This window comes from Miniopterus natalensis, chromosome 1 (assembly GCF_054644295.1).
Source record: "Miniopterus natalensis isolate mMinNat1 chromosome 1, mMinNat1.hap1, whole genome shotgun sequence".
Classification (NCBI taxonomy): Eukaryota; Metazoa; Chordata; class Mammalia; order Chiroptera; family Miniopteridae; genus Miniopterus; species Miniopterus natalensis.
In genome coordinates this window covers 13965483-14037571 of record NC_142081.1, presented here as the reverse complement: position 1 = coordinate 14037571, position 72089 = coordinate 13965483, and positions in this window count along the sequence as shown.

Here is a 72089-nt window from a genome sequence, read left to right as displayed (position 1 = left end):
TGGCGAGCTGACATTTGGAGAGGCTCAGATTGGTCTGGAATCCGCCTCCTTATCATGTGAAACATCTGTACCGCATTGTTCCGAAGGATTAGCCACCCGCCGGGGATTCTGTGAAGTCGGGACAATGGAGGTCATTAAAGGTGAAACCATTTATTTTCCGGCCTCAAGTTCAGCAGGGGAAAGCCACACAGCTGATGGGTTTTTCTTTTTTAATCCGAAGCTCAGCATTCTTGCAAATATAACTAAACAACAGTGATCTGGGCTAGGCTTGTTACACTGGAATTGATGACTGTAGGGATTCAGAATTAATTATTTACCAGCCATAGAAGAGGGGGGAGGAAAACAGGGGATGCTGTTCAAGTTCAGGGTTGAAAGCAAACCTGAGCATGTTTTCATAGGTCTCACAGAGATGTTTCTGCGTGGGAAGGCAGGGGGCATGGGCTTAGGTGGTATTGCCAATTAAAATACAATTTTCTTCTGCAGTTTTGTGACTTGCAATCAAGATCTTTTTCATTTAATCAATCGTTCTCTTTCAAAATCTCCTGACAGTGAAGTTGTAACTTATAACACTGGGGTATTTAATAGACAAAATCTGAGACACAACAGAGCGTGGGTAAATGGGTTTCCTAGTGTTGTGGTTTGAATTGTTTCCCCTCCAGAAAAATATGTTGAAGTCCTAGCCCCAGTACCTTAGAGTGTCACTTATTTTGACATAGAGCCTTTACAGATGTGGTTGATTAAGGTGACGTCATGTGGAGAAAGGTGGGCTGCTAGTCCAATAGGTCTGGTGCGCTTACAAGAGGACAACCGTGTGAAGACAGAGACACACAGAAGGAGGCCGTGTGATAACCAGCGCAGAGCCTGGAATTATGCAGCTGAGAGCCTAGGCATGCCAGAGATTGCCAGCAAGCCACGAGGAGCCAGGGAGAGGTGAGGGAGGTTCCCCGACAAGTTTCAGAAGGAGTGCGCAGTGCTGACACCTTGACTTTGGAAGTCCAGCCTCCAGAATTATGAGGACATATTTCTACTTTAAGCCACACAGTATGGCAACCCTAGGTTATACTAGGGTATAACCTAGTATCATGCATTTAATAAATGAGGCCTATACTTAAATTTAGTTTTTCCTGACTGCAAAAACAACATGTCTCTCTCTGTATTCTTTCACCTTCCTAGTTGTATTAAGGACAGTGTACAGAAGGGTAGGTACGGTAACTGGTGGTGGTGTTGACACATCCCTCAAGAAGATGTGCCATCTCCTAAATTTCCCTGCATATGAAAGGCCTCTAATGACCCATCTACTGGTTTGCTCTGCACAGCTCTCTAAATAATACTTAGCATAACACCTGGGTAAGGCTGACTTACTTTTGAGTTCTATGAGGTACATGATTTAAATTCCAATTATATTAACCCGAATAGTATTTTTTACATGTGGGTTCTAATCTATTAGTGGGCGATAAAATCAATTTATGGGAAATTCCCACCCCTACCCCCAAGTAAGACCAAATAAAGTGAAAAAGAATTGCAATTATGAAGTGCACTTGTACATTCTCTTAATGTTCCTTTGGAAATATGTGTAGGTGTATGACTGTGGCAGGTGTGTGTGTGTGTGTGTGTTCTAAGTTGTGATATAACATACATTTGTTATTATGGATCACAAAGAAAAATATTTGAAAGAAGACTCAGGATTAGGTTATATTCCATAAGTGACTACTACTTTATTACATTAAAAAAATCTAGAATAGAGTAAAATAAATGTAATGTGCTTTATTTTACTGAAAACATTGGTAATGATCAGTTCCCAAGATGTATATTATTTTTATGAATGATAAAAATTCATGGACTTGTGATGAGAAACAAAAAAGTTTCCATGACTGCCAAATTGCTTTGTCTTTAATCAAAGACTTGCCAAAAAGTTTTAAATATCATAAAATTTCATATTTGCTCTTCAAATGAGTTTCCCAAGTTAGCCAGGCCCCCTGCCTTAGAAACAATGGGGCAAGGAAACCTATCACAGTAAATGTTTTCAAAGCTTGAATATGCAACATCAATAAATAGAACACAACCCAAAACATCTATGAAAAAAGTAAAACATAAACAATAAAAGAACTTTCAAAGTAAATCATCCAGAAGTGAACATCCAAATAGGTTATTGTTCAACTGTTTCTCGTGAGAAAGAATCTCTTTATTGTTGGTCTCTCGAAGGTTATCTGGTTACTTCCTTCTAAGGCAATAAGAGGCTTAGCCTCCCAAAGACATGAAATGATTTTCCAACATTATCACAGAAAAAGCTCGGCTTCAGCCTGGTGTCCTAGTTTCCAAATTTGTTCTTTTAAGACTATACGCCGCTTTCTCATACATTATAACCAAATCAAGAACATTTTGAAAGATATAGATTACTAAAACTGACAGCAGAGGAAGTTGAAATTCTGAGTCCAGTAATACAATTGAATTAGTAATTAAAATTCTTCCCACAAAGAACAAGCCAGTTCCACGTGACTTCATTGAATATTTTCATCAAATGTTTCAAGAATATGTATCAGTCCTCACAAAATCTTTCAGAAGAGAAAGGAGAATGAAATATCCACAACTCATTCTATGAAACCAGTATTTGTCTGGTGATATCAAAGCCAGAGCAAGACATCACAAAATTAGCACAATAAAATTAGACCAATAGATGTAAAAATTCTTGTTAAAATTAGTAAACAGAAGTTTACAACACATGAAAAGTATTATAAAACATGACCAAAGGGGAAGCAAGATTGGTTTAAAGTTCAGTAATCACTTAAAGTAATACATCATATTAACAGATTAAAAAAAACACACACACAAAAAAACAGAATCATACAATCCTTTCAACACATATACAAGGAACACTTGAAAAATTCCACTCCCATTTCTGATAAAATCTCTCAATTAACTGGGGATTGAAGGAAATTTTCTCAGCTGGTAACAGCACCTGTAAGCTTACAGTAAACATCAGAATTAATCATAAAAGAATGAATGTTTCCTTCCTAAGATCAAGAACAAGATAAAGTGCCTGCTCTTGACATTTTTATTCAATGTTATACTGAAGGCTCTTTCCAGCCAGAAAATTCTGGCAAGAAAAAATAATAAAAGGCATACCATATAGAAAGAAGTACGTAAAACTGACTTTATTCTTAGTTAATATATTCCTGAACATTATAAGTTACAGAATCCAGAAAATTACTGCTAGAACTCTCCAATGAGTTCAGTAATGTCCCAATATACAGGGTCAATTATCAAAAATCAATAGTATATCCATCTAATAACAATAAACAATATTTAAATAGAAATTTAAAATTTCATTCATAATAGCACCACAAAGAATAAAATACTTAGTAATCTAATAAAAAATGTAAGACATGTACACTAAATATTGTAATTTATTGCTGACACTAAATCTAAAAAAAAGTAGAAATACTTTTTTATATTTATGGATAGGAAACTAAATTATTATAAGTAGAGTTCTTCCCAAATTTTTCTATTGTTTGAATTAAGTTGTATTAAAATCCCAGCAAAGTTTTTAATAGAAATTTACAAGCTTATTCTAAAATTTACATAAAATGATTAGAAGCCTGAATAGGCAAAATGATTTTGAAAATAAGAACAAACTGAAGAACTTATGCTACCTGATTACAAAACTTCCTGTAAAGCTACTGTAACCAAGACAGTGAGTTAACTCCTACAGAGATGGGCATACGATCAATGCAACAGAATGAACATCCAGAAATAAACTCTTACATTTATGGCCAACTAATTTTCTACACAGATGACACAGGAATTCAATGGGGGAATTTTCAACAATGGATGCTGGAACAATAGGAATCCCTGGTATAAAGGGATTAATTTAGCTCTAACTTCATTCCACACTTAAAAACGGACCAGATACCTCAATTACAACCTAAAATTTGACAACTTATAGAACAAAACAGGAAAACAAACTTTATGACCTTGGGTTATGCAAAGAAATAGTAATGTGACACCAACATCAGGAGCCATAAAAGTAAAAAAAAAAAAAAAGTTAAATGGAAATTCACATGCACAAAAAAATATGTGTACTCAAAAAACATAATTACAAAGTTCAAGAGCTGCATCCCTGCAGACTCTGTCTCTGTCATCACAAAGTGTTCTTCCCTCCCGTGTGTTCATGTGCTATTCTCCCTGCCTGTCTCTCCTTTTCTTATAAAGATATCAGTTGCATTGGTTTAAAGTCCTACCTTACTCCAGTACGACTTTATCTTCACTTGATTACATCTGTAAGATCCTATTTCCAAATAAGGTAAAGCTCACAGGTACCAGGGTTTAGGACTTCAAAATATCTTTTGGGGAAACACAATTTAACTGTTAACATATGTAAATAGACATTTTCCCCTAAAGATATACAAATTGTCAAGAAGCACATGAAAAGTTGTGCAACATCAATAAATACTAGAGTAATGCAAATTAAAGTTTAGTAAGATATCACTTTATACACATTTGATTGCCTATAATAAAATTGATAGGCACTAACAAGCATTGGCTGCAATGTGGAGAAACTAGAAACCAGATACATCACTCCAGGGCATATAAAACGATGGAAGTTTGGCACTTTATAAAAAGACTAAACATAACTTTATTATGTAATCCAGTAATTTCTCTCTTAGATATCAACCAAAGAAAAATAGAAACATATGTCCACACAAAGGCTTATACATCGATATGTACAGCAGCATTACATAAAATAGTGAAGAGCCTTAAATAATTTAAATGTCCATTAATTAGTGAATGGATAAGCAAAATGTGGTTTATATAGATAACAGAATACTATTTAGCCCTAACATGGTACTTGCTACAATGTAAGTGCATTTAAATAACATTGAGCTAAATAAAGGAAGTTGGATTCAAAATAATATGCATTGTGTGATTCAATTTGAATAAAATTCAAGAAGAGATCAGTCTACAGAAGATCAGTGGCTGCCTGGGGCTCAGTGTGGGAGTGGAGGTTGACCCCCATATGGAACGTAGGTTGGGATGGCGCTGATGGTCCAAAAGTGGATTGCGGTGATGGTGTCACAACTCTATACACTTATTAAAAATCACTTTTTATATATTTACAATAAGCGATTCACATGTAAATTATACCTCAAAAGAACTGTAAAAATATTACCAGCCAGGATCTTTGCTGGGCTGTAATGGTGGGTCCAGCTTGGGTAACATATTAATGATCACTGAAGTTGGGAGATAATCAACTGGGGAGTCATGATAGTATTCCCTTTTACCTCAGTGGAAATTTGGCATTTTTCATAGTATATTTTTTAATTAAAGAAAAATTGATGACTTAAGCTTTTTTTATTCAAGAAACTAGAAAAAAGGCAAATTAAAAATAAGTAAACATAAGGAAGCAAATAATAAAGATTAAAACCATAAATCAGTGAAAATGAAACCAGAGGTAAAACAGAGAACAAACAAAAAGCCCAAAGTGAGTCCTTTGAAAAGCCAGTAAAATTGATAAACTCCCAATGGCACTGAAGAAATAATTATTTTTACTGTAGGTTACTACAAATCTTAGAGACAGTAATCAGGTGCTAAGAAGATACTATGATCAACATCAGATAAACCTTAGACAAAATAAACAGATTCCTTGTAAAATACATAAGAGCGATTTTTCTAAAAAGTTCAGAAGTCTGAATTGTAATATAGATGTTCAAGAAATTTCATTGGTAATTACAAACTATCTTTGAGGAAATTTCACTTAGTTTGCTTCCCTGTGAGCTCTGCCAAACCTTTCAAAAGAAACCCTCTCCTTGCTATACCAACCCTCTGAGGAGGGACTGAGGGGAAACTCCTATTTAAATATACACATACGTATTATATTATTTTAGTTATCAAACTAGTATAAATTTATTGTAGAAAGTTAAATACAAAGACAAATGTAAGATAAGATAAAAATAAAATAACACATTTTCACTTCCTACACATGACTCATGTTAAGATGGTGGTTGTTTTTTATTTTTTATTTTTGCAATTTTCCTTCAGGCATGATTGTCACATCGCTAAAATCATAAACCTATTACACTATTTTTGTATCACTCAATCATATAATCCATTTCTTATGATCATAAAAATATACTGGAGTACTCTTATAACAGTGTATGCTATAGATGTGTTAGTAATAATATATAACAGGAATAGGACGACAGCTTTTTAACCAGCTAAACAATCAGCCCATTTGAGTGCCGCGAGACACTATTCCCATTTTGTAGGTGTGTAAAATGAGGCAGAAAAGTTAGGTGTTATACCCAAGGCCGCACAGCCAGGGCCCGGCAGAGTCACATTCTTAACCACTGCTCAGCACTGCTTCCAGGACACATTCTAATTTACCCCTCTCGCCCAGTGTGGGCATTTCCTCCCGATTGTCATCTCTTTGTGTAAGGCCGTCTGCATTTCGATTGAGTACGTTTCCTTGTGATTAATTTTCCTTTTATGTTTTAGGCATTGTTGCTGTGGAAGAACTACATGTTGGGAAATGCAGTGAGTATATTTCTGTCTCTCCGTGGGATCCTTTTTCTACCTTGTCTGGGCTTTTTTGTCTATCCTTTTAGGAGCCAATGCCCCTGGATTTACATAGTAAATTAGGAAACTGCCTTTCCTGAAGGTCAGTACAGTTCATTCAAAAGGGAGTGTTGCAGTTAGAAGCCAATTTTTGCCTCACTTCTAGACATCTTATTTCAAATTGTATCTCCTAGTTTATCCTTTCTGCCTTGCATTATTTATTGTGATAGAAATAACACATTACCTGGCATGATAAATGTTTCATATATGTCCATTTAATTTTGAAAGGTTTTTTTCTGGACTATTTTTTGTATAATTCATATTGTTTTTTATTTCTTTCATTTGGAAATATATGTATATGCATTGTTTACATTGCATTAACCCTAATACATCATTAATGTAATAGTGTATATATACACATATTAAAATACGTATTAGAAGTCATATTATTTTATTCAAAATTTATCTAAGTGAGTTTTTCTTTTTCTTGCTAATCTAGTAAAAAAAAAATCATTCATTGAAAGTTTGCTGTATGTATGTCAAGTATTGTACCGAACTGTTTATATATTGCATGTGTATTATTTCATTTAATCCCCACAGTAATTCTGGGAGTTCAGTATTATGTTTGAGAAAACAGAGGCACACTTAACTCACTTGAGGGTTTAGGTATGAGATGGGTTCATAGATATTCATTTTATTATTGTGCTTCATCACTTGCATATATGTTATATAGGTTCTATATGTATCCAATATTTAATAATTAAACTTTTAAAAGTTAAAAAATATTAATTCCAAATGGGAAAGAAAATACTTGTATTTGTATAATGTCAACAGAAATGACAGACGACAGTAAATTGGGCCCCTGTGCCCCAGGGGAAATGGTAGTGTGCACTTTATATCCATTTGCTAATGCAGTTTTCTTGCAGTTGGGAGTGAGAAACGAGCAGAGGAGAAGCAATATCTTTAATGACAGGCTGGATTCTCAAATCTGTGGGCAAGACATTGTAAGATATTGAAGAGGTTTACTCAAAAACTAAAAGCTGACAACACCCTGCGGTAGTCCTTTGTGGACAGTTGTTTGAAAAATCATAGTCCTGTTACTCATTCGTCATTCATTCAGCGCCTGTCGCTGTCCCACCGCACATGCTCGTTCAGGCACAGGTTAGCTCTCCTGGGACTTGAGTCTATGTTTCTCAGGTCGCTTCTGTTGAAAAGGAGTTCAAGGAAAAATCAGCATTTGGAAGGCCCATGGCATGTCTGATAGTTTCTAAGGAAATCTAATTTACTAATCTTGGTTTTCTGCAACTTTCAAATCACACTGGTAAACTCGATGTGGAAAACACACATACACTCTTACTGATGACACTGCAGGTGAAAAGAACAGCAGGGCACAGCCTTAGTCTATCAGCAACCTAGGTGCCACCACAAGTCTTTCTACATCTTTGAGGGACAGGGATTCCCAAGATGGTAGGGAGAACTGGGCAGGAGAAATGAAGAAAAACACAGGGATAATGTCCCTCGTTTAGCAGAAACATTGTGTCTCCTGCTTCAAAACCTACTGTCAGAAGCAGCAGCTGAGAACCCATCTCCTCCTGATCCTTCCCACCAGAAACATCCTGTTAAGTTAGCTCCAGGGTAAGGCGCCCGGCCGCTGGTTGTTTCTGTGACGTGGCTTCATTCTTCATGCGGCTGGGCCACAGGGACGAGACACTCATGTTCATGTAGCACATTCCCCACGGGGCAGGTAATCCGTGACCTGCTGTCTCGACAGGCATTGCTTCCCAATGGGGACAGCTACCAGTTGTCGAGAACACAGCTTGCAGCTAAAATCATAACAAAGACTCTCCTTGTAATTTTTTTTGGGGGGGGAGAGCTAGGGAATAAGAATTTGTAAAACAGAGTAAAATATAAAAAGATTGCTTTTAATTGACATAGGTAACTGGTATTATTGGAAACATTACCTTGGCATTTCTTCTCAAATGTCTGTAGCTGTGGTTCTAAAACAAACTGTGGGCGATTTGAATCCACTTTGCCAAGGACGTTTGGCAATGTCTGGAGACATTTCCGATGGCCATGACCGGAAGGCGGTGGCACTGGCATGCGGTGGGTGGAGGCCAGGAATGCGATGTCACGTCCTACATTCCACATGACAGCAGCTGCGAGAAATAGTCGACTGGTCCAAAATGCCAGTAGTGCTGCTGTGGAGCCCAGATCTACAGGCTTCATCATGCTCCTGGGGGCAAGCCCTTCAACAACTGTGCCAACAACCGGCAGCCATTAGCAACAAGAAAACGCTGTCACAAATGCAATTAGTTCTTGAAACATCGTAATTTCTCAAGGTAATGTCCCTTGGGCTTAGGCTCAGACAGTTACTTTTTTTTTTCTTTATTGTTAAATCTTCCTTTACAGATTTAGTTTTGGACAAGCCCAAGGGTACCCGTGAAGGGAAGAACCCTCCTTCAATGCAAGGAAGCCAGTAACTTGCCAGACAGGTGTGTGTGTATGTTTAAGGGAGATATTATTTTTGCTTACCTTGATCTTTTGAAAACCCGTTATTTTGAATTAAGAATTTCTCCTACTGGAAAATACTCAATAATATTTTTAAAAATTTTAAGTCCAGTGATTCTGCATAGTCTGTAGCCAATAACTGCCAAACCTCTACGTCTCTTTGTTTAGCAGGAACCCCACTTGCCTGCGCATATGCTTTTGGGCCTCCCCCTGACAAATTTCAACATGTTTGAAATTGCATATCTTTCTGTTAAATTCTCCCCTTAACCTTCTATTTTATTCTAAAAATCTGACTGATATTCTTGAAATTCCCTTCTCTCTTACAGATTCATCTTCAGAATAGCTCTCCATTTCTCCTGGGTCCCACGACCCGACATTAACTTTGGCCACTTTAATCTTTCATCACAACTATTCTCTCCAGCTCCAGCCTAGTCCACTCCCATACTGTACCCTGAGTAATCTCTCTATAGGCCAAGCATTGTAAGTAGGCCTCCCACTGACATCACTGTACGAACCCTTCAGTCATTACATTTAGTCGTTGAATAAAGTCCTCTCGAAGCTTGCCTCCTGCCTGCCTTACTCCTCAGGATTCTGACGTTCTTTCAGTTCCTGATACCCGATGCTCTCTCTTGCTCCCTAGTGATTTTTAATGTTATTATTTTATGTCTCTCCCTATTCCAAATGTAAAAATAAAATAAATTGGTGATTATTTACTTGCTAAAATTTATTGGATTCTCTAGAAGTCTCTAGAATCCTTCTTTAGGGGGTATCCATTAGCATAACATCACAAATAGATGCAGCTTTATATTCATAAAATTTGTAAATGAACATTAAGTGTTTTAAGGCTGTGAAGTCAGGCAAGCTATCATACACTGCTTATTGAAAATTGATCCAAGCACTAGGGAAGCTAACACCACATTGTCTTGTAATGTAAGGCTGAAAAAACCAAGCCCCCGGAATTCATCCCCCAGGTGTATGTACCTGAAGATATTCTTACATGTATGCTCCAGAGAGACATAGAATTTGGTCACGATACCATCATGTATAAAAAATCTGTGGTTTATTTATTCAAGGTGATACTTTGTAACTCAATTCATTAATAGAAGAGAATTTTAAAATTTAACATGAACTTTAAATGTTAAAAGTGGAACATAAATTAATTTTTTAAAATGAAATATTAAACAAAACTCACTTCACAAAATAATAGCAACAGAGAGTCCAAATTATACAAAATTTAACAGTATACCTAATACATTGATATGTTTATAGATATTGTTTAGGGATTTTCTTATATGGAGTGAAATTATAAAAAAAAGCAAATGATTAATTAATAATCACAAGTCAGGATGGTTACCTTTAAGTGGAAAGTGTAATGGACAAACAGAGGGCTTAAGAGCATAGGGGTTGGCTATTTTATTTAAAATAACACATGTAAAAATATATGTTGATTTTTACATATGATATATTTCCAAATAAAATTATAAGCAAAATCCTGCAAGGATTTTAACCATGCTAAGAATAAAGTAGACCTTTATAGACTATGTTATAATTCAAAGAAGATAATCCTGGGTCTAGTCTTTGGGCAGATATAATTAAAGAGATGACAGGAAAAGCTTAAAATTATCAAAAATCATTTTGCCTCTAACTTTTTATTAATAACAATGAGCTTCATGGAAATGATATGAGAAAACATGATTCTGTGAAGGAGCAGAATTCATAACACATCAAGATTTTTGTAGGCAACACTTCGGTATTTCTCTTGAATTCAAATACCAACATTCATAAAAATTAGATATCTAAGGACTGAGGAATCTTACCAAGATAAGTCATTTTCTTTCTTGTTCGTGCTTTTATTATAATTCTTACATAAATTAAGCATTAAAATGCAAAATCATGTTCAGTGGGTCCCATGGGTCACTGATTCATTCAGAGTAGGGAAACTTACATTACCACACATGAGGTTTAACAAATGTGTGTTGAAGGAATGCATGAATTTTTTAAAACAAAATCATAATGACTTAAAAAGAAGAGAAATTTTAAAAAAGTGAAATACAACTGATAACAAATATATTTCTGATGTTTCGTTTTGTTTTGTTTTAAAGGGTAAAACTGATTTCTGAAGCTAAAATTTAAGGAACTTGACATTTTTGCTAATATAATTTATATCACATTAAAAAATATTATTTATGTAAACAATTTGAAACTATTTTGATCCTCAGCAGTGAACATCTAATTTATAAGGGGAGTTTGCCCTGAATGTCAATTTAGTTGGGCTCTTAAACGGAAGAATACCCTAAAGAAATTAGTAATAATAACAGAGATAGGCTCCAATCTTCTGTGCTACATCTTTCTCTAAATGATTCTTACTATGGTTTAAAAAAGCACAGCAGCTATATATTTGCATAAGTTACCATACTTACTATGACAGCTGGTAACTTTAATAGTGATAATGATATCAGCTAAGACATTTTTTTCAGAATTTTCATGTGTCAGACACTGAGCTAATTGGTTTACAAATTTCATCTAATTTATGAGTAGCTACAGTTATTCCTCCTATTTTGCAGATGACTGAACTTAGTGGCGTTAATTGCCTTGCCCGTAAATGCACAGAACCAGGATTAGAACTCAGGCAGCAGGCCCAGTGGAACATGTGTCCTGAACTGACGTATACTTGTGCATTCGCTCTCAAATGACTGGGATAATCAGTTCAAACAACAAAAAAGGAAAAGTAATGCCAATAAAAGTTACACAGATCAACTCAAGAGACTCAGTCCCCCATTGTAAAATGAGGACCACTAATCTTCCCTCAAAAACGTTTTTACATGCTCAAAAAGAGGGGAAGGAATGGTACAGCCGTCAAGAGGTGAATAGAATTGCTGGCTGACTTAATTTGAAAAGCTAGTACTTCCCCTCCCAAAGAAAAAAATTGTTCCTGGAAATAAAAAAATAACAGCATAAGATTCTGTACATGGTTAAAATGCATCTGAAATACTGTGTTCGGTCTTAGATGCTTTATTTTAGAAAATAATTTAATACCTAATTAGAGAGTCTAAGAGATAGACATGTTTGAAAGGCACATCATAGGAAGGATAGTTAAAAAAATTCAAACAACATCAATGTAAAGCGTGATGAGACACAACAATTTCCTCTATTAGAGCCACGTGGAAAAAGAGAAATGAGACATTCCGAGTAATTCTTTGGGCGGCACCATACCCATCACTTTGCTCTCAATATGCTGAAGAGTCCACTCAGGCCTCTCCAAGGGGCGCTGGCCAGCTCCGGAGACACTCGCCTGAAGGGTTAAAGCAGAAGCTGAGTGAATCCTGTTAAAGCTGTGACGCTGGTCAGTTCTGCACCGAGAGGCAGGTGAGCTCAGCCAGCTCGAAAGCGTCTTCAATTTCTCAGATCAAATTTTATGTCTGCATTTTAATGGGGGGAAGAGAGAAAAGAAAAGGAAATAACTTTTCTCCCTATTTTCATTCTGCATGTAGTAAATAAAAGTATAATTCAATTTAAAATAATTTACAGCCCTTCTCATCCTAAAACCATCTCCCACACAGTATGTGCCACATGGAATACGGAAACAACAGCCTGAGTTTTGTTTTCAAGGGATAAATAATTATTTATATATTGCCATGTGTATTTTAACTGTACTTAGCAGTTAGGACCCAAAAGTGAATTTTGTTTTTGACCTTTACGTAAAGCATTAGTAATTTTACCCATTAGCAGTAAAAAAGCCTGTAAACTGTCTAATTGGAGGTCTAGAGGCTATTGCACAGAGAAAGATGGAGAGCCTGGGTTCACACATTTTCTACACATTCCATCATCAGATTCAGCAACACGTCCCCCTGTGGGAGATGCTTATCTCCAATGCTTATGACAATTCATCATTAAAACAAGATTAAATGCTTATTATTTTTAAAGCTCAGATTTATCAGTCATTTCTTTCAGCTTAATTACCTTTCTATAAAATTAACAATTAGGTGATTGGGTGCGGGTAGGGGGGAAATCCACTAGGTTAAGAATCCAAAAGACTGAGTTGCTGACCAGTCTTCACCATAACCTCGTTGTGTGACCCTTAGGCATCATAAGTAACGTATTTGAACTTTTGGGGTATGGTTACAATAAAAATTATGCAGTGGCCCTCTTAACCTCGCAAAGATACAGGGCAAATCACATTTATTCTATTGAATACTTACTGTTCACTGTATATTGAGCTTGTTCCTGGGGAAGGATGGATGTAAACCCAAGGCAGTGCCCTGGGAAATTTCAGTGATTTGGAAATCAAGCCAGAGAATATTTTACAGATGTGGATATAAACCACTCAAAAAGGGAAGATTATCCTGTGTCTTCATTACACAGCACAGTGCCCGGAATGTGCAAAGTACTCGAGCTTTTTTTATAAATCATCTCAAATAATTTCCCCTTCACCCTGACATCAGCATTGTTATTCCCATTTTATACATAAGGAAAAGAAAACCAAGGAAGACAAAACTGGCAAAAAAGTGGGAATAAAACTCGGGCTCTCTGAATAACTTTTGTAATAGACATGCATTGCTAAGGTAATGGCAGGTGCTACACATACGTAGCAAAACTCTAAGGCAGTTCTAAATTCAGTAAACACTTCAACAGATGAGTAAATGAATAACTAAATAGTTAATAAATATGGTTTAAAAGTATCAATGTAGTAAAAAGGTGTTCTTATTCCTTCATTGAGGTTTTAACCACAATATTTCAGTCATTATTTCATTTCTCAGTTCTGATCTCCTTTTAGTTTTACTCGTTTCCTCTTCTGAGTTCAAGGCTAGTCCCAGTTGAAAAGCTATTCTGCACTAAGCACTATCAAGCATCCCGACCCAGAGAGAGGATTTCCTCCCGTGGGATGTTCAGGGCTTCCCGGGCCTGCCGCAACACAGCTGTTCCAGCTCAGCCGGCTCTCCCTCTTCAGTTCCTGGTCCTTTGAGCTTTCTCCTGCTTTCCGATCACTCAATCCCTGCAGGATAAGCGTCTTCTAGGAGCATCTGCCCTTCCCGGTTTCTGATTTACAGCTACTCTCTGTTCAGCAAAGGTGAATACATTTTACTGTTGGACCAGATACCTTAATCCCACCCACAGCATCCAGGGCTGCTCTGTTTTCTCTTAACTCGCACCCTCTTTCTGGGTCTTATCTTAGCACCTCTAGATTTATAGGCATTTATTGTCTCACGCTGACATAATTACTCATAAATTTTCTTCCTTTGCAAGACATAAGCAGGAGAGTTATCCTAATCACAGCTGGCTGTTTTCTGTAGAAGACAACCTTTTAAGCATTGATGAGTGGCAGATACCAAGAAAGTGAGAATGGACAAGTCTTAGGAAAGTTAGTCCCAGAGGGACTATCAAGGTACTTATCACCAGGGCAATCAGAACTGAAACCATGCTCAAGTGCTCCTTGCTTGTCCTGCACGCAGATGACTTCTCCCAAACCACCTTGAGGTGCTTCAGCACAAAACAAGATTTGCAAAAGAACTAGCGTTTGTTGACTTTTTGTGTTTTGCACAGACCTCATAACAGAACAATAGATTTCGAAGTAAACGTCATGTTAGTGTTCCATATTGCACACTATCATTTTTACAGTTGCATTCTCAGAGAAGATCATCGTGGCAGGTTCGTGACCTGTGATTTAATAGAAGGAATACTACTGCTCGGCTGGCGTGCCTCAGCGGTTGAGTATCGGCCCATGAACCAGGTGATTACAGTTCGATTCCCGGTCAGGGCACGTGCCTTGGGTTGGGGGCTCGATCCCCAACGGGGGGCGTGCAGGAGGCAGCCGATCGGTGACTCTCTCTCTTCATTGATGTTTCTCTCTCTCTCCCTCTCCCTTCTTTTCTTTGAACCAATAAAAACATATTTTAAAAGAATAATAAAAGAAGGGATACTACATCTGAAGACTGTGTGCCCCACTGTTTCAGTCAAGAAACAATAAAATTCATATGCCCTTTAACAATGATTGAAAGTGTAATCATAAAATGCTACTTTTTTGCACATTAAAGAAGCTGTTATATACCCTGGTGATGCCGACAATGCATTAGGAGGACAGCAGCCCATCTGGGCAGGGGTCTTCCTTTAGCTTCGCACTGCGTCATCACCAGGACAGGCCTCGTGTCCTTCCAAAGTGCGCAAGCAGACATTAATACCACGCAGGATGTAGGGCCGCGTTCGACTCAGCAGTGTGGCGAGGTTGTGCCAGCATAAAATAATGACTTTAGTCACCTCTTTTGGCAACGAGACTGGCATTGGAAGGACTTAAGTGTAGGATTTTGGTTTGGGTTAGATGCTACTCCCCTGAACGTTTCACAATAGAGAAGGTAGTTTGTAAATACTGTCAATATTTTCTTTCACCTTAAGGAACTTTGAAATTTCCAAAAGATCAAAGTAAACCAGAAAAATAAATAATTAAAATTATAGAGTTCATAGTCTTAAAATATTTTTAGTCTTTAAATTAATTATATATTGTAATCTGTCATAACATGTTTACTATGTAATGGTGTAATGAGAGTATTAAGATTATGGAAAATAATATGATTTATTCTTTTACAAAGTTTTTAAACATATATTTTAAAAGAATAATTTAGTAGAGAGGAATGTAATATTAAATTTTGGGGAAAGAGACACACTGAGAGAGTCATTCTAAGTATTAGAATTCAGGAAGGTGTTTTCTCTCTGAATTCACCAGAGACTACAAAGCATATTCTTGTTAATTTTCTATTAAGATAAAGTTATTTTACATTTTTTCACTATGTATTATTCTTTTTAAAAAACATACAACACCACATTCAAAACAGAATGTTCTTATATTTTTGGACTTTTGTAATTATCACATCAGAGCTTTTATCAGATACTCTTAAGTTAACTTTTAGTCATTCCACATCGTTCTTATTAAGAAAATAATGCAACCGTTTTCACTATTCTTTATTTTTTTAAGTGTGAGTTCCTAATGATTTTTTAACACTCAAAATTAATGATACAAAAGCTACATTCTCTGTGACCACAGTTTAATAGTATAAGCAACACCCCCCCCACCACCATCTCTCTACACATACCACACACACACACTTGGACACACATATTTAAAATAATATTTTCATTTTGACAGTTATTCATACGCGTAATAACTAAGGATTAGTGGTATTTGCCTGACATTTATGATAATTAACCTATGTTTACTTTGCAAATAATGCTAATAATTTTCCAACTCTCACGCTTAACCTACATAATTATAACAGTCTTTATGGCTGCTGCTGTGGAGAGTGACAAAAGGCTTTCAGTTTCATTGCTCCAATAAAGGGAATTGGGGAGGATGGAGGGGAGAGACCAGAGCCTTTCCAAAAACTTCTTCCAGATTGACACTTGCTTTTCTACCCAGAAATTCTTGGAGGAAAAAATAATAGCAAAGCTCCCAGGCAGCAGGAATGCTAACAGCCATCATTCCGACTGGACTGTGGGATGCAATGGAATTAATCCTAAAATTGCAATCAGTTAACTAATCAATAATGATTAATATTGGAAATCGTTGAAATTAGTCTCATTCCCACTTTGACAGTAAAAGTTCTGAAGGAGTAAGAGAGTAAGGGGGTGAGAGCGCCAGAAAGGGGACCTTTCCAAGGAGTCTTTGAAGACAAAGGAGGTGGGCAACGGGGCAAGTGCTATTTTCAAAATTTTGACATGGGCCAGTCTGCTTCTCTTCAAAATTGTATGCGTAAGTTCAAGCTCATCAATGCTTACCCTGTACTAATAAACTCATGGGTGTGTCTTACCGGAGTGTTTCATTTGGTTGGCATAAGACTAGTAATTAGTGGATTGGTTATTTTTATGTTTGTTTCACTGCCCATGGCTGAGGGGACATTAAAAAATGGTGTCACAGTCACACCATATTGATCTGCTGAACAAAGACACTGAGTGGGTGCTAGTACGAGCAATGACCCCACGACTATGGCACAACATAGTCCATTTTCTGTGTGTCACTTGTTAGTTAGTAAAATTAGGACGAGACTGCCAGGAAGAGTAGAGAGTGTAAAATGTCCTTTTATGCAGAGATGGACAGTCTTGGTTACATGAACTGGGAAAAGGGTAAGTTTATCATAAAGGAAATGGGGGGGGGGTCCCCAGGGGTAGCAGAACTGAGAGACCAGGTAAAGGGTTAAAAAACAAAAGCCAGTCTTGGTTCACATCATCATAGAAGATTATATCAGGTAGACAGAGGCTGGGTCTCCCCAAACAGAAAGTGGATGTCTGAGTGTACGAGCAACTAGGAGACTCTGGGAAGAAAAACACAAGTCAAACTTTAGGTTGTTAAGCAGTGAAACCAAAGCCCCAGCAATTACTGGCATGCTACTCTTGCATGGCGAGGCCGGTGTCCTCACATCATAGGCTTCCGACCAGAGAAACAGGCAGCGGGGTGTTTTTTTAAAAAAATTCTATAAGATTTACATAAACTGGAAAGCAAGTAGGTCCAGAGACACACCTACAATCTTTTACCTTTTTGTGCCAATTTATAATAGCAGCCATTATGTATTTTCTGAAAGTAATTGAGGCCTGGGGAGAAACTTACAAAGCTCAAACACTTTGGTTGTTCATAGTTAAAAGATTTAGAACTGAAGCCTGATACAACAATATTTCATCTCAAGCTAAAAGTAGCACAATAGAGACGTTAAATTTGGAATTATTCCCAAGAGAAGTGAACAAAAGAAAGTTTAACCTCAGTGATGTGGAATTATTTTGTATTGCATCATAGAGACAAGGAAATCCTTTGAGATTACCTTCTATTTGGGATTGATTATGCTTGCTGTTTTCCACATATTATTCTCCGGGACTGCCTGTGTACAGAACACACTTTCTTATTTAATCCTCATGTAAATAGTGATTGCAATCGTTATGTTGGTATATTGCCTACCTCCATCAAATTTGTCCTTATGGCCAGAATGTGGCTAGAAGAGGAAAACTTAAATATATAAATCTAAGGAAGAGTGAAAGAGAATGGATTTGAAGAACTTCAGCAGGACATGCCACATAGTATAATACTAGGGTTTTCTCTCTCAAATGATTTTAATAAAGGTTTTGCAGTAATTCTCTGGCCATATTCTCATGGCTAGGATAGTGAAGATGATATAATGGCATTAATTAAAGCTGTGTGTGTATGTCTATAGAACTGCGCCATCATGGAAGTTAGCCTAATAAACATACCATCAACAAATCTTCATCATAGCCTATGAGCCAAGCATTACTATAACCTTAGTAATAGTACTATAACTATAGTATTATAGTACTATAACTATAATTTTAGTACTATAACTATAATTTTACAAGTGTGTTAACTGAACCTCAATATGCCTAATTAATCAGGTCAAACAGTAAGTGCTAGAGTTAAGCTCTGGTGTCTGAGGGACCAGGTTTCTAGTCTGTTTTGTTGCCCAACCTCAAAATTATCGCTCAGGTGTAAAACACAGCAAACACTAGAGAGTCAAGAGTGCCCAACAAGCCTGATAACTAGAACTGTCACCATGAGCAGGACACTTAACATCTCTAGTCTTCCGCAGTGACATTCAATGGTTGGGTGGCATAATTCATCAGCAAGGTCCATGGCAGACCTCGGGGGCGTGCAAGACACATCTCTCAGTGAGAGGGAGGCTTGACTCAGGCTGCTTTGCTCCCTGATGTCCTAGGTGAGGTCCTGTTCAATGAGGAGAACACAAACCGCATGACAATTTTCATTCCCTAACCCAGCCCCCTGTGTAGCAGCATCAGTCAAAGTCTAACAAAAAAGGTTGGTTACTTTATGTGCTACCCTGAAAGGCAAATTCTATCACGAGGAGGCGAGACTTAAAAAAGTGGGATGCTCAAGGTTCCACAGACAATGTGAGCGTAAGAAACGCTTCAACCCAGATTGCTTGGAAATGTTACTTTAATAAATCATAGCAATTTATAAGAAGTACTGCTTTAAAGAAGAAAGATGAATAAACTGGAATTCAACCTAGTTCTAACCCTGTGAAAAACTGAGCCAGTGACCTTGGGCAAATTATCTGAACCTCAGGGTATCAAAAACTTCATTTTCAAAGTAAAGGATTGCACTAAACTCTCCAGTTTCGTCATCTTCTAAAATTATATTTATAGTCATAGGAGAATGCCCATGTTGGGGGAGAATGTAGAAAGGTGACACTGTGCTCTGGATGCTACTGAGAAAAATATCTAGTGGCTGTTGTTTGGAAGCCTTGTGTGTATTCTCAAATAGTGAAAACGATTCCCAGGTAAATTTAAGACCACTATCATGCAATAGTACAGCTTAAGAACTGGTTCCAAATACTAAAATTAATCTATAATTGCAAAACATAAAGTAGTTTTAATGTAAGACTTTTTTAAAAAATTAAGGAACTCCAGGCATTAGATGCCGCATTTCCTTTTTAATATTACAAACTTGATTTTTAGAAAAATGCATGTGATATCATGGAAGTTCCGTTAGAACCCAAATTGAATCAGCACAAGTAAAATGTTGAGTCCATAATCCAGTTAGAGGGAAGCATCATTGTTGAGGGATATAGTACCAAAAACCATTTTATGGAGACAAATTGCCTCACAGGTTCTGGCAGTGATTTTTTTTTCTGTGCACGTGGCTTTTCAAGGTGTTTATCCTATTGTCCCAATTCTTTCAGGAGTGTTTTATGCCAAGGGCCTTAGTTTAATATTCTTTGAACCACGTCTTGAGCTATTTGGATAATAGGTGCTATATAAATCTAATAAACAATTGGTAAATGTTAGAAAATATTACACGGGAGCACATTAAAATGAAGTTTCATTATGCTGTGTTTGGCTTTGACAGTGTTCATAAACCATAGCGTGTTTAGATTAAATTCATTTCCAATATCATACCAGCTCACCACATGTTTGGGAAATGATTTTTAAAAAAATGAAACTTCCCTGAGAGTGATCACACTTTTCCTAAATACTCCTCTTTAAGCTGCAGCTGAAAAGTTTCATCTGTCACGTTCCAAACAATTCTTCAGTGAAAGACACAAATTATGTGTAATATCTGTATGTAAATATTATAATAGCACCGCAGCACCCGAAATTACATTTCAGCTTCTCCAAGTTCATAGGTTCAAGTAGAATGTGTTCAAGCATACCTGCACACTAAGGTGACAATAATCTAAGAAATAGGAACAATTCAAAATGGCATAAAGCTTTTTTTCAGCAATTTTCCACACTTGATGGATTACATATTTTTTAAGCACTAAGCATGAATTAGTTTAAAAACAAATGTATTCAAACAAGGGTTGGCCAGTTCTAGTAGGAGAGTCAGTCCGTGAGGTGGGACTACTCCATTACCTTTTCCACCCCATCCTACCTTTGACTTTTACTGTGCTCTCGTAGATCTTACAAAAACCTGATTGTTTATGCCTCATATCTAGATGTATGTGAGTATTTAATCACAGACTAAAAGTGATGAAGGAACTTAATTTTCCTCTCATTCAGAATTGACTTTCTATAGTTTTCCAAATCAAGGGAAAGAGTGCCTACATTTCTTAGTCAACCAAATTAATTAATGGCAAACTTATTAATTAGGCCCATCGAAGAACAGGGTAAGCAGCGTGGAAAGGAGGGAATCCCAAACCCCACTCCTTTGTTCCTATCTGACATTCATGGAATAAAACGTAGGTGTTAAAAGTAAGGGTAAGTTGAAGTAGGTTATGCAGGAATGTAAATCATGCATGTATTTAGGAAGTCTGATCTCTAGTGCATATATCGAGAATGAAATGTTCATTTGTTCCCTGACAGTAATTAATCAGTGAACGAGCCTGATTTATGAAACTGGTGGGACCAGACAAGAGACGACGAAGTGTCCTTTCTATATGGAAAATTTGTGAGTCAATGAACTGTCTTCAAATTGGTGTGTCAATTAAATACAAGGGTCACACTTAAGGTCAGTAAGGTCCTGTGTTCAGCACTAAAAGAACAAGGTTGTAATTCTTACCTCATGAGATTAAGCAGTTGGGGCTTTCCATGCAAATTGACAGGCCATCTATAGTTTGGTCAGAGACTAGGTGTGTGCATGTGTGTGTGTGTGTGTGTGTGTGTGTGTTTGCCAGGACACACATCTTTCAGTAGCGGGAATGTTATCAGTGATTATATATAACATTCTGAGATTCCTGGTACAGGTAACATCAATGTGGTAGAGAAAGAAGGAAGTTAGACAGTGTTACATCAAGGGCAAAAATAACTTTAACCAAAACAAAACATAAAATCAGACCCAAATCTGTGGGACTGAGAAAAGATACCAGACAAAAGAAATTTTAGTTTCATCTACAACTTGGTGAAATTAAAGGCAACGTTTTCCAAAGACCAGGGCTTCACTCTCATAGAATGTACACTAAATGCTCAGAATCATTTGAGACTCTCCCACCTTGGCAATAGTAAGTCAATAACATTTTTTCTTTGCCTACCAGTGCCACGGAAACGTGAAAAGCAAGTCACTTTTTTTTTTTTAGTGTTTTCTACTTTCTTGTTGGATTTGTTTTCTCCTAGGGAAAAATCAATAGTAGATTGTGGGAATAGAACCAAATCTATGAAATAGCTCTAACACTTAAGAAAATTGCCACTTACTTAAGAGAAGTTGAAGGGATATATGCATACAAACACACACATGTATCAGAAATTCCATATGAAAATATTTCTATCTCTATCTTGAGCACTTAGAAGAGTGTCTGCCAATTAATACGCTGCTTACAAATATTTTAAATAAATTAATAGAAAAGTAATCATTTGGACTACAGTTGCCTTTGGAGATCAGGAAAGACACCAGTATAGACTATGTACACTAAGTTAAGAAAGTCTTCACAGAAAGGACCAGTTTGACACAGGATTAGAATATGCACAGGCAGAGAGGCATATGGAGAATATTACATGACATGAACTTGACTCAGGGGAAAAACAAGCATGATATATAGGAAGGGAAGTGAGGGCGAAGGCCTAGCTGGAAGAGTAAATTTATCTGGCAGTTTATACCTACATAGGGCCATATAGGGTCATATTAGGTAGGGGCAAGTTATGGTTTGTTCTTTCTGAAAAATTCAGTTGCAGTGCAGTTGGGCAAATTCTTCTTTATATACAGTGGTTGAGGGGAATACAGAAGATAAAGACCTTGGTGTTTGGGATATTTTTATAAGATACATTTTTATTGTTATTGTTGTTATGGAGAGCAAAGCAAATCTTTAGAATTCAGTGGGCCTTTACCAAATATTTCCATACCACTTGTTCACAGCGTATGGTAGACATTATATTCTACCTAGTAAAATTCCTAATTATCATGTTTCTAAACTTCCCCAAACTTTATTTAGGCATATATCCCCTAGTCCCCCACACCCACAGTTAGATATGTGCTTCGGGGATGTTGACCATGACCTCTTCAAGGGCCAGATGCTTTGTAGGTAATTCACTCCCCCAACCTTATGCCATAACTATTTTTTTTCAGGCATTGAGGTCTAGGGTAACCATCTCTTTTTTTTTTTCTTTTTTTAATTGATTTCAGAGACTGTTTCAAAAATAGTAATAAGACTTCATTCAAGCAAAGATAAAGAGGAAATTTTTGTTACTGAACATTGGGAAAGACATCTACTTGTCTTTAGGAGGAAAACACCCACGAACAAGCTCTCTCTTCCCCTGAATGACCAAGTACTGAGGAGCCTGAAGTACTGCCTGCATTTTGCAGCCACCTAGAAGAAGCCCAAAGGCCATTAGGTTAAACCAAACACCAGGCATGAGCCACCTCAGTGCTCCTAACATATGCATCACTAAATTATAAAGCTTGTATCTGTTTTTCTGTTACCTGCAGCTGAAACCATCCTAATTAAAATACAAAACTTAAGTAAATCCAATTAAAAGACTAAGCACAGACTGTGGTTTGGTCCATATGTTTTTTTATGCCAATTCCTCATAAAACATTTATGTGCAGATTTTTTTTTTTATAATACAGATTGACCTTTTAGCATTCTAAAATCTTCCTATAATATGACACAATTTCTTGTTAGCATAAGACAAACTTAATTAACTCTGAGCATTTCTGTTACTTTAGATAAATCCAATGGCATGTCCTTAGAGTAATGTAATTGGCTTTCCAGTATAATGCATATTATACTAATTATAATATATCTTCTACACATGACAGAATACATGTGCCTTAAATTAACTTCATTTGAATCTATGGAGAGTTGGGTGATACCTCCACATTTATATTCTTTTAAAATTAGACTCACTTCTCTCTAACTCTAGTTCTTTATCCGGTCAAATGAATATATTTCTTTAAGGTAATCAAAGTGTCAAGGGGAACCCACAGTATCTGGAAAGTCTAAAAAAAAAATCATGGCATTGAATTTGATTTAAACATATTTCAAACCATGAAAAAAATAAATTGCTAGTTGGCTTTCCTTTTGAAAAGTACTTTTTCATAAGTTTATTGAAGCATCTGAAGGACTTGTATAGATTTTAGCTTATGATAAATAAGTTGCACACTTTGCTTGCGTACACTGAAAATCACTTAGAGTAAAAAGCAGCGCTGAGTATATATGATGTCATTTGAAAATGCTGTGCTCCATTCTCCTGTTTGTAGTTGCTTGAGGGCTGCCTTTGTGCTATTGGGATGATTTCAATTACTTAAAGCATGTGTTCTGTTAAAAGATTGATTTTTCTCTTATACATTTCCCATCTCATCGCTCTGCTTTAAAGAAGGGAAGTTTATATTTGATGGTGTCATGATCAGACCAACTGTGTTTTGCTGTTATCATTCCCATCATTAAGAACTCCCATGTTTATGCCAATGATAAGACGGACTAAAGCTGGAGATAGTTCGAGGAATTGAAATCAAGCTACTTTTCCCAGATGGGTCAATTTGCGGGAAGATGGCATGACTTGCCAAAACCACAGAGCTACTTATGGTAAGAACTGCAACATAGATCCTGAGCCTTCAAACATCAGACCAGCTCAATGCATCACCGCTCACCTAAACATCTAAAAAACGGAGGGGCAAAGAATCACAGATCCTAAAATCATTGTGGTTATTTGTAATAAACTTAGGTAGATGTTATTTGTATATTCTCCTACTACTACTAAGGTAGACTTTCTTTTAATATTTCTTAAATATTTTTTTCTCCCTTCCTTTTCATAAAGTCACAGGTCTGGATGTTGCGATTTCTTTTGGGGTGCAAGTCAAGCTCCCATATGCCTTATTCTCTGAGCATTGCAACTATGTTTGTGTTGCATAACCCTGAAGATCTCCGGCAGTTGAATGGGTGAGGGGAAAATGACTGAAGTGACCAATCAAAGTTGTTGAGCTGCTTCTATTTTCTGCACAAAAATTTAGAATTTGGACACTTAGGTTCTCACTAATCAGTGTTAAGAGTTTGAATTGTAAGTCATGAAAAGTCAAATGTTCACGCCAAAGTAGAGAAAGCTGTTTTTCAGAGAGGAGGAAAAAAAGAAGGCTATCTAGATCTGGAGGGACTGATAAAAGAAAACATACATACATTCAGAGAGATGGATAGTGTAGGAGCACTGCAATCTCCAAACAAACCCAATAATTTGTCAGTGTTTAAGTGATTTTAATACATTTTTTTGCAATAAAAAAATAAGTCAAATTTTGGGACTCTCACATATAAAAACCATCATGCTTTCTTTGTGTGCACAGAAGTCTGTAGCTTTGGCAAACAAGCAGAATAAATAAAAGAAATCAAATTAAATTTAAAAGGATGCATATTTTTGGCTTAAAAATGATTGTATTGGTTTTAAAAAATTACTTATTCTTTGGGTTTATTTTAGATCAAAGCTTAATTTGTTTGAACATTAATCTGTTTAATTATTTATTTCAGAATGCTTACTGTGATCCAAGCATCATTGAAAGGCATTAACTATATAAATGTGAGAGAAAAAATATTGAAATTCCAGATGCTTTTTTTTTTTGACAAATTGATCCTAAAGTTTATATAGAAATGAAGGAACCTATATTATTTAAATTATTCTTAAAAAAAAGAACAAACTTGGAGCACTCATGCTTTCTTTTGTAACTTCCTGGGAGCTACAGTAAACAAGATAGTGTGGTATAGTCACAAGGATAGATACATGAATCAGTGGAATAGAGCTAAGAGTTAAGAAATAAATCATGGCATTTATGGTTAATTAATTTTGGACAAAGGTGCCATGACATTGTAATTAGGTGAGAATAATCTTTTCAATAAATGGTGCCAGGACAACTGGATAGCCACATAAAAATAAGGTTGGACTCTTAAAACAAAAATTTATACAAAATGGATTGTAGGCCTAAATGTAGGAGCTAAAAATGATAAAATCTTAGAAAAAAATAGGAGTATATTTTTATGACCTTAGATTAGGCAGTGGATTCTTGAATATCACAATAAATTGTGAGTGAAAAGATAAATAAATTGGACTTGACAAAAATTAAACTCTCTTGTGTTTCGAAGCATACCATCGACAAAGTGAAAATACAATCCAGAGAATAGGAGAAAATATTTGAAAATAATATATCTGATACAGAATTTGTATCCAGAATATAAAGAACTCTTCCAACTAAAGAGTAAACAGATAAATAACCTAATTAAAAACCTAACAAAACATTTGCATATTAATTTTTCCAAAAGAGGTATAGAAATGGTCTATAAGAATACAAAAATTAGCTCAACACTACGAGTCACTAGGAAAATGCAAATCAAAATCACTTCACATCCAGTAGCATGTCTAAAATAAAAAAGAAAGACAATGACCAGTGTTGGAAGGATGTGGAGAAATCTGAACCCTTATATATTGATATTAGACAATGGTGCAGTAACTTTGGAACTGTTGGTCAGCTCCTTAATATCTTATACAAAGAGCTTCCATATGAGCCAGCCACTTTATTCCTATATATATATACCCAATAGAAATAAAACATATGCCCATGAAAAAATGTATACATGAATGTCTCTAGAAGCATTATTCATAGTAGCCAAAAGCGAAACCAATTCAAATATCTATCAACTGTAAATAGATAACCAGAATGTGGTATATCCATGTAATGGGACATTATTTGGAAATAGAAAAAGGTATGACTGCCTTGCCAGCATGGCTCAGCGTTTGAGCATCGACCTATGATCCAGGAGATTGAGGTTTGACTCCTGGTCAGGACACATGCCCGGGCTATGGGCTCGATCCCTAATAAGGGGCATGCAGGAGGCAGCTGATCAATGACTCTCTCATCATTGATGTTTCTATCTCTCTCCCTCTCCTTTCCTCTCTCTGAAATCAATAAAAACATATTTTTTTTTAAAAAAAGAAAGTTATGACTTAATGATACATGTGATACATGCTATATTATGGATGAACTTTGAGTATATTATGCTAAGTGACAAAAGTCAATCATAAAAAATGACACATTGTATGATTCCATTTGTATAAAATGTCCAGAATAGGCAAATCCATGGAGACAGACAGCAGATCTGTTGTTCTAAGGTCGTGGGGCAGGGAGCAATGGAGAGTGGCTGCTAATGTACACAGCATTTCTTTCTGGGTTATGAAATAGTCTGAAATCAGATAATGATTGTGGTTGCAGAACTCCGTGAATATACTAAAAGAAAAATTTAAATTGCACATTTTAAAAGTGTGACTTTTATGGTATATGACTTATATTTCAATAATCTATATAAAAAGTAAAAATAATGAAACACCTAGTAAGTTGCAATTCTGAACAATGAGCCCATAAAATTTTGCTTCAGAACTGTGTAAACCAACCTTTTACTCTTCATAGGGAACATTAGTTTTACAGACCTCCTCTGCAAGTGTTGATCCTCACAGTGGATCTATGGGTGGCCAGGTAGCAATTACTATCTTAATACTGAGGGTGAGGCAAAATAGTTTAAAGTAAGACTGAAAACCCAATGTTTGCTTTCTAAATCCAAGACGGTTTCTTTCATCTCACTTCTTCATGTTGCTGCTAAGTGGATTTAGTAATGAATGTACTTTTTGTACTTGGATTTTTTAGTGTGGTAGTAATTTTTACTTCCAGGAATTTGTATTTAATAAATAATGATTTTTTTTCTATTGCCTTCTAAAATTTGTGCAAATGCTGAGTGTTGAAATAAAATTACAGACCTGTGATACGCTTTATCACATATTTATATTTATCACAAGTTTATATCCTGATAATAACAGCAGTTTAACCTCTTAAATCTACTCAAATTCAAGTCTCAGTCTTTTGAAAAGTAAACCTCATAACAACCACATTCTTTAAACATGGTGTTAATAAAGAAATCAGCATATTGCACACACACAAGGTGTGTTCCAAGCTAATGTATTAAACCAATGTGGAAGTGTAGCCATGACCAATATATTCTTCTAAATATTGATTCACTGGCCAACCATTACTTTTTTCCTAAAGTTTTCCAATTCATATGGAAACCATTCGTTATCCCAGCAAACTTCCACCGCACAAACAAATCAATGGACTGTGCGCACAAACCAATACATTAAACTTATAGTTCAATAAAATCGTTGCATGCAACTATTTTTTTCATATGTGTGACAATCCAATTTTGTCAAGCTCTTACAAATATTACTGTTGATTTTCCCCCCGGATAGCACTAAATTTGGGGAATCAACATACAATTTAGTGCTTCTTCCTTTTATTGTACAAAATATGCACAAGATCTTAAGGCTCTATTAATTTCTGGCAGCTTAGATGTTGATATGCAGATACCACCTTTACCACTTTTTAACTTTAGAGCATAGTTATTTTAGCATCAGGAAAAGAAAAAAAAAAAGGCCAACCATTCCAGATGGATATCATTTCCTGGTTCATATAAGAGCAGCTTGTGAAAAGAGAGTAATTACTGTTTTATGCCACTAAGTAATTACTGAGAGGTGATTAATTTATTTGGTTCTTAAAACTATAATAGAAGCTCTTACTTTCACTTAAAACCAGTTTGGAGACTTTTCACATAGGTGATGAACCTTATTTTTGGTTAGAAATGTACATTGTTCATTCATGGGGTTGTATTTTTATTTTACTGTCGTTTTTATTAGAGTTTTAAACTTGACTTCATATCCAGGATGAAATTGCTACTCAAATGCAAGTCATTAGAACTCTTTCAAGCTGGCAGCTCCAATGGGAAAGGCCAAGTGCTGTGGAGATCCCATGTAACTAGCCTTTCTGGGCAGAAAGGCTCCATCCTGACATTGTACATGGTACCTTCTGATGTCTCCATGCCTAATAAACATACCAGGCTTTGAGGTCTCCTTTTTGTACACCTGTTTAAAAAAGCCAGCTTACTCTGAGAAGTGGCATTAACCTTTCATTTTAATTCTTTTCTTTATTCTAAGCTGCTGGGTTGCTCACTCAGTATAAAATCATGCAGGGTGTTGTTGGAATGTCATTGGCATGAAAATAGATCCCAGGCTTGTGGAGATGAGCCCCGGAAAGAAACATCACCGATATGGCCCTCGTGGTTCACATGGGCATTTCGAATGGAACATCTGGATTACTACATTATTTCCTTTGATTTCCCTGTAACTACACCTTTATACATTAGCTAGTTTGTAAATAAACCCTTTCTGTCTCACCCTATTTTTAATAGTTCATCTGTTTCTTGCTAGGACCTGCCTGATCCCGAAGCATAATTTGGAATCAAATAAGGACCTGCTTTTTCTCTGAAATTTCTACATGGAGTGAAAAACTTGTTCAGATATCTAGATCTAGTTTCTGTAGAATATAAATATCTACAATATCCATTGAAATGAGTAACTGGTTTTTTTCCTGCCCACCCTCCCCCCATTTTTGATGGAATTAGTTGGTGTCCCATAGCCAAAGTCTGCGCTTACACAAGATGGGAAAATCCAGCCATAGGAAATTTCTGGTTTTCTTATCTAGTATCATTGTCCTCACGCAGAGATTTCTTTTCTAGGCTGAGAAAAATAATGAGACACATATCTAAACTAACTTGAGAACAGGCCTCCTATTTATAGCCCAATAATACAAATATTCAAGTTCCTTGCAATTTTAATTATTTTTTACAAGTATCATCAGATACATTTTTGACCTGTTTCATATAAAGTTGAAAAATAACTATTGATATCTCCTTGGAGTACAGTTTATTTTAAAAAAATCATGAGAATTTTATGACTTTTCTCATTAAAATACATTTATAATATAATTTTCAAGTAATCGAAATAAGCAAAAAAGACTGGTTTGCAAAAGTGAGCTTCCCCTTGATTCTGCCACCATCTCGCTGGTTCTTTCTCATTACCATTGGCTGACTCTCTGCCTTACTCCTGACCTCTTAACTTGGAGGTAAACTTTTTCTTATCCATCTATACTCACTCTCTGAGTTCTCTCAACCAGTCTTACTACTCTAAATACCTTTTATATGCAAGAACCGATTTCTCTCCAGCATGAATCTCTACTTGAAATTCTGACACATATATCAAACTACCGGTCCGATAGCTACTTTTGGAAATTTCATAATCATCTCACATTTAACATTCGCAAACCAAACTGCTAACCTTTATAATCCAAACGATACACTCAGTTTTCTCTGTCTTCTGCATACTCTGTCTAAAATTCTTAACTGCTCTCTTTCACATTCAACCTATCAGCAAACACTGTTAATTTATTTTCTGAATATTCTAGGAAACAATCCTTCATTGTGTCTCTCCTTGCCTCTGGTGGTTACCAGTAACCCTTAGCACTCCATGGCATATGACTGCATCACCGTAATCTTTGTCTTCACATGGTCTTTTTATTGTGCCTTTTCTGTGTCTTTCAATACACTTTCAATCTAAAAGTCGCTGTCATTTCTTTTATAAAGATGTCAATCATTGGATTTAAGGACCATCCTAATCCAGCATGACCTCACCTTAAATTGATTCTGCTGCAAAGACCCTATTTCCAAATAAGTTCACCATCATAAATTCCAGGCAGACATGAATTTGGGGGGGGGTGTCTATTCGACTCATACACAGCTCCATGCCACTTAGAGCAGTGGTGCTAAATTGGGGCAATTTGTTTTCTAAAGGTATTTGGAAATGTTCAGAGACGTTTTTGGTGTTCACAACTGGGGTTGCTACTGGCAGATGGAGCTTAGGAGCCTGGGACGCTGTTAAATATCCTACAGCACACAGGACAGTGTCCTGTCCCCCAAACGAGGAATCATCAGAGTGAAAACGTTAATAATGCCAGCTGAGAAACCTTGTTCTTGGAGTAAAAGTCAAGATACTAACACTGGCCGAGAGGCCCTTCATATCTGTTAACCCTGCTCAAGACTCAGTGGCCTCCTCTTTTTCCTTGAATATACCAGCCAAGCTCCAGCACTCCAGCTTCTTTTGAAATTCTTGCTTTTCAGATATCAGCATCATAAACTTCCTCACCTCCTTCAGATCTTTCCTCAGTCACCTCTTGATGAATCTTATCCTGGTAACATCATTTCAATTGCAACTGTCATCCCAAAGACTGGTAACAACCCTTATCAGGTTTCATTATTTATCATAATACTTATAGCCTTTCATACTAAGCCATATGCTAATTAATTAAGTATTGTTAGGGTTTTTTTTATCTTCTCCCAACAAATGCTACACAAAAACAGGGGTTTTTGTCTGTTTATCTCACCGATATATTCTCAAAGCCAGAGGGGTGCCTGAAATATAGTAGTACCCAATATACGTGTACGTGTGTGGAATGAATGAATGTTTGAGTAAATAAATTAACAAATAAATAAAAATACTTGCCATGCACCACCCACAGATAACCACTGTATCTTCTAAAAATACACAGCTGAAATAAAACTGAATACTCATGGGTTTAAAATCTACAAAGGTACATGCAGTCCAAATATTAAAACTGTATTTTGTTTTAAATAAGACCCAATTGTTTCCTTTATTACCATAAAAAAGATGTATAGTGTTCTTTGTTGCTGTTTTTTAATATTTTTTATTGATTTTAGAGTGAAGGGAAAGGGAGAGAGAGAGAGAAACATCGATGAGAGGAGACATCACATCGATTGGAGGCCTCCTGCATGCCCCCTGCTGGGGACTGAGCCTGCAGCCCGGGCATGTGCCCTGATGGGGACTCCAACCAGAGACCTCTTGAAGCACGGGACACACTCAATCCATTGAGCCACACTGGCCGTGCTGTTTAGTGTTTTTAATTCACCATAAACTCTGTACAGTAGTTATAATGAGCTGTCATATAGATATTCAGATGATGCTTCTACAATTCAATGGCGTTTGTAAACCTCTCTTGATGCTGTGGTATTTCTGACTTGATTAAACATTATTCTGAGTAACACCAACAGGGGCAAATCGGTGGTGTTTGGAATAAGCTAGTAGTGATCAGGAGCAAGCCTGATAAGGAAAAGGGGAGAATGAATAAATTGTGTAATGTGTTTTAGTGGGAGTATAAATAAAATGAGAGACACCTTTTGTAATACCATTACCTATTATCTAAATGAGGATGCTTCTTTAAAAAAAAACAAATCACCCTTGTGAGCTCTATTCATTTATTCTAATTCATTCACATTTTACATAAATATCTGATGAAGACAGCGAAATTGATACAGAACATATAAAGTAACATTGACACGCAGGCTGAAATGAAAAGCAAAGAATGTTAAAATTTCAAAAATAATAGGTAAACATGGGATAGATCGAAATAACTTATAGATATAGCTAAAGAAATGTGATAAATCATCCTTAACATACTGCCTGACAATAGTAATAACTCCATAAGCACTCACTGGATTAATAATTATATACTGATCAATAAATGGGAAGATTTTCCTGGAATTTATTTAAAAACCAAAATAATGCCTTTATGTTTTTCTTAGGGAATGGGCATTCATCTATGAAAATTCTATTATGCTCCCAGAGCCCAGGCCATTTCTGAGGCAGAAGCACAACCTACACAGCTCTGTATTTTGTTGAAAATATTTTGCTTAGATTTATCTGATAGAATGACTCTTATTTTAAGAAACTATAGCCCTGTCTAATGATCAAGTCATGATCCAATGGACAAGCAGGTGGAACTGTCTGCTTATAGGTAATTATTACATCATGATTAATTTTGCCTCAGTGGCTTTGAAGTGAGCAAATGGTTATTGATTGGGAATTTGGGAGGAATGATTACGGACAATGTGAAGTAGTAGTTACAATGTTGAGCTGTTTATGCTTATTTATTTTGGTTCTCAACAAAGTTAAATATATAAATGTTATGGGGAAAATTATACATAACCATTGTTTGCTAATTCTGGCATTATAGAAATTAACTGTGTAGAAAATAAAATTGTTCTTTAAATAATTTATGCTGCTACATGTTATTTGTTAAAAATTTCTAAATAATATTTTCATGTCTTATTAAACTTTGTGTTTAAATCTTAGCTCTGATGGTTGTTAAGTTATATGAACAAAGTGTACACTGTATCTGAAGTCAGTTTATCCAACTTGTAAATATCTCTGAGACCTGCCTTCCATGACTGTATTCAAACAGTGGATATAAATCCCATCAGAACACTATGTGGCTCATAGTGTGCAATTTAAAATTATGTTTCCATCCCCAGCCTTTAGTTCATCATTTATCCTTGAGCAAACAATTTGTACACAGCAGAGTCTTTGTAGATAATTGTTGAATTGGATGTATAAATTGACAGAAAATAGTGTGAAATGTTATTTAATTCATGAGACAAAATTAGGTCTTTATAAAGTATACGGCCATTATTTGCTTGGTTCTACCATTTTACTATTATTTAGTATGAATATTGTTAGTGTTCTTTTAATTTCACTCATGCATCTTCAGCCTCTATTCTGTTTTGAAGGCAAATAATAACTAAATTATTTTCCTTTGCTTCCAATAGGCCGTTGAATGTAATCCTGTTTATGAAATCAAAATATCCTGAAATTTTGGCTCAATCCCTGTTTGGGGCACTCAGATACAGATTTAAGTGGAATTTGGAAAAGAGCGATAAAAACATGAAAAGGCCTGACAGGCTTGATTTATGAGTTCAGATTAACATAATTACAGAGTACATATCTTAGGGATAAAAAAATAATCTTAAAAGGAAAATATCAAGAAAAAACAAGCATAACTACAACAATTGTGCCAGATAGTGAATTACATCACAGAGAAAGAGAAACAATGGATATATTTGTTACGAAAGTTTAACACTACCCAAAAAAAAACAACCAACACCTAGAAAAAGAACATTTAGGCTAAAGATCAGACGTTATAACCTAAGAGATCCTAATGTCCACTTTGGAATATTTTCCCCAGGGAAGCAAGGGGGGTGGAGGGGGCAAAAACATCTCAATTACTTGCAATGAAACGCAACTGGGAAATTAGAAATTTTCTTTTGTCATAGATTAAGACTACTTTATGAATTTCATTTTATTCTATTCTGCTTTTTAAATTCTATGCATGCATGTATGCTGGACATCCTTCTGGGCAGAAACATGGTAATGAAAGTCTGAAGAGAGAGGCTGTTTAAATTTCTATTTGAGTGATGGCAGATAAATGAAATATCGGAGCAGACAGCTGCTTCTTTTAGATAGCAAAAAGAGAGAGTAAAAGTCAACTTTGTGTTGTCTTTTTTTTCTTCTCTTGGTATTTTGCCAAAGCCTAAAATAGAAAACCCAGAAATGATACTTTAAGCAGGTAAACAGAGCACCTCATTGGGATCATTAAAGCAAGGGTTGACCCTACCTGGGTAGACGATCTAACAGGAATTTTTAGCTTTTCTAAAAGTGATTCCAAAGATGTGTAAATCCCATCAGACAAGATTTCTCTTAACCTTTTCAGGAAAACCTTTCCACCTTTCCAGAATCTCCAGTCCTTTTAACCAGATTTAATTCGGTTGTCTCAAACAGTTTAAAAATGAGGGAAAAGGGCCTATGATATCTTAGTGTAAGAAGGACTGATCCTTAGCTCGTTTCATCCTGCTTTCTTTCCTCTCTCTGATGCTGAGAAAACATGTTCTCTGACAGGATGGGTCACCACAACTATGGACATGACGCGGTCATTTATGGTGTGAATTTTTGCTCGTCAGGCCTCAGTGGGCTGCGGGCCGTCGCAGGAGCGTGGGCGCCCTGAGCACCGCTCTTCTGAGCCATCCACTGGCCTCTGGGGGGACGAGAGGGATGGAGATAATTACGTGAGCTCTTTAATGGGACACTTCCCATCAAAATTGCCTTGCTCGCTATATTGACTGTGCTTTCAAAAGGAAAGATGTCCAGTTTCTAGATATTTTTAAAAGTCAAACGGAAAGGGGTCTTACTTGAAATGTGAAATTCAGTTCTTACTCCACCAGCACGTTCAAGGTCAGTGGTATCGTGGTGACTTCTGAGTCATTTAACCCAGACATCTGCTCTCACGGTGAGCTGGGTCCACCACCAACGGAGAGATAAGTTAGCAGAGCTGGTCCCGTGGGAGCAGCTTAGGCGACTCAAAAGTGGCATCATTGTATGTCTCCCACTTTGCTGAACACGTTAGACTCTGGATTTATATTGTTGACTCCATTTTCCGTCTGGTTTATACTGAATGCACTTAAGGTCCATAAAATAAATAGACTCAGAAATAACCTTTAAATAGATTCAATCTTTACATTTCTTAGCAATTGTAAATATACATGGTTTCCAGGAATTTTTTTTTTCCCCCCTCTCATCTCTTCAAATATTTGGGCAGATTAGCTGTGCTCCTCTTTACACATCAGAAATAAGAAAGAGGCACACATTTTTAGTAAGGTTGAAGAGATAATGTGTGGCCAACAAAGAGACAAAATATTTCAAAATACTTGTTCCTGATTGGAAATAAATTGAGACCCTGAAAGTCCAGTTACTTCTGATGAAATTTAATGAATACGTTACAATGATAAAACTGCCAAGTATTAGCATTGATCTCGGCTAAAGTTTCATTTTCTATTTATAATCTTAAATAGTGGTGGGATTTCAGTATCTCTGAGATTCTCTGAGCTTCAGACTTGACAAAAAATTAATTTTCCATTCTCAGCTTTATCTCTCTCCTGGACTGTGTTTTGAAGTGATAAAAAGTGCAATGATTAGATTACTTCTTAAGGCTGGATAGTTGTCCGGACAGCTGAATTTGCACAATGGAGGCTAATAATAGACATGGAGAGATGTTAGTTTAGGGTGGTTTTTGTTACTTGAGACCAAGGTTGCAAACCCCTGTGCTTAACGAATGTAATTCCCATTGATAAAGTAGGTTATTTAACCCTTATTTGACGTCCTTAATGCAAACCAATGGCCCAAATAAAGATTTATGTAGTGCAGGTAACTATGAAACCCTACTAATTCATAAGCTCTGATTAGCAAAATTAAACTATAGCAGTGCTATTGGTTACATGACTATACACATTATGATTCTAGCATATTGATTTTATAAAGATTATTATAAAGTATATTTATTTGACAGGATATTTAAGAATCTTCTTCACCTTATATTTCTTAAGATTAATTTCAATAATCTCAAGGTAGAACCTTCCTCATAAACATCAGATATAGCACTGTGGTAGATCTGATGTTTAGGTAAATATATATATATGTGTGTGTGTGTGTGTGTGTGTGTGTAATATGTTCTTATATGTATTATAGCATATCTATGTGTGTATAGATGTTAAAATCTTGATATACATGTACTCCAGATCTCAGAAGTCAAATACACTGATTTTTTATCATTTTCTAATTTAAACGCTTGTGAATTTAAACTATGGCCAAAAATATATGTTGTGAAACCTCACTCTTTTAGGAATAATATTTCTCCATGACATCAAATTTCTTTCCACTTAATTGGTGGATATTACATATTTATAAAAGTCTGTTGTTTAATGATTTTCCACTTGGGTTGAATTCAGCAGCTCACTCTTAGATGTTATGCTCTGTGGTAAGTCTTTGAAATGAGCACATTTATAATTAAAGACGCCACTTTTCTATATGACTGGCATTCAATGGCCATTTCACAACCCACCTGCTACAACCTATATATAGTTTCTGGTTCCCTTATCAACAACGGTCATTTATTTATTACAAACACAACTTTTGGTTCCTAAAGTCCTTATGAAAACAAGGGACCGCGTGTTCCTGGCATTGAAAACAAGCAGCCTATTCACTTGTTCAGTGCCCACTTTAGTCTTCCCAGGGAAGGGAGTGAGGTAGGTTACAGGGCTTCTCAGGTGACAGCCAGCCGTGCCGCCTCCTCCGTAGGAAAGCACTGGACTCTGCTCCCTGGCCGGCATCACACCTGCACGGGTGTCACTGTCCCTGGTAGCCTGAAGGAAATGGAAATCCTAAGGGAACCTTTCGTGCCTTGGCTTTTCATTTTAGCTCAGATCAGGAAAGGGCTGTCATTCATCTCTTCAATCAATCAATTATTCAGTGCACACTAATTTATCCACATGCTAGACATAGGATCCACTCTGGGAAATGCCAGTAACCTGCCCAAGGGCCTCACAGTCAAGTTCAGACAATAGCCCCTAACCTCTGGCCTACCTGCACCCTGGTGGACACTGCTTCAAAATAATTTGCAGCCACCGCCGGTGCAAGCTTTCAGCATCCCTAAGGTTTCTTCCTTCGTTTCCTTTGTACGTCTCCAAGACGTCTAATGGTTCTCTGAAGTCCTTCCCTGAAGGCTTCCCCAGCCGGTTCCCATCCCCCGAAGCCTCAGGCTGTGTGAGGGCTGCTCTTCCCTCTGCAGGCACCGGGCACCCCAGCCACAGAGCCCCCGGCAGTGTCCCGCAGGCCTGTTTCCCCATCTGCCTCCCCCCCCAGACAGTGAGCAATGTGAGAGCAGGGCTTTCTCTCTGATCATCCACGTACCACGAAAGCCTGTCTGAGTTTGGCAGAACGTCTACTGGAAGGGAAGAAAGAAATGAAGTGAAATCAAATGAAATAGGCACCCTTGGCCAAGGCGCCCCCAGCGTCTCCTTGTCAGCCTCCTAGGCCGGAATGTCAGTGTCTCCAGAATGTGTATGTTGGGAATGGGGGCCGGAGGGGTCGCTGTCGAAATATTAGATCCAAACACTTTTCAGTCGTTTATTTTAATCTTTTCTTTCAAGCTGAAATATAACGCTTTGTCACTGGAGGTATAAACAAAGCAAAACAAAACAAAAATACATAACCAACAATCACGACTAAACACCTGGTATGTGAAATCCTGGCAGAGGCAGTTTCCCAGGGGAGGCTCAGAGCCCAGCCCGCTCCAGCCTCTTGAGGCTGTCATTTGGCAATTTCGGTTAAATAGAACAAAGGGGAGGATCTGTTGCCTGGCGGCCACATGGCGTTCTTTCAACCTGGTATCTGTCAAGATAGGAAGGAGATAGTGCCACTTTCCATCACGGACAGTGAGGCTGGACGGCAGGAAGCGGGCGGGTTGAGAGTGCACGGCTCACATTGTTTCCTTGAGGCGCTCTCATCCTCAGGAGCAGGGCACATTTCTCTGAAGATTAGCTTACTGAATGGCTAAAGAATGGCGTGGGCGCAAACACACACACACACACACACGCACACACACGCACACGCACACACGCACACACACGTGCACACACACATGCACACACCAAAGGGGTCAGAGCAAAGACAGAAACACTCTGCAACAAGACTGAAAATACACATGTAAATTTCTTAACCCAGCAAGGTAACAATATATAAATTCCTTTTAATTTATTGTACAAAAAAAGCAGTGAATGGAGAAAAATGCTAATTTTAAAGGAAGTCTTTTTAAAGCAGTAGCATTCATTCAAAAATATAACTATAAACTACCCATAATCTAATCATCCAAACTCAATGCAATTGTTATTATTGCATCCAGTCTAAAACGTTTATGCTTATTTACATAATGGCAAATGTGTTATATAATAGATTACCTAATTTTAATTATTATATCATTATTTATTTGGGTTTTATTTTAGTTGCTGAAAGAATGTTTATTATGTACATGTGACTTGGTTTATATATCCTAGGAAAATTGTTGCCTCCAATCTGAGGCTATGTTAGTTAATCTTATAATGAACACGTTCACATTATATATTTTGCCTGCTTAGGATCAAGTCCTGGGATAGAATTCCTTAATCACAACATATGATCATTGCCAGGGCTCTGGTTTTGCATTGTGTATTGCTTATTAAAAGTTATAGTGCCAAGAGCAATGGATGAATGCATCAGCTTCATCAACTCAAGGTAATGCTTTTTCATTTTTCAATAATATATTTACAACAAATCTAAAGGGTGGTCTTGGTTGCTTATATTTATGTTTTTTTTTAAATTAGGTGTGACTAGTGTATGTGCCCATGTATTTATTAGTAGATTGCTGTTATAGATTGAGTAAAGTCTATACAGAATAGATATAAATAGTTTGGCATTTTTAAAGTTTTAAGTATATAGAACTTTGAATTTGTATATGTTTAATCTCTTCAAAATTGTTTTTTGGGAGTATGTCCATCATTACAAAGCAGAAAGTTAAATGTCTCCCTATTTTGGTGTATTCTATTCTGTTTTGGCCAGTCGTGTTTTCTCCTATAATTTATTTTTAAGGTAAAGCTCTTTAATCCATTTATAATTTACTTAGAAGGATGGTAAAATGAATGAATTAAATTTTATCCTTTATAAATTTTTAAACCAAAATTGTCATAGTTACCTTGACATCATTTACAAGTAATCTTTTCTTGGTCCCTTGATTTTAAAGCTTACTTTTTTTCATACATATTGAGCTTTCATGTTACTGTTTCTATTTATGGCTTTCCATTGAAGTGCTCTTTCATTTGTGCAAGCATTGTGCTATTTTAAATATTGTTGCATTTTAATACTAGTAGCATCATATTGAGTTCTACCTTGTAGCCTCCCTTAATATCCTTTTTGAAATTACCCTTGCCTATTTATTTTGTGACGTTACTTTAAAAACATGCAAGATTTTAAATTATCATCACTCTAAATAACCCTTAGATGTAGTATCTTCTTCAATACCAAATTAAATATTAGATTATACTGAACAAATTACAGATAATTTTATTTTATTTATTTATTTTTTAAAATTTATCTTTATTTTATTGTTGAGAGTATTACAGTAATCCCATTTTTCCCCCCAATTGGTCCCCTCCACTTTGCTCCCACCCCGTTCCCAGGCCTTCACCCCGTATTAACTGTGTCCATGGGTTATGCATATATGCATATAACTTCTTTGGTTAATCTCTTCCCACCCTCCACCCCCCTTCCCTCTTTCCTCTGAAATATGATCTTCTGTTGCATGTGTCAGTGTCTCTGGATCTATTTAGTTCGTCAGGTTCTTTTGTTCATTAGCTTCTTCTTAAAGAAGACTCTTCAACTTTTCCTGTAGTGCTGGTCTGGTGGTGATGAACTCCTTTAGCTTTTTATCTGTGAAGCTCTTTATTTGACCTTCAATTCTAAATGATAGCTTTGCTGAGTAGAGCAATCTTGGTTGTAGTTCCATGTTTTTCATCACTTTGAATATATCTTGCCACTCCCTTCTGGCCTGCAAAGATTCTGTTGAGAAATCAGCTGACAGTCATATGGATGCTCCCTTGTAGGTAACTAATTGCTTTTCTCTTGCTGCTTTTAAGATTCTCTCTTTGTCTCTAACCTTTGACATTTTAATGATGATGTGTCTTGCTGTGGGCCTCTTTGGGTTCCTCTTGTTTGGGACCCTCTGTGCTCCCTGGACTTGTAAGTCGATTTCTTTCCCCAGGTTGGGGAAGTTTTCTGTAATTGTTTTTTCAAATAGGTTTTCAATTTCTTGGTCTGTTTCTTCCCCTTCTGGCATCCCAATAATACAGATGTTGGGCCTCTTGAAGTTGTCCCAGAGGCTCCTTATACTATCTCCATATTTCTGGATTCTTTTTTCTTCTTGCTCTTCTGGTTGGGTGTTCTTTGTTTCCTCATGTTCCAAATTGCTGATTTGATTCTCAGCATCCTCTACTCTGCTGTTGATTCCATGTAAATTATTCTTCATTTCAGTTCATGTAGCCTTCATTTCAAATTGGCACTTTATTATGTTATTGATTTTCTCATTTATTTCCCTAATAGTCTGCTTAAACATTCTTATAAACAAAATTCTGAACTCTCTATCTGTTAGCTCACTTGGATCTATTTCATTGAGTTCCTCTTTTAGAGATTTTTTCTGTTCTTTCCTTTGTGACATGTTTCTTTGCCTCCCCATTTTGGTTGCTTCCAGGTGTTTGTTTCTATGTATTAGGTAGAGCTGCTATGTCTCCTGGAATCTGTAGAGTGGCTTGTGTAGTAGGTGTCCAGTAGGGTCCAGTGGCTCAGCCTCCCCAGTCACCTGAGCTGGGCCTTCTAGGTGCCCCCCTGTGTGGGCTGTGTGCACTGTCCTGTTGTAGTTGAGCCTTGGTTGCTGTTGGCGTCCCTGGGAGAAATTGACCCCCAGACCAATCGGCTGTGAGGACCAGCTGCAACTACAGCCAAAGAGCTGCTGTGCTGAGGACACCCCTAAGGAGCAGGATTTACTTCAGTGGGGCTTTGGTGTTCACCAAGTGCGCCCTTTGAGTGTCACTCGTGGATGTGGTAGGGTTGTAATCCAGTGTGGTTGAGTCTGACCACCAGATGCACTGTCTCCGGGGCCTCCTGGGGGATGCAAAGTCAGCCTGTGTCAGTGCCTTGCCCAGGGCCACCCAGCATGAGCTACACAGCAAACCGTAGGTGGCTGCTACTTGTGCTGGGATTGAGGTGTCCAGGAGAGGCCAAGCTATGAGCCAGTGCAGGCTGCTGCTAGGGCCAGGCCTGGGGCCACTTATCAAGCCGTATGGGTCCCGCTGCTGCTTGTTTGAGAGATTTTAAGAAAGTCCTAAGCATGAGGCTCAGGAGGCCACTTGCATAGAAAAGCCCCTGGAAATGGCCCGGATGAGCTGCAGGTGGGGGGGGCGGGGCCTCCGGGAATCACGGGGCGGGGCCAAAGGTGAGTCAGGTGCTAGGGGTTCAAATACCAAGTCTGCCTGCCGGCTGTGTGTGGGGAGGACTCGCCACAGGAGCCATGGCCTCCGCCAGCCCTTCTGCCTGGGAGGAAGCCGCCCTCCGCCTCTCGCCCGGATCTGAGGCAGGTTAGTTCCCCCCGAGTGTCCCGGGTCCTTTCAGGCTGCTCCCGGCGCTGGGCTCAGAGGGAACGTCCGAGTGAGTCCGTGCGGGGCCCTTTAGAGGAGCTGCTGGGGCTCCCGCAGCCTTCAGGACCCTCAGGGACAGTCCCCGCTGGGTTCACAGCCCGGAGCTGTGGGGACGTCTCCTCCCTGCCCTGGAGCCCTGGGCTGGGGGCCTGCTGTGGGGCTGGGACCCCTCCCTCCTCTGGGAAACCCCCACCTCCGAGATTCCCTCCCAGGTTTCAACCGAGGCACTGGGTGTGGGCCCGAGACAGCTTCTCGATTCAGCCCCGATCCTCCCGCGTCTCCGCCCCTCCTCCCGGTCTCGGTGCGTCCTCAGCTCCCTGGTTGTGGGGCTTCTGTGCAGCCGGATCTCAGGAGGCTCTAGTGATGGTGGTTCTGTGATTTAGTTGTGATTTTGATGTGGTTGAGGGAGGCGGCGGGGGCAGCTGTGACCTATCCCTCCAGCTTGTTTCTCTATAGATCATTTTAAATTTGTGTTTAGATTTAGCTTTTAACCAAATCAGTCTCATGTTTAAAAAGAAAGGTTTTTAGGACATTCTCTTCTGCCTTTGTTTCAGAGATTCATGTGTACGTAAAGCTAATTTCTTCACAGCATTAAAATTTGAAAAGCGATAGAAAATCCTTTTGCGTGTGCACTCATAAACCCATTGTAGCAATATGGCCTCATATGATTTTCCTCCTAAACTATTCTTTCTTTCAACTCTCCTCCCTCCTAAAATGAAAATCGTCTATAATACTAAGGCCCATTTAGTTTAATTAAATTTACCTAACTAATTTTGAATTAATACCATTCAATATATTCTACTTGATATGAGCTACTTGAAGGCAAGGTTATCATTATTCATTTCTGTCTCACTTCTTACCTTTATCTTCACATAGCCACAATAAATCATTGGTCACTTTGTCTTAAAACGTATCTGTTCCAATAGCTCATTATTTCAGGTAAATGCTAGAAAAACAATTGATATAGATCTATCCATATCTTCAATTGATGTTCATTGAGCATAATATTATATAACCTGCTCTCTCATAGAGTTTATGCTCTTACTGATGTTTGGAGGTATCAAAGGGAAGGAACATGATTTAGAAAGAGTATCATTAGGGGATGGTTTTCAGAAGAATGTACTAAGATTTTTAGAGAACTAAAAATACAGAAGATATATTCTATGAGAAGGGAGCTAGAAAGGTAGATATAAAACACCAGGCAGTCAGGCAACTTTAGAAGGGGGCATCCATCTGGAGGGAGAAGGTATCTGTGAGGGGGAGAGATCAGGATAACTTGCTCACCAGAGCCAGCGAGGGCTATAGACTATGACCCAACACCAACAGCTTGCTCATTGTCATTACAAAGTAACATGTGTGACTATGATGAACTGGGACCAAAACAAGACACCCCCACAAGCACATCTGAGCATAGACAAAAACAAGCAGACTGTGCAAACCACAAAAATGCCCAGACATCACCGATCTAGCTCACCTTGATGCTACTTTTTTTAATCTAATATATTTTAACCCTCTTTTATCCCTTCCATTTCCTAAATTAAGGAGATAACATGTCACCAAATTATCTCTGCTTTCTGACATGATTCAATCCAGAACAGACTCCTGCTTCCTTGCAGCCCTCCCCAAATCAGCTAACAGGAGCCCAAACCCTAGAGCTGGCCCCTTCGTTCTTATGGTGACACCCCATTGGTCCCATGCTGTGTGTGTGTGTGTGTGTGTCTATGTGTGTGTGTGTGTCTGTGTGTCTGTGTGTGTGTGAGAGAGAGAGAGAGAGCAATAGGACCAAGTTTGTTTGACTACAGTTGCATTCCTAGTAGTCTTAGGCTAGTTAACATAAATATGCTCAAAACTTACTAGTGACAACTGTTGGGTGAGTACAAGAAATACAGAGGAAAGTTGGAGGACCCCAGATTTCCTGTAATGGTAACATGATAAATTGTGGTAAAAGGTGGACACTTGTGATTGAGAATGAAGATGGCCCAACAGGTTTAGGGGCATGAAGGGGAAAGGAGGGAAAATAATGTTATTTTAAAAAAATTTTTAAATGGCTGTGTGATAGTCAAACAAAAATACTCAATAGATATTCGAGAGTCAGGAAGCAATAGTAGTTAATCAGATAGATGTGGGATCACCTTCCAGCTCTGTAATTCCATGAGAGGCATAAGTTTATTTCCATTGGTCTTAAATTCCTCAATATTAAGGCAAAGGGCTGGGCAAACAAGGACTATTTATTTAAATGATACAGCTCTAGTCACAGTGAAAATAAGGAGTGTGCATATGATGGATGGCTGTGAAATTATAACTTTACCAAATAGAGTAACCTGGTTTCATTAAAAGTTCACTGATTTTAAACTGTTTTTAATGATGGCCCCTGCCATTTTACATATATTCTCTCCAGAAGGATGTTGAACATAGTCTTAGAATAACAAGAGAAAGATTAGCGCTGTGTCTATGATCAGAGCAGATATAGAAGAGCATGTGAAACGATGGAAAATAAAAACTGCACTGCTTTCCTGACAACTTGACAAAAGACATTGAGGATGCGCATTGACAAGGGATAGGAGAGCCCCATGTGCTTGGTATTTTAGGAATCTTCCAGATTTGCCAAATATTTTAAGTAAATGATATACTATAGTCCCTGTCTCAATTCTGCTAGGGATTGATGTTTAAATATTATCCCTTCCCAGGAAGTGAGCACCAGGTGTTGAACACAGGGGCATTTTTCAGTGGCATTTAATGCTCCCTATGAGCCAGTAATTGTCCTGTACCCAGGAGAGTGTTTTTATTACAATTCTCATTCCACCCTCACTTGTGCTTTTCTCTTCTGTTAAAGATATGCAAGCAATGGTTCTAAGTTTGGGGAACACACAATCAGAGGGCTTAGACCTTTCGTGGGAACCTGATCTAGGGGACAGAAGTGTCGTTGAGCCTCTGGTAAATACAACAGTGCCAAAACCTTGGCGTGGGTGATCTTCCATTCTGCTCCTAGATCCTCCAAGCTCCTCCAGGGGACCCATGCAACAAAACTCAATTCCTCACCCGTTATGTTTAGGTGTCCACTGGCCTTGCTGGAGGAGAATCCACTCCACAACATTTAGCTCGGCTGGCGTGGCTCAGTGGTTGAGCATCGACCTATGATCCAGGAGATCGAGGTTCGATTCCCAGTAAGGGACATGCACAAAGTGACCAATCAATGACTCTCTCATCGTTGGCGTTTCTCTCTCTCTCTCCTTTCCTCTCTCTGAAATTAATAAAAACACATTTTAAAAAACAACAACAAAATCAATGCAACATTTAAGTAAAGCTATAAATGAAGACCTAGAAAAAAATTTTTATCCATTACTTGCAAACTAGGTTTTATTCCTCTTTTTTGATCCAATTTAAAATAAAGTAGTGCCCACATAAAAATGACTAAGTTTATTCTACAGAGTCAGAAAAACGCACAATTTTTTTTTTCATGTAAAAAATCAAGTTGATGAATCAGCAGACCTATCAGGTAAGTTTTTTTTACTTTCTGTTCCAACACTTCCTGCAACCTCACAGTGATACTCAGGCAAAACGAAGCTTTCAAAGCTCTTTGTTACGCGTGTGGATATAGATGTGAACGTATCTAAATTTTTGGCTGAGTTTACTCCCAAGTTTTTACTGAGTGAAGTCATTTTGGCTGTTAATTCAAAGCGAGGAAAATCTTGACTATTTTGGTTTTGGGCGTGGAAGACAAAGAGGAAACAATGTTTTTCAAGCATATATAATGCATCTTAGCAGGCAAAACATTCAAGAGGATGCATGAGCATTTCTTGGACGTGTGTAGTAGAAATCAATCACAAAAACATATGTCGAATGCCCAAGATGTGCCAGCCGGTGTGTTTTACACTATTGGAAACATATGGTAAATATACTTCCTTGAAATAAAAAAAAATACACTATACTGACTTTGTAGTATGAACAATGCGAGCAATTATCGTAACGGGTTGGGACCCACTGTGCTCACAGGCCTGCTCTAGCTTCCCTGTCAGTGGTTCTCAAAGGTTTCCTCTCCCACTGACGGCGAACGAAGAGGGTGAATGTTTCCTTGCCAGTCAGGTGGGTGGAAGAGGCCCTGTCGGTCTTTAGGAACTTTTTGCTCTAAACAAAAATGCATTTGAATTCCTTACTTTCAGCTTCTTTCAAGGTTAATTATTCATTCTTCTCTTTTCCATAACATGTCTTTTTTTTTCACATACCAAGTTTTCTCTTTCTTATTAGTTATTTTTTAAGGAACATTTTAAAATTGATTGATTGATTTTTAGAAAGAGAGAGAAAGAAGGAGAGGAAGCTGGAAAGAAAGAAACATCAACTTACTGTCCCATTTATTGTTGATTCTTGTTTGTCCCCTGACCAGGGATCAAACCTGCAACCTTGGCGTGTCAGATGCGGCTCTAACCAACTGAGCTACCTGGCCAGGGTTTTCTTATTAGTTATGAAACACAATTTTTGTAAAAATTTTCACAGAAAATTTAGACTCTTAAAATGATGCCAGGTGGTTTTACATAGCTCAGATTCTCAATTAAACATTATTTTCTTCTTACATTTTCTCCTTTATATTAGGAAATAAAAGTTTCTAAATGTATGTGACTAGTCCAAGATCACAGAGCTGGTGTATGGAAGACTAAAAAGTAGAAACTTTAGCTTTCTCCCCACCATGTCACCATCGGACCTCAGATACACAGAGAAATAAGAAGAGGAAGCCAGCAGGGCGGTGCAGAATAGATATCCTGGAAAGAAGGAAAACGCTTTCCAGGCTGAAATGGAAGCGTGGCTCCTTCAATCTCTTCCATTCTGAGGAGCCCAGATCTTTCTCACTGTGTAAGGAAGATGCTTTTCCCAGATCAGTGTCCATGTTTGCATAACTTTCTCAGTATGCGAAGGAATCTTAACACTGTGTATATTTACATAATTTCTTAGGTAAACAGAGGTATTGTTTTACTAACTGCTATATCCCCAGCATTGAAAACATGTGGATTGATCAAATTAGTGATCACTGCCTTGGCTAACAATATAGCACAAAAATAAGGGACAGTTTAAGTAAATCCAAATTTACATTCAGAAAAGCATTGCAAATTAAGATTTCCTTTGGTAGCCAGGCCGGGAGTGGCTCAGTGGTTGAGCGTCGACCTGGGATCCAGGTGATCAGGGTTCGATTCCCGGTCAGGGCACATGCCCGGGTTGCGGGCTTGATCAATGACTCTCTCATCATTGATGTTTCTATCTCTGTCTCTCCATCTCCCTTCCTCTCTCTGAAATCAATAAAGATATATTTTTTAAAAAAAACACCTCATTAAAAAAAAAAAAAAAAAAAGATTTCCTTTGGTATTGTGAATACTTGACAGCACACATCCATAACCAGTATTTAACTTTTATCTAATCAGCATGTGCAAGAGAAAGGGTTTAATTGGTGTTCACCATCTAATCACAAGAAAGTGTCAGAAGTACAAGAAGAATTAAGTGTAAATCATTAGTAGTCAACATACTTTCACAGGGTGTTGGTTTCGCACAAACCTTTCTACTAATGCGGTGATGCTAAATAAAGTGCTTTCTCCCTTCCCGTCTACCCAGATATCCAGGGCAGTGGTTTGAAATGAAAGGCTGGGGTGACTTTACCCGCTTACCTCCCCCTTCCCCTCCCACCCCAGCTCTGTGCCAGGTATGCAGTAAATGGTGAGCAGGGGAAGGCGAGTCACATTCTTAAACTCCCAAGCACTTCTAAGTGAAACTATAATTCACATGTGGAGGAATTTGTTTTGTAAATGGTCATATTTTTATTGCATTCCCTTAGCTTTCACCCTCCATTCCCACTTTCAAACTTCTCAACTACTGTCCTCGCTTCCAATGTCCCCACAAATAACTCATCCTGTACCTTAGTGTCGGATTCCTTTATCCCAAACCCTGGGGTAAAAGGTTTGCATGACGATTCTTTGAACACAGATTTTCTATGACTCTCCACAACTTTAACAAACTGTTAATTTCTGATGTCAAATATCAAAGTTTTCCCTAATTTAGTTCAAAATTACCTATGGAATTGTAGGTGATTCTGGGAGGGACCCACTGTAATGTCAAAACCCCATGTTGATTTTCATCTGTGTATTTTTGTCATCACTCTTCGCATTCAACTATTTAAATATTTTACAACCTGGGTTAAGCCAAATTATTTTCATTATAGTCTTTTGGACCATTCTAACTATAGCCATTTGAAACATTTCAAACTCCCTAAATTTGTTCTTTCCATAGCGTTTCAATTTCATGTTTGTACATCTCTCACCTGTCCAAATAAGTTGTCCACTGTTTAAGGGAAGAAGCCTCTCAGTGCCTTTCTTTTTGATAGCATTTATTGTTATTTTATACAGATAGTGGTTCCTTAAGTGCTCATACAAATTTAATTTTTGAAATCTGACTTTACTATGAGCCAGAATTTATTAGTTTTGCATAAAAAATGAATAAATAAAATTTATATTTCTGGAACATTAATTTAATAATAGATTTAATAACAGTGTCAAGATAATGATGGTGAGTGTCCAGGTTCTAACCAGTGTAGATATCTGAACTGTAAGAACTTGGACCAACTGAATGTAATGGGAACCTAAAGAAGTAGAAATGTTTGAGAGAGATCTTGTTGCAATATAGCAGAAAAGCAAGCAAACAAATATCTTGTATATCACCACATTTCCAAAGACCTGTGTTCAATTCCCTAAATTTCAACACTAGTTGATTTACTTGTGATCACTTTTCTTCAATGAACCCCTATTTTAACTATCTAATTGCTATCATATACATGTTGACAGTCTAACACTGAGGGTCAGATGTTTTAATACACAGAAGACTCTTAAAGTTTGGCAGAAAAAAAGCATGTTATATTTTTTTGTGAAATGACAGCCTAAATCAAGGTCATATGTATATATATTGATAAAGTAAGTCTATGATACTTGATAAATTAACTTTTTTGTATTTGAAGCATGTTTCCTTTACCGTTCCACCTTCCTCCACCTTTCTTCCCCACTCTCATATCACCAAGTTTCAGTAGTAGTATGTACAGGAATCCATCACATTCCTTACCCTTCTCTCTTTTAGAGTTTGTAAAATCTTAATACTTACTGTACAAACAATTGTAAAAATCAAATTAAAATATTTTCACTGTGCCTAGTCAGCGTGGCTCAGCAGTTGAGGGTCTACTTACGATCCAGGAGATTGAGGTTTCATTCCTGGTCAGGGCACATGCCCGGATTGCGAACTCAATCCCCAGTGCGCGTGTGCAGGAGGCAGCTGATCAATGACTCTCTCTCATCATCGATGTTTCTGTCTCTCTCCTTCTCCCTTCTTCTCCCTGAAATCCATAAAATATATTAAAAAAATACTTTCACTGCGAACAAACTAAGATAAAGGGTAAAGCTGGAGAAGCTTTAGAGATAGATGATAGATACATACATACATAGATACATGCATACATACATATATATGTACAGACAGGCAGACATATGGAAAGATGCCTAAACTGTCTTTGCATTTTGAAAAGTAGAGCACTCATGAGTAGGAGAGAAGCTGAGCTCATTGAGATTTATAAGGAGTTGTGTATGTTTAATATCTACTAAATCTCTAAAGTAAAATGAGAAAGGTGGATTCTCTTAAAGCAAATCTATATTTTAGAGAAAGAAATTATACATTGAGAATGTTCAACATAAGGAATAAAAGAGGAAAAAAGAAAGTTATCTTCAAGAGCTCACTTAGTCTATGGATTTGTTAAGCCGGGATTTCCAAGCAAAAGAATATATTAATTTTAGTTGAAGGAGAGCTTTACTGGAAATTGTGATTTTTTGTTGTTGTTGCAATTTTTAGCAAACAGCTTGTAATATTTCCTTTTGAATCATTTCTAAGTGCAGAATCTCTGCAAGGTAGTTATGGAGTGTAGTGATCATACATGAACAGTAGACAGAAGGGACTAGAACTCATAGCAAGGCAATACCTTTGTGTGCTCAGCTATAATCATGACAGTGTTTCAAATTCTTCCAAATTCATCTTTAGAATGTCAACAATAAAGCTTAGAATTCAGTTATAGCATAGAAAATATGTTTATAGTTCACTAAATTTTAACTAATTTTATTAATCTTATATTGCTGGTGTAACTAATTGCCACAAAACTGGGCTTAATATAACCTAAATTTATTATCTCAGAGTATCTGTAAGTCCGTAGTCTAGGCAGACTTGGTTGGATATTCTGTTTAGAGTCTCACAAGGCCTAAATCAGGATCATGTCAGAGCTGCACTCTGACCCTGGGAACAATGAGGCTGAACCTACTTCCAGGATCCATCATTTTGTTGGTGAAATTTGGTCAATGTGGTTGTAGGAGTGAGATTCTCCAGTTTGTGGTTGTAGAAGTGAGATCCTCATTTCCTTGCTGGTTGTTGGCTATAGATCATTCTCAGGTTCTAGAGGCCACACACATTCCTTAGTTAATGCCTCCATCCCCCACCCTCAAAGCCAGAAACCATGGCTTAAGGCCTGTTTATGCTCCCAATGGTCCTGACTTTCACTTTGCTATCTTCCTCACTTTTTCTTCTGCTTCCTTTTTGTGTTTTCAAGGGGTCATGTGATTATATTTGGCTCCCTTGGATAATCCAAATAATCTCCTTATGTTAAGGTCAGCTAATTAATAACAGTTATTACATCTGCGAAGTCTCTTTTGTCATGTAAGATAGCATTATCATGCATGGGGAGGAAATATTCTGCAAGCCAAGTTTCTGTCTATGATTTGGGAGATGATAACACGAAGGGGTAAGAATGAGAAGGGAGCCATGCGTTCAAATAGGTTGTTCTGCGTTTATTTTCCTGGCGTTTCAGTTTAAAGAATAGAAAATGACTTTGTGGATTAAGGGAACATCATGAAGGCAAGGGCTGAATCTGTGGCTTGAAATCTCTTTGTTAGAACTCAGGAAAGAGTTTATTTTGCACAGTGTCTCCTCACCCTACCTGGAGCACATCCAGAGCTATTTGGTTTAGCTTTCTCAAGAAACTCTCATTTCTCCTTTTTTAAAAAAATGTTGAGTTAAATGGCAGTTACCCCTTTATGAAGCCTGTTGTGTCAACAAGAGGTGAGCTCAAGGCAAGGGTTGGAAGCATGGAGGGCAAGGTTGACAGCAAGTGAGCTGCTGGGTGGAAAATTTGCCCCATCACAGAAAGGTCGCCAGCCAGCAAGTAGCTTAGCCAGCCAGAGAAGATGAGTGGATACTGAGTAGTCTCTGCATTACACTTGGCAGCCAAATTCACCTACAAATGGAAGTAAGGCAAGAAGCTCCCAGGAGAAAGTATGTGATACAGAGTCTAGAGAATGTTCTAAGTGAAGACAAGTTGCCCACCTGTTTGACACAGGGATGCAAAATGCTTTTTCCTCACACAGTGTATCTTCAGGTCATCTCAAGAATAGATACAGGAAAAGGCGTGGTCTCTGAAGGACCAATCCCCCCTCCCTCCAAGGCCAGCTAAACATCTCCCGAAGGAACAATTGCAATGATCAGGATAATTAAGTTTAAAACAGTTTGGACTTCTAAATATTTCGTTCTCCTAGTTATCACTGGGTGGGAGGCTTGGCAAAAAGACTGGCATAGTAAAGCACAACTCTTAGATTCTTTTTACTTATTAAAAGGGAAAAGCAATCTGTGTGAGGAGAGCAATGGTTAGCTCTTCTAGCCACACTTAAGTTACACTATTGTTGAGTAAAATAAGGACTATATTCAGCTTCCTGGGGCTGCCTCAACCAACTATCAAAAATTGGCTAGTTTAAAACAACAGAAAGTTTTTCTGTCAAGTTCCAGGGTCTAGAGTTTGAATGAAGGTGTCAGCAGGGCCATGCTCCCTCTCCAAGCTCTAGAGGAAGATCCTTCCTTGCCTGTGCCAGCTTCTGCTGTTTGCTCATGATCCTTGGCACTTTTCAGCTGCTTTAGCAGAACTCCAGTCTCTGCCTCCATAGTCACCAGGCCATCTTCCCTGCATGTCTCTGTTTTCTCTTTCCATAAGGACATTGGTCATTGGATTAGGGTCCACTCTAATCCAGTATGACCTCATCGATTTACATCTTCAAAGACTCTAATTTAAGTAAGGGCACATTCTGAGGTTATAGGTGAATATGAGTTTTGGGAGGGCAATCTAAGGACTAAAAATTATCTGATTTAGCTATGTGGAAGTTACTGGTGACCTCAAAAGGGAAAGTGGAGTTGAGTGGAGTAGAGGGTAGAACAACAAATTGTTCATTCATTTTTTTTTTCTTAAAATTCCATTGACTGTAATTGAAAACAAATAATAAACAGAGATAAAGGAAATACTTAACCTCCATTTAAGTTGTTTGACTTAATAATTGAAAACATTAATCAGATAAACCTATAACATGAACCTAAATAAAACAACTCGTTATAATTTGGCCTATGAGCAGTTATTATTGAATGACTGTGTGCCCTTAAAAACAGAGGAATGACATTGAAACCTCAGATCAGGATGATCTCTTAAAAACACAAGTGTTTTTTCAAGGTTGTAAATAAATTTATTATGGAGTTGAGATACATGGTGCGGTCACTGAAGGCATAGCTAACAACCTACTAATTTGCAAGTGTAATGATGTTTTTATTATTCTTATGATAAAACTTTTAAGGGAAGCTACAGAGACTAAGTTTAAAGGACAGGTTGTATGTATAACACTTGTACACACATAGATTTGCTTGACTTCTTTTCTATATTTTTGTGGGTTCTGTAGAAATTATATCTATAATACACACACACAAACATATCCCATATACATCTGCTACACAAAGGAATTACGATATGACTCACATATGATTCACATTGTGTATACCCTTACATTGGTCTATAAGAGTATACTAATACAGCTCTATGTACAAAATAAATGAATATTATAAGTCTGAAAGCATACATAGTTATACACACATCATATATTTAAAGTGTATATTTATCAACATCTTAAAATATATTGACAAATATATCTACTCAAGGCAAAATGCATACATTTTAAATATGGAAAATGTCAAGGTACCTATTTGTGTTACAATTAATTATAAGGTCATTTATTTTAAAAATGGAAACTCTTCTTTTTAATTGTGGACAAACTTTATAAGTCAGTGCACCTGTCTTGGGGTTTTATGTGATAGTGTGTATTTGGGAAAATGCACGGACTATGTCCAACATCATAGTAGCATGTATTTCCTGAAAGTACACATCTATTGGAAATCACCATTAAAATAAAAAATAAAGGTCTGTTTCTTAAAGGGTTTTGGATTACCTCTAAGCAATCTTTATTATTTTGGCAGTGATCCAAAGAGAATTTATCTGCCAGGGACTTATGGATCTCACACAAAGAATTTGCATTCCACAATGGACAGTGCAGTAATCAACACAGTGAATTGGTGTTGTAGGAATTGACCACAACAAATAGAGTCATTTTAGATAAATTTTTATAAGTTTTTTAGTGTTTACTATATATATTTTTAGTCACTTGCTTAGATTTGCTATTAATTTGGACATGGCTAGATTAATATATAGAAGACTGTGTATTGAATATTCTACTAATGAGGAGAGCAAGTGGAAATAAGGGGCTGACACCTGTAGGATATTATGCCATTTTTATGTGTGGAAAATTGTATGGAATTCTGAGATTTTTAGTATACTGTTAAAGAGCCACCTCACACATTATGCCATTGACTTTCCAATAAACCATTAAATACTTTTTTATTCCTAATATAACTATTTAACTGCTAGACCAACATAACCCTGCCTAAAGCCTCAATAAATTGTGCATACATTTCCACCCTGAAGAGCTAGGATTCAATAGCCTGGGTGCAAAGATCATGACACAGTGCAGATTTCAAGTAAGAGGTTAGTATCTTCTGATTTCAGGGAATAAAACACTTTTAATGTGGTGGCTGTTCTCTTCGTATTTGCCTAGTTATTACAAAGTAGGAGCAGAAAATTTAGAGAGTTGCTTGAGAGTTAGAAATAGAGGCAAAATCGCTGTAATTTCAAAAGAGATGTTATTCACTCTGTTTTACCTTCAGACATTTGGAAAGACCAAAATAGATACTGTATAAAATACAGGAAACCCATGAGTGCTCATCTCTTCTCAGAAATTGAGCCCAATTCAACAGTCCAATTTAACCACCCTTTCTTTCCTCCCAAACTCCTTGAATCTAATCCTGGCATTGAGACTTTCATTGTTTGTGTTTGTGTTTCCTTTGACTACAGGTAAATGACCTTTTGAGGGTTTCTTATTAATCAAGTGCCTTTAACCTGGTAGGCATTGGAGACTCAAAGATGGATGATTGATGAATAAATTAATAAGTAAATACAAGAATAAATGGGTAAAATACGTACCAATAAATATAGCAAAAAGAGTAGATTTTTAGATGTAAAATAGAAGTACTTATGCTCGCAACCATGATATGTATGTGTCATTAACTCTTTCTATCATCACTTTACTTTTTCAGTATTAACATTTTCTTTTATTACATATTTTTATATATTCCCATTAATTGTGTATTTATCTATCTATCATCTATCTATCTATCTATCTATCTATCTATCTATCTATCTATCTATCTACCTATCTATCTATCTATATTAATCTGAGTTCCCCAGAGACTCAGAATCAATAGGATTGATATACACACACATATATACACACACATATATTCACATATCTATATAGGAATTTATTATAAGAAATTGGTTCATGGGATTATGAACACAGAAAAGTTTCAAGATCTGCAGTCAGCAAGCTGGAGACCCGGGAGCCGATGGCATGGTCCTGGTAGCAGTAAAACGAGCTTGAGAACCAGGAGAGCCGAAGGTGTAAGTTGTAGTCTGATTCTGAGTACAAATGCAGAAGACCAATGTCCCAGCGTAAAGACAGGCAGAGAGAGAGAATTCCCTCGTACTCAGCCTTTTTGTTCTGTGAAGGTCTGCGGTGGGTGAGATGAAACCCACTACCTTAGGATGGGCAATCTGTTTTACTCAGTCTGTTCATTCAAATGCTAATCTCATCCAGAAACTCCCTCAAGGTTCACCCAGAATAATGCTAAACCAAATATTTAGCACCCCATGGCCTAGTCAGATTGACACATAAAATTAATCATCATAAGATCTTTATCTATCATCTATCTGTATGAACTAGCATTGCTGTGTGCTGTCCCCATGCAAATGAGCACTTTGTTAAAAGAGAAAGAAACAATAAGGGTACCTCGTCATCACATTACTTACCAATGTCCATGATTTAAATTTCACCAGAAATTATATTTTGTACTATTGAGCATGGCACTAAATTAAGGCTTATTTAATTACTTAAACTAGATATTTAGTAAATGCCAGGTACTGAACTAGCTTCTAGGAATACAACAGGCAAATGCTTATAGACATTCATGTCCTTTTGAACATTGTACTTTAGCTTAAAAACCAAACAAGACATAGTACAATGTACATTTCATTTTCTTTATACAGTTTGGTTTTCAATCCACACAAAAAAAGGCAGTTGAAATGAATAAAGAAGAAACCAACGTTATATAAAGACAATTTTTTATCTGCTCAACACTGGGTCTTAACATCCCTTAATGCAAACTCTTAGCTTCAGTCCAACCGACCTTCTTACTGTTTAGACATGCACAGTGATAAATTATCCCAATATTTATACTTTTTTTCCACAGCCACTAACTTTTATTTTGTATTAAAAACCTTTTTGATGTGTGTAGAAACCCTTTATCATGTGTTGAAAAGTAGACTACCAACACAAATAATAGTATGATGCTAATAATCATTGATGGACATTTACTGTCAGCATAAATGAGATAACCTGAGTCATACCATCACTTGGCAGTGGAAAATGAAAGTATCAGAGCAATGATATCATCCAGTAACCCAGTTCTTCCACTCTTGCATTCTGCAGTGTCACATCTTCCTAAGGCTGGATCTCAGCCCAAATTTATGACAGGTGCAGCGTTTCCTAGAGCTACCACTTCCTCAGTCGTGTCCAGTAGAGAACTGAACTGGCTTAGATCTTATGCCTGCACCTGACCCCAGTTACCAACAGGATGGGAGGACTGTCTGGCTTACCTGACATCATTTCCATCACCCCAGAAGACAGAGATGATATCAACTTCCCCACAATCACATGACCTCCAAATAAACATCTGGGGCTTTTGGAAAGTGAAGAGCTGGTGGGGATCAGTTGACAAAGACTATCATTGAAGTCATGGTGAGAAAAATTTTCAAAAGAGTGAAAATATGACCTCCAAATTAAATTTCCTATAAAAGAGGTCTAAATCACATGTGATTTGCAATTGAATTTATTCAATTGTTATAGCCAGGGTTTTAGAAATTAAAATTAACATCACTGACTGGTTAATAAGCTTCTTGTGCTTTATGTTTATTAGCTGAGGTCTATAGGGTTAGACAAATTACACTTCATAGAAGAGTAAACAGGAAATTCTTTTGAAAAAATTCAGTGTGCAGTAGGTTTAAGAGTTTGGGACAAGTTTATATATAACATGAGAAAGTCCTGTGAGAAAATTAAATCTTGCTAGAGAGAGTTACAATCCACATGATGCTAATGGTTACACAAATTCTAGTCCTAATCTGTCCTAATCTATACTTGATTCATAGTTCCCAAACATGAAACCAAAAACTTGTTAACAGAGATTTTAATTGTATCCTTAAAATCTGGGCCCCAAGACTGGCCAATAAGGTTAGGACAGTCAATCCTACTCTTTAGTAAATTATCTCCTTTTGCTTTTCTTACTCTATAAAAGCAGTTCCATAGGCCCTGGAGTTGGCTTCTTGGCTACTTCCATTCAGACATTCCCTGCAGCAGGTTTCACCAGGATTCAATTCAGTGGTTACTTTGTCCTTAATAATTTTTATTGATGATCGTCAAGAGCCCTTCCAAGACTCACATTTCATGTTTTTATAGAAGCTGAATTCCAAAAATGGGCAATATAATTCATCAGCAGAAGGATTTCTAAAGCAAAGATAACTGCAAATGAAACCAAAGAGTGAATTTATTCCTTAAATTATTGTGAATATACAATGTAAATTTTGTGTTAATTCATTGGAGTAGTTTTCATTACATTGAGTCAAATTCACCTGATGGGGAAGGGCATTCATTGTTTCTCATTATGACACAAAGCAATCTATTTATTAGGCTCAGTTTAAGTTTACTTGTAATTTTCTCTCTTTTTTCTTTCCCTCCCTCCCTCCCTCCCTCCCTCCCTCCCTCCCTCCCTCCCTCCCTCCCTCCCTCCCTCCCTCCCTCCCTTCCTTCCTTCCTTCCTTCCTTCCTTCCTTCCTTCCTTCCTTCCTTCCTTCCTTCCTTCCTTCCTTCCTTCCTCAGCACAGGCTTAATTCAGTTATAGTTTATCTAAATTATATTCCAGTGGCCTGAAGTGTCGCACTGAGGGATGCAACCCCATCCCCTTCCATGATTCTCTACCAGGCAGGCTACATGGCTTTAGCTCTGTGCTCTCATTCTGAGGAACAAGTTAAACTGTTCCTAATGACTGCTCTGTGTGATGAGGTCTCAAAGCTTTCAATAGTCTGAAACATATTGCTTTGGTCTCATTAAGATGTCACTTTGTCCAAATATGAATGTATGTCTGCGTTATCTCAATTCTTGGCATATTGCTTTAAAATAACATTGTTTTAAGTTTCTCAGACGACATGGCCCTGCTCACAACATGTCCGTAACATCCAGACAAGTTTGGAAATTCTTCCAGACAAACTCATCCACATTTATTTCTTACCACTGATGACTCATGAGTGAGGGCAGAGCCCTTGGCTTATTAGTAGTTTCTGCCCTACACTCAAGTTCATTCAGCTTGTCAGTTCAACAATGTGCGATGTGTCAACTTCAAAAATTAAACAAACCAGACAACACAGCACTCGCACTACAAAGAACTTGTGTGTTTTTTCTCCCCCCAATAGCCTATTGCTAGCAAATCGCACATCTGGCTTAATTCCAACTTCTGTTTTCTGTTTGTTCATCAGAAAGTTATTTTATCAGCTGAGCAATATACCCCAAGTTTTTCTCATTAAAAGATCATGTCTCTTGGCATAAATTCTTTCATTTCCGACCCAGAGGTTACTGAAAATTTAATGCGTTCTTTTTTATGTTAGAAAAATTAAGCATATAAGGGTGACAATTATTGTTCAATAAATTAAAGTATTAGTTACTACTTATTTCTAAATCCAAGAACCTCATTTCCACATGTTCTTTGGTATAAATACAATGTGAATACCCAAAGTTAGAACCGTAATGTAAAGGCATACACGATAAATCATGTACATTGATATGTGTACAAACAAGAAGATGTGGCAAACTTGAAGGGATGCATTCATTTGGGGGTGTTTGCACTCCCCTTCTCTTCTCAAAATTTGCGCATGCTTGGCTAGCTTTCTGATCCTCCTTTGAGGCACAGAGTTCAGTCACAAAAAGACAGAAATATTGAAGGAAAACAGAGAAACTGCTACTCGGATAACAAAAAGCTGAACTGAAGAGGGAAAGGGGAGATAAGAGCAATCCAGCTTAGTCTTGATTTGGGAAACAGTTATTTGTGTGAACTTGAGTGAGACAAAGAATCAGCTGCGTGGAGAGTGAGCCTGGGAAAATAATAAAGATATTTCAAAACATTTTGAGTTATAAGTGGCACTTGCTAGTTTTATGAGAGGCTAAAACAAAGATGCTAGATTAATTTTTCTTTTTATTGTTTGGTAAGTTAATAAAGCTTTGGCATGTCAAGACAAGGCAACAGATAGTGAGATATTATGCAGGTTACAAATATTGATATGTATATTTACAAACTTAACAGTGCTTACTTCTCATGAAAAAGATTGAGGGCAGATGAAGGCAGATTTCTGTATTTACTCTCTGCATGGCTATATAATGAGTATTTTAAATAAGCATACATTTACTTTTTCATTTGGAAAATAAATAAATTTCCTATATTTTATGGCCCTTAAAACATTAACATTTTGTTAATCTAATTGGTAATTATTATTCCCTAAAGAGACAATTATCACTTTGGGGATAATCACTTAGGGGACAAGAATAGTATTAACGAAAAATACAATTTTAAATAATTCCATTGCCGAACATTCTAACAATGTTTAGATTATCACAGATCTATATGAACATCTACTAAATATCCCTATATTTTAAAAAAGCATATTTAATGTGTTCTTTTTGACCTAATTACTTCTAATCCTTCTTGAAGTGTTGGTTTCCACCATGACCATAATTTGTCTCAAAATTCATCAGCATTTTATACCATGTCTTTGAGTGTTGCCAGAAAATTTTTCAAGTTTATAATTAGTCCTTGGAGGCTCTCAATCTCCTTTGATTCCAAGATACATTTTATTTCTTATGTAAATCCTGTTGAAAATTTACTGAGAAGGAGCATAGGAGGAAAAGACTGAGATGTGTTACTGAAAATTTGAAAATAAAACCTCATTATAGATACCTTGGGTGCTCCTTCATCTTTATGTTGGGGAATTCTCAAATAACAATATTGCCAGATAACAATGCTCATATACATAGATACTCAAGTACTACATCAATCCCTGTGACACTGATCATAATAAAACTGAAAGAACCCAACTGTAGAGAAATAGAGCATCTTTCATCACAGAGAAACCAACACAAATCAATCTTTTTTTAGCTGATCCTCCTTAAAATAACAGATTAGTCATTTTTACAGAGACATATGCATGTGACTTTTTTAGAAATTTATGTCTTATCTCCATCCATGTACTTGAAAAAGAGAAGTTAAAGATGCCACTTTCCTGCCTGGAAGGTAGCTCCAGTTCAGTGTACTTCTCTGTTTGTCTTTTATTGTGTGACTTAGACTGAAAATGACAAGTAGAATTAGAAATCTTGGTGTCTGACTATTATCAAGAATAGAATGGAATTCCTAAATTATACTACAAAAGCTAATCATATGGGTATGTTCAGATATTAGGACTATGGTCTCATGCCCAATATTGTAGGGAATTACTTTTGCAACACATAATATAGACTCTTAAACATAGTATCAATATAATTTTGGCCTATTTCAAAAAAAAAAAAATCACATAGACTGGGAATCCTTGGTGCCCATGAAAAGGTACAACCAGCAGAATGCCAGCCACAATAGGAGGAGGTCAACGTATCTTCTAAAGAGAGCTTTCCTTCAAGTCAACCTCTCTGGCACTCTGGTTCTCTCAACACAAACAAACAAAAGTCAGCATATCAATAAAAGCAGCAATCACTTGGCTATTTCAAGGTTGAAATTAAATAATGAAAAATGTGTGGATGTGCTTTCAACTTTTCTAGGTAGCTAACATAACACATCTCTGCATTATATATACTTTTTTCAAATATCTCATCAACTATGTTTTGAACATATTTTAAACATCTTTTGATAACACTTTTCAAGATGTGAAACTTTCTGTGGAAAAATAACATTTTATTTTATCATAATCCATCTTTTTATAAGCTTTCATGTCTACTCTACCAGGGTTTCTGGACTGAATTGTGCACCCTTGAAGTTCTTGTATTGAAGCCCTAATCCCCCAGTAGTTCAGAATGTGGCTGAATTTAGAGACAGTCTTCCAAGTGGAGATGAAGTTAAAAAGAAGCAATTAATGTGGGCCCTAATTCGGTTTGACTGGTGTCTTTACGTAGCAAGAGGAGATTTGGACAGGCAGAGAGACAGCAGTGGCGCACTCATACAGAGGAAAGCCTATGTGGAGATGGGAGGAAGACAGTCATCTACAAACCGAGGACAGAGATCTCAGAAGAAAGCAACCCTGCTGACATCTTGAACTCAAGACTTCTGCTCTTGAGAAGTGAGAAAATAAATTGCTGTTAAGACACCCAATCTCTGGTATTTTGTTACGGCAGCCCTAGCATACTAACACACCAGGACTTTGGGGAAAGCTTATGTTTAATGTATTAATATCTGCAACAAAATGTATGAACTTTAAAAAATGTTTATGCCTTCACTCGCCTCTCAAAACAGCAAAATGTTCACATTTCAGCAGATTTTTCTATATTTAAAATTTTGAAGTCACATTTGAAATTAGGTCTTAACTCCAGACTTTTTTCAAATTTCATCAAGACACAAGTTGTTAATGACATAGTCATATGGGCCCTCTGCTTCTTTGAACTCTGGTACAAGCCAGTGTGTGCAGCCAGGGGGCCAAGGAGCACTTGCGAACCATGGGCTCTAGGTTCATTCCACTGTTCTGCCCCAGCTCATGGCACTAACTGTGACACTACAGCAGATGAGGTCATTGCAAAGGGTTCAGGGGCAAGTTACTCCATGGGCAGGTGCTTGGGAAAAGCTCTGTATTTATGGAAATTACTCCTCATTTCCTATTACTGTTATACCTGTGACTAAGAACCTCTGAGTTTTGGCTCTGGAGAGAATCAGAAAACTTTCTTTATTGAGGGTTTCTACAGATGTCTTTTATGAGGTGATGGGACGTTCTTGGCGTTTTACTTCTCTGCCTGAACTCACATAAACAGTGTAAATACCTGCATTTTTCCTTGTCCACGCATATGTATAGGGTCCACTCTGTTATTTATCTTTTTTCATCCAAGGCCCTATTTGTTGTGCGTGATAAAATTCAGGCAGAAATATTTAAAAGCTTCAGCCTCAAACTTAATTAAAATGTCTGTTTATCATCAAACATAACAAGCCATGAATTATATGGATGTTTCAGTTTAGTTGGCTCTGCAAACATGTCACTTTGATCGATATAAATTTGACTTCGCTCATGTACAGAAACAGCCTTGAAAGTTAGAGCTCCATGATAATTTTCTTCCCCAGAAAAATTAAAGAAACCGTAGATGGAGGGCAGTCGGTAAGTTTAAACAGGAAGTTTAGGAACAGAGAGCAGGCAGATCCCAAGGCAGGTAAGGGTAACTTGTGAAGACTTTAAAATGGGATAAAAAGACTATGGAAAACAGAAGGTAGCCATGGAGTCTGGCCATCCACCTTGTCCCTTCCTATGACAATGAAAAAATGTGAATGAATGATAAAGGTGTAGTAGGTTTTTACCTAAAGGGAGAAGTCCCACAGAGAACAGTTGTGAGAATTCACACAAAGAAAATCAAAGAAGAATCCTTTGGCCATTTCTGAGAGATGGACATGAAAATATTATGGAGGAAAAAAAAGATTAAAATAGCATTAAGAGAAGGAGACTGAAAGAAATAGGAACCCAGACTAATATTAAAAATTCTGAATAAATGAAACTCTCTTACAACAAACCCTAAAGCTTATGCTGTTTTTCTTTGGACAATTGGTAAAATGTTTTTTAATAACTTCATTTCTTGTTGAAAACTCCCAGATGAAATTGGATCAAGCTCTCTGGTGTTTTTGCTGAAGAAAGTGCTATAAGACTTCAATAAATTTTCCTTCTTAGAGTTTTCAGATGCAAGGTGGTCACAGCACATTTCTGAACAACCAAGTAACATGACAACCTCCTTTCCTCGTTAAAGTACAAAAACACGCTTTAGCTTGTCTGGATTCCATGAAGTCTGGCCTGCAGGTATAGAGTCGGTATGTGCTAGGGCCCACAGTTTGTTTGAACTCGGCAGTCTTTATTGCCTACTTTAATTAATTTTCTTTGTCACATTCCATATATTTCCTTTACTGCATTCAAGGGACTATGCAGAAGTGCCCCAGGGTGACTAATTTAACACCTGAAATTTCCATTATTTTTTTTTTTTATGTCTCAGATTGACTAGTGGGCAATGATATGCATGAGTGTGGCACAGAAAATACCCATAGCAGGCATTCTGTTTTGGATAAGTTTACATTAAAAGCTCTTAATAAGGATAGCCTATTTCCTTTGAAGTTCCTGGGCAGGACCTCTTGTAATTCCCTGGGTTGCTTTTATTTAGCAGACTGTATAGCTGCCCCGATGTTTGTTCTCAGTTCAAATCTCATTAGCTTGGTGCTTGCATTCACTGCTTATGTAATGATGAAGAATTTTTTATTTGAATAAGGCCTGGGGATATATACATGTGTGTGTGTATGTGTGTATACATGATTTGATTAGAAATTCTCTGTGCAGTCCCAACTGAGAGGCAGAGAGATGAAGACATAATAGTAAATCTTAATCCCCAATCCAAGGCGGTGATACCCTGGGCAAATTGCACAGTAGACCCTCAATTCCCTCAGCTATAAATACAGAGAACAATAGTGCTTTCATCACAGAATTACTGTGTGGATTGAATTAAAGAATAGGTAGAAAACCAGTTGGCAAATTGTAAAGCAACATAAACACATTAGCTGTTTTATGGTGAGGAAACCATGGTAACATGAGACTTTGGAATCAGACAGACCTGGGTCTGAAGCTCAGTTCCTCCACTTATTGCTTGACTTTTCTCTGCCTCAGCGCTTCTAATCTGTAAAATGGGGCTAGCAGAGCATCTCCTCTTGGGTTATGATGAGGAATGAATAAAATTCCCATAGAGCATTTCCACAATGCCACTGCAGAATGAGTATTCACTTAATAGCAATTATAGTATATTATTTTTTGAGAGCAAAGTCCACGTACTTCTGAAGACATCCTGTGTAAGGGAGGAAAGGCTCCCTTATCTTCCCTGTCAATCACTCCACTTCATCATTCATGACTTCAGATGTAGGAAATGGTCTCTCTCATGTCTCTAAATACCTGTTTAATAAAGTCAGCAAACACAATACAAGGAGTTCTTTTCTTAGCAGGTAACATGTCATGTCAGTATTTGTATATTTATAGATCAGGAAAGAATGATAGAAACTAAGTAAACCACAGAGTGGTTTCTGAAAACAAGGGCAGGAACAAAAAGTAGCTAAGTATATAAATTTAGTCTCATAAGATCTAGAATTTGTCAGATTAGCCGAAGCCAGCAGCACAGAATCCAGGACATAATAGTGAATAAATAGATGGAAGAATAAATGAATAAATGAAAAACCACTAAATACACTAATTATGCAAGTGCATTATAAGAAAAAATTATTTAAGCAAATGAAAAGCATTAAGAGTACCAGCTATAAGCAATTGCCAAACCTGTGGTAGAAGGATGGACACCCATGTAAGAGAAATGGGGGAAGACAGAAAGGATTAGACACAGAATCAAGGTGCAATTTTTTTTCAAGGAAGTATCTGAGAACTAGTCTTCATGTCAGTCCATATTCACTTACCTCCCGTCACTGCCTTCTCTGCCTCTCACATTTTGCCTAAAAATTATTCTATGATAACAAATAATCTCCTAAAGGTATATTTTTTTACAATTTGAGTGGACTACTGAACAACTTTAGATTAATTAGAGGTGTTTTATAAAAAAAGAATAATCAATTAACATTTATTTTTGAGAATATACTATGTTATGTATGATAAAAATACACTCTGAAGACTCTAATCTTTCCTACCAAAATGTAGTTAGAATCTAAATGGGGTTCCATACATCAGCACTGTCTTTTTTCTTAAGTAAAAAAGAAGATTGCAACATCATCAGCTAAACACAAGCTGGGAGTAACAAACCTTCTTTCTACTCTAGTTTATTGAGTACCTACTATTTTCCTGTAATAGACAATCATCTCACTGCTATTGACAGGAAATGGAGAGGGTCCATTCAACACAGGCTGGACACATATCCACCCCTCTGCATAGGTTGCCCTGCTAATTTGTGTAAGTTCTATTCATGTGTCACAGTTAGAGAGGTGCAGCCGTTTCTCCCTCTTCATGTTCTCTTTTTATCTTAGTCCAACTCTTACTCCCATATATGATCTTTTATTCAGCCAGGCATAAGACTTTTCCTTTGATTCAAACTTAATTTTCCACAATTCAGCAGGCAAGTCATGGGAAATCACAAACAATTCACCACATAAAAATAAAAATAAAATCACTCAGTTTTGTTAGAAAAATAATTCATGATGAAGCCAAGGAAAGCAATCATTAGGCTTAGTTGTCAATCAATTTGTTTGCCTTCTAGACAAGATCTGGACCAATCTCCAATAACAGATCAAGTCCCTGTTTTCAATGACTTTTCCTTTACCACTAATCCATTGGAAATACTCCTCCCACCCTCTCATACTATTGTTTGTTTTCTGTGGTTTTGAAAAATTTTACATCAACAGTTGGACACACATTTTTATATGAATTAAATCACTTATAGGTAATTATTATTTGTCTTTATCGTACAGTGACTAACTTGAAACAGAGTGCCAATGTGGAATGTAGGGTCACTGTGCCAATGTATTTGGTTGGCTCAGCTAAATGGCCTTAGAAACAGCTCCCAGATTTCAGAGGCTTAACACAGTAGAAGCTCACTTCTCATTCATATAATGCTTCAGTGCAGGTGTTTGTTTGATGGTGACTCGAGGACCCTGGCTCCTTCCATCTGTCACTTCATCATAGCCTAGGGCCTCATGATTCTGTCCTAGATCTCTGCATGCAGCTGGAAACAGGAGGAGAGGTTGTGGAGAGTCATGTAGGAGCCTTTATGGACCAGGCCCAGAGGTGGTGAATATCACTTCCATTCCTACTCCATTAGCCAAGACCCAGTCAACCTGCCATATATAACAGAAGTGAGGAAAGGACATGCGGGTTACCTTGAGCCCAAGGGGAGAGTGAAACACAGTTGATGAACAATTAGCCAACTTTTTTCTGCCATGTTCTGGAACAAAATATCCATTTTACTCATCCCCACACAATAAAATACACACATTGTCTCTCCCACAGAGCCAACCTAAAGATGCTTTTAGTTGGTGTATCCAAGTAAAAGTTCAAGATCTACCAGGAATAAATAGTTCTCAGTAGAGCCTCATGGTATAATGACATAAGAACTAAAATGATACACCACCGTTAGCCAACACCCAATCTATGACTTTAGAATAGGGAACAGATAACTCAATGAGCTTCCTCATTTAGAGAAAAGAAGATGGGAAGAAAGCAGCAGACGTTGGTCCAAGTCCATTCTGAAATCCTGCTGGATCATCATATAAAAATCCTCTACCTAGGAGGTGTGAAACTTTCATTGACTAGACCAGATTCTGTTCTCTGAGAAACACACCATTGTCTCTTATCTTCACCAGTCCCTGGCTCTTCCCTCTGGTATGTTCTTCACCTTCCATTATCCTGTGTGGTCAGGGATTGCTCAGAGCATCCTGGTGCATGTCTGTTGTCTCTGCATTATTTATAAAAGCACCTCCTTTCATTCTTTAAAACATTGGTTTGGCAATAAAATATACGGTATATCACCCATGACCATACATAAAATGAGTATTAGGGAATATAGCCTACTTGACGTTTGTAGTGCTTACCGATTCTACTTCTTGCTGTGCTAGTTTTGGAACTTAAAGATTGTTTTAATGCTTGAACAATCAGAAGATGTTGGGGAGAGTAGAGGGAATCAGTTTATTGTGTTTTTGAAATACAAGTCCTTCAGAAACTTAGGATGCTTTCGATCCAATTAATTATCATTCCAATAACCTCACCCAAACTTATTTTCTAGACATAATTCTTTTTAAAATATATATGTATGTATTTATTGACTTCAGAGAGAGGAAGGGAGAGGGAGATAGAAACATGAATGATGAGAGAGAGTTATTGATTGGCTGCCTCTTACATGCTCCCTCCTAGGGATCAAGCCTGAAACCAGAGCAAATGCCCTGACAGGGAATCGAGGTGCAATTTCCTGGATCATAGGTTGATGCTCAACTGCTGAGCTATGCCATCAGGGCTCTAGACATAATTCTTAAGCTAATTTGTTTAACCATGCCAATACTGACTATCCTGAAGCTATTTAAAAATTAAATCTGGGTGGGAAGGTAGCACTCATAAACAGATATTTGTCATTTAACTTTTTTTTAAACTGATATATCTTGGGTCTTTGGAACTCATGACCTATATTAGTCTAGGAACTTACTATTTGGCATTCAAAAAAAAAAATGTCTCTTCCAAAGCTTTAAGGCTCTTGATCTCTAGGCTTTCCTATTTTTTTTTTTTTTTTCAATTTCTTCTTCAAAATCAGATAATTCTCACCTTAAAGAATCTTTTTCTTTTTATATCTTAACTGAAAAGCCAATAATCATTAAAACACAGCATCTACCTGATTATTTCCAATGGCTTGCCCTGAGCTATACACTCAGTAGCTGTATTGTCCATAGACATCTTTAAAGGCTGTTGTCTGTGTTTCTTTGCTGATTGCTTCTTACCAGCTAAGTTGGTATCACATATTTTAAGTTTTAGTTATAGGGCATCTTTATTAAAAGTCCTGATTTATGTTAGGATGTGATAACTGCTGTAACAAATCCCTAAATTTCCTATGACTTGACCTAAGTTATTTAAAAAACAATTCGTTGTGGTTGTTCACTGGACATCCTTAAATACAATAACTCAGAGACACTGGGTTTTTTCATACTTAATTTCTGTTGATCTAGAGGTCATCGAGGTTCTCTGCAACTAGCTTATAGGCAGGAGAAAATGGAAAACTGCATGGAAGTTTATATCATCCAGGTATAAAATTAGTGTGTATCACATTTGGTTATATTCAGTAAGAACTCATTCACGTGACCTCAACTAACTGAAAAGATAATAAAGTCGTATAACTTTCACCCTGGGGGGAAAATAGTTTGCTAGACAACAAGCTAGTCTTTATTAGTAAATACTGATCAAATACAGTTCTGTACATTGATCCTTGACAATAAATGTTATAGGTTTTTCTTTGTTTCCTTAAAATTTCATCTAAAATTCAACATCTCAACTAAAGACTTCATCTTTAGTGAAGTCTTTCTTCACTAAAAGTATTAGTTGTGGTCAAACATCACAGCCCAGAAAGGTAAATTTTCAGTTATCGAGGTACTTATTTCTATTTCACTTTAAAAATATTTGGTTAGTATTTGGTAACAAAAAAAGCTATATGACCCTGCAACACATTTCAAGGAACCATTGGCCCTCCAGGTACATGTGTAGCTCTGAGTCCTCTTGACTCTCTTACACTTAAAATAGATAAACTGCACAGAGTTGATGACAAGTTAATATACATTTTTAAATATCCATTGAGCTTTACAAAATGTGTATCCATTAAGATTTGTGTTTGTTTAAAATTTTAAAACAAATTACTGGGAGCTTTTAAGAGAATTTCTGAAATTTTAAAACACCAGTGTTAATTTAATCCAGATTTTTTTAGCAAAGTTTAACAGCTATGTGTATAACTTGCTATATTAACCACCACCTTGTTTCTAATTATTTCCTTAAATTACAGTTGTTGTTTTTTAAGACATCTCCATGAAAATATTAACTGAGTTACGATAATATAATTAATTTATAGCAATAAATTATTTTTTAGAAACCTAAGTAAGCCCTTCCTTGTTTCACTGTCCCCAGCTTTAATAAACATACTCTCACAAAAAAACACACAACAACTTGGTAAACAGTATCTATTTTTACTAAATATAATAAAATATAGGAAAAGTAAAAAAAAAAAATGCAAATAATCCTTTATAAAATGTATTTATTTTGTATAAATCCTTTTAAAAAGTTTGGAAATTAATACATTTATATTTTAAGTATTTTAAATATATTATATGCTATTTTGCTTATTATATTGTTAATATTTTTCACACTTAATGATTTTATATGAGAATATTTAATAACAAAAGTAATTTGACAAGTAGATGTAGAAACATAGATTCTCCTAATTCCTTAAGTTTGGATAATTAGATTTTTAAATTTTCCTGTTCTTATAAATTATCCTATAGTAAAATCCTCTTATAGACACCTTTCTGTACATCTAAATACATTCACTGTATAAATGCATAGGGTTGTAATATGTGATTTTTCAGATAACCTTTTATTTCAACCCATAATTATCCAGGGTTACCAATCAATTAACTTTGTGGTAGCTCTATATAATTTAGTCACACTGAGTTCTCCAAATAATTAAACTGCCAATCAAATCTTATATGTTTGCTGTTTGGAAGCTAAGACTACCAATGCAATATACAACCACAACTATTGGGAAACCATATAAAACATTTTCAATAGTTGTTTATATAAAGACATATGTATAGCTGTTCATATGTGTGTGTATAAATATATGCTTGTCACGACTAAATAGTTTCATAGAAGTACTCTCATTTTCTAATCTATCCAGAAAACAGCCAATTTAAAAACTTTCACCAGGAAATATCACTGCAACAACTACCCCAACCCATACTAAGGAAAACTTAGTTTTAGTGCCCTAGTCCCTGAAATGGTAATAACCACATGATCCTTTCCAGAGAACTTCCTGGCGTCCTCAATCATGTGTCCACAGCAAATGTGTTTCCTGTTCATGCAGAATTACCGCTCCATATTCTAATACTCATCAATCTTTATTAATAAGTCATATTCACTTTATTAGATGGCAACAACTTATGATATGCTTTTATTCCTCAGTAGAATGTAAGTTTCTCAAGGATAGAAAGTGCGTCATAATCTTCTATTATTTCCACATATTTTCCAAGTAAAATCCTGAATAAGTAAATAAATGACTGAGTGAAATAGCAACAGTTAACAGCCTTTTAGTCAGAAAGAGACTTTCAGCGACTGTCTATATACTGATTTCATGTACTACTTCCAACAAAATTTCATTTTGCTGATGTATTTTTGTAATTTCTTGCTTAGAATAGCAGATGATTGGAAGTGTGAAATGAAATAGTGTGCAAATTTTCTTCAAAGTTTCAAAAAAAGAAATAACTTTTACAACTTTTGAGTACATTTACCTACAGGGAAAAAGTGTTTAGACATGACCTGAGCGCGTGGCTCATTTGGTTGGAGAGTCGTCCATACACTCAGAGTCTGCGGATTTGATTCCGAGTCAGGTGCCTATGAGAGGCAGTGGATCGATGTTTCTCTCTCACATCAGCATTTCTCTTTCTCTCTATATAATCAATAAAAACATATCCTTGGGTGAAGATTAAAAAAAATGTTTTGACTTGGTGGGGGTATGACAATAAAAAGAAATCATAGAAGGTCATTTCTTTAAAATACATCGACGATTTTTATTAACATCATGAGGAATTTCAGCTTGAGGGCCATCTAATTTGCAGTGCTCTGTACTCTACAATGTTAATCATTGTGAAGCGTTCCCTAACTCGCATGTTTGAGCTAAAGGCAACACAATAGTTTTTATTCTGAGAATAATGAACTGTTCCGAGGTATTAGCTACCTTTTTTCTTTTTCCTCACTGCAGCCTAAAAAGGAGCCTGAGGTTTCAAAGAGTAGAACTCACATAAATTTTACAGCCTTCATAAAGTTATCACAGATATTTAACCCGATTCTCTGAGAGAACAAAATATAATAATATAAAAATGCTTCTTTGAAATAAGTTGAGGTTCTTTTGCACCAAAACGGCCTTTTGCGGCACAATTTTCAACCACATTTAAATAGATATAAGCGGGGGGGGGGGGGGGGGGGGCGGGGATTAACGTGAATAGTTGACTTGGCTTCCCAGAAGAGAGTGTGCGTTTACAGGGTCGCATTCTTACAGCTCACTTTCACCTGAGACTCACAACACAGCAAGAAACAAAGAGGAATTAAAGATCTAAAATAATGCTGGATTTTATAGTTTCCAAGAATAGCTTTTTAAAAGCTGAAGTTTCCTAGGAAGTCCGCTTTGGTTACTCTTCTAAACCAACACCCAGGCTCAGTTTTCAGCATATTTTCACATAAATTTATGGAAAGGGCATCATAAAAAAGATAAAGTCATTGTTTACCAATCTTATCAAATTTGTTGTAAGGTCATTTTACCACAATGCTAAGTATATTCTAAATTCTCAGTATTTCACATATCAACAGCAATAAAATTATAGTAATTACAAATATGGGAAAATAATTAAAGTAAGGCAGAATTTGTGTGCACACCAGGTACCATCCTAGGAGCTTTAGAGGGATGTTTTCTAACTGACATCCTGGGAGGTATATTATAGTTTTTCCAGTTTTGTTAAAAGAGACAACTTACCTCCAGGAGATGAAGTGATTCATCTAAGACAATATGTCTAACCCTTTTAAAAGGAGGAATACTTCCCTTATTCATTTTTCACAATAGCTGTATTTTTCCTGCTTTATTTATGTTTTTATCTCATCTATAGAGTGACTTCTCCCTCCGTAAATTGGTAATCTAGTCCAGATCAAAGCCTGAATGCCACCCAAATTCTGTCACTTTCCTAGTACTGGCTCCAGCAGGATTAATAACGCTGACATTCTTTAAGGTTAATGACAATGGAATTATTAAGATGTGATTCAGGCAGAGAAAAAATTATTTGAATTTCAGGCATGCGGAGTTAATTGAATCAAAATGTTCTGAACTGCATGGGCGTAAGAAAGAGAATCATTAATGATGGCATTCAGCCCCATAATTCATCTTTATGAATCATGCTGATGCTTTTGTGTAAAAGACTAAGATGAAAGTGATTTGTTAAAATTTGTTCATATATCATGACGGTTATGTGGGAAGTGATAATGTTATATTGGAAAGACTGATCTTGCAATTGCCAAAGATCTCCAGGTTTAGGTGGAACTGAAAACAAAGTATTGTGTCTCTCAGGATCAATGACCTCTGTTTTGACAATTAAGTCTATACTTCAGTTTTTATTTGGGATTTGTAAATGCCTCTTGCAGCTGGCTTTTAAAGATTAAGCCTAATTCAAGGAAATGACAAGAAGACTCATAGCTCTAGTCAAGCCAGGCAGTCCCAGAAATAAATGTTTCATAATGATAATGCTATTAGTATTTGGGGAATACTCGTAAACACCTACATGAACACAGTAGTTAGTATCAGTTCTCATTTTAAAAAATTTAAAAATTAAAGATCTTTTAATTTAGTTATTAATATAATATCAATATAGGGAATAACTTTTTAAAAAATATGAATGCTATGAATTTTCAGAAAAATAAACATGATTGATCAATATGATTGGAGTGATTTGGGTGATTTCATGGAGAGCATAGACTATGGTCAAGCTTGAAAGTTGAACAGAGTTTGATTCATTCCAGTCAAAAAGGGACACATCTATATAAAACATTTATATAAAATATTTTTTAAAATACCAAATATTCCTAGCTCCTCAGATGTATAACTCGGTTGTTGAGAACAAATAAGTGAGAAGGTTGCCAGCATTTATATAATGTCACATGGAAAAAGCCTATAATTTCTTTCCAGCTTCATTAAGTGTTGTGAGAGGAAGAGGTGAGAAGGAATGAAATTTCAAAGGCTGTGTTGAGGAAAGGTGAGACCCAGAGAAAATGGCATGTGTCCAGATACTACATATTAATAAGATTTACGTGCGTTGTCACCTGAGAGTTGAGTAGCAAGCAGAGAGATTAACCACCTTGCACAATGTAGTGAGGTGACAGTTTAAATAAAAACCCTGTGAGAGAATAAAAGGGGGTGAGGGACATGGCATGAGGCTTGTGACTGACAAGAAAGGTGGCCACTGGAGAGTCCAAAGATTCTTGAAGGACTTAAAAAGCAAGGATGCTGGTGTACAGTTTACACAGTGTGAAATGGCTCCAATTCCCCAATTGTTTAGTTGAGTCTGCTACTCACAGAAATTGTGTAATAATGTTTTGAAGAAAACCAAGGAAAGATACGGAATTCACATATAGATTTGTCCAGACCAGAGGGAAAAGATTATATGCAAGATGTTATATTAAAGGTGCAAAGATACGAGGGCCCATTTGCTCTCGGTTTGGGCACTAACATGGAATCGTACTTCAGAGACCTTCAGTCACCCAGGTGCCTGCTATCT